Below are 72089 nucleotides of genomic sequence, written 5' to 3' on the forward strand. Positions count from 1 at the left end.
TGGATTTGAGGCAAATTGCTGGGTTTTTTCCAGGCATCCGTTACCCCACGGGTAAAGGGGTCACCAGCCTTCTTGGCTTCTCTTCTTCCAGAGCAGGAGTTTGCATTTTGGGAGCCGTCCTTTCACTTTTCAAAGTGGAGAGCAGCTCAAGGAGGCAAAGGGGACCTCTCCGTCTCTCCCGACCGCCTCCTCCTCTGGCCCCTCCTTCCTGTCTCCTGTCTCTGCTCATCTACTGGAAGTTTCCAAGCTGAAGCCAGAAATGGAGGCTTTTAGACCTCCTGGCAAGCTTTTCTACTTGCCTGAGCTGGTAGGCGATGATCCCCCTGGGAAAGCTCGGGAAACGTGGCCGGGTGCTGCATGGGAAATGGAATCGCATCACGTACTCTCGGGCCCTTAGCCTCCACGGAGAAATAAACGCAGACAGCAAGTCAGCATTCGTAAGTGCTACATATGAAGTATCCTCTTTCATCCACGCTCACATTCCCACACACAGATGGGCAGGTGCAGGGCTGGACAGGTGGGAGGGTTTCTATTCTTTATCAAATGCCGTTGTCTTTCGATACGTCACTCACCTGAGGGCCTGCAGCCCCTGAACTCAACCTGCCCAAAGCTTAGCTCATCTCTCTGAACCTATGCATTACGCTGCCCCATCCCCACACCCAGGTCATCACTCAGCCGTTGCCCATCTGCACCCCCTTCCCCACGTCTCCGTCGGTTCCATCCAGGCCCCTCCCAATGGCTCCCAGCCCACCTCCACTTTCCAGCTCCACTCCTGTTGCCGTGGTGGATGCAGGCCATCTGCGTGTCTCACCTGGATGGTGGAATTCAACCTTTACCAGGTGTTGGTGAAGGTTGCACAATGGGCATCCTCAAAATAGGCCACCTTGGCATGTTGATTATTTTGAGCTGAAGAAAACTAGGGAGAAGCAGATACAAGAAGAGCTCACTGCCCTCCACTATCTGCCTAAAAGCAGGCTATACACTTGTGAAGGTGTCCCCCTCCCCCAAGCCAGGAGGGACAGAAGCTAATCACTGGAGTCCACGCTGGGCCCTGATCAGCCCAGAGGAATCCACACCACAAACCTCACTCACTGGCCCTTGTCTCCCACTAGGTCCCCCAGGTATTTGCCCTCCCACCACTTGCTGCCTTAGAAACTCAAGGACTGGTTCCTTTGTCTTGTCACTTGTCTAGGAATCTATTGTTCTCTTATTAAATGTTATGTAAGCCCGAGTTCTAACCACCCCTTTGAGTTACTCATCTCTGAGTTCTCCACGATGCATGTTTTAATAAACTCGTTTGTTTTTCTCTTGTTAATCTGTCTTTTGTCCATCTAATTTTCAGGGCCTTAGGCAACGAAACTGAGGTGGGTAGAGAAAAGGATTTCTTCCTCCCTGACCTCCGCGTGAGTGCTGGGTTAGCCTCTCCCTCCATCCTGGGCTGTGAGCTCTGTGGTGGGAGGAGTCCCTGTTTTTCCTACCTGTCACTGTGCCTGGCACATGACCCTCACTCAGTGAATAAATGATGGTTGTGAATAACTGACTGATTAAGTGACTTGTCTCTGTGGTTGTATCTCCCTTCCAGTCTCTGTGTTTCTTCCTAACGACCACTGCCTGCGCCAGTGCAGGACACCAGGCATTCCACATGCATTATCTTTTTAAATCCCAACAACAGCCCCAGGGGGTGGGTGCTGTGTTGCCCATTTTACAGAGAGGTGAAGTAACTTGCCTCAGGACACACAGCTTCTGTCTGTTCTGACCCCAAAGCCCACACTTGCAGACGCTAGCTATTTCTTACCTTGTAAAAGGAGGCTTTCTTGGCCTGAGGGCATCTGGGGGCCCCTTGGCATTGTGCCATCTCCATCTGGAGGCCCAGATTTTGGAAGGAAATTCAGCCTGGCTCAGACCTGTCTCACTAGTCTCATTTCTTCACTCCTTCCACCCCCACCCCCATGCAGGGCAGCCCCCGTCCCTGGAGTCCACCATGACACACTCCTCTTGGTGAGCCTGGCTCCCTCAGGCCACTGGGCTTTTCCTGTGATCCTCTGTTTACCTGGATCTCCCTCCCCACCTTTACTCATCATTCCTGCTCATGTGTGAGGTACAGCTCGCGTGGCACCACCTCCTGCAAGGCTTCCCTGATTGCCCCAGCTGTAACGCTGGGTTCCACCTCTTCTCCCTTCCACGCAACCCTTAGGAAGTCACTCAGTCATGACTTTGAAGCAGGGGCCTCAATGGCCTTGAAGACACTGATCATGAAGCAGCATTACATCTAAGCCTCCTTGCACCTCAGTCCCCACCTGATGCTAAAAACTCGGCCTCTGTTTACCGGTGCCAAATCATATCTTGGAGACAGAGTTTTGGGTGAAGCACAGAAGAATAGCTTTATTGCTTTGCCAGACAAAGGGGGATGCAGCAGGCTTGTGCTCTGAAAAACTGTGTGTCCCAACCGGAGGGATTTGGTGAGGAGTTTTATAGCAATGGTTCAAGGGTGGGGTTACTGATAAGGATCAGGGTGTGTGCAGGGCCTGCTTCCCTTTAATCTGGCCTCAGGGGGTCTCCTGATGAGTTTCTGGGGTTCTCAAGGCTATCAAACTGTGACCTTTTCTCTGGAATGAAGAATGCTTCATCAGGTAGTTAACACCTTCCATTTGTCGGGGGTTTTAGTTCTATAAAGGGTTCAAAGATATTGTCTTGTGCATCCCTTGAGGTGGAACCAGGACCTGCCCCAAGGCTGCACTATTGTTTCTTGACTGCTTCTCCCTTGTCTCTGCATCCCCTCCCTTCCCTGATTAGCAACAGTTTGAACCTGCCTTTGAAGCTCAGGGAAGGTCAGGGAGGCTGGAGTCTATTCCCTACAAATAAGAAATGGGGGACACAGAAAGGCTTCTGTGTCCAGGAGCCCCACAGGGTCCTGCTCAGTCTCCACCTGGCATGGGTCCTGGCAGGTGGGAGGGGCTCAGTGAATGTTCAGGGACTAGGTGAATGAATGTGGCAACAAAGTGAGAGCACACACATTTTAGATTAAGAGCTAAGAAGCATTGGGTAGCATGTGACACATGCAAACACAAGAGTGATGCCTTAGTAGCAAGTGTCCCCCTCAACCAAAAATAACATCTACATCGTCCTGGACGTGGAGTCACCTCTCTGTCACTTGTCAAGGGAAACGGGATTATATGCCTCCCTCTGTGTCCCTCTCCTCTGCCCAACTAATAGCGGCAATTGGATCCATCCCAGATGGAGCTTATTCTATACAAGACTCTATCATCCAGAACGGCAGCAAAGTGGGGCTAAGCTAGCCTGGCATCCCATACCAGTAAGACTTGCAAGCTGTGTGACCTGGGGCAAGCTGCCTAACCTCTCTGTGCACCCCCTTCTTAGAGAGTCGCAACAGGCACATCAAAGGCTCAGATAAGGCTGAACTGATGCCACTTGTTTGGGACCCTCTGGGTTCCAGTGAGTTTCTTCAGTGCAGGAATTCTCACAGCCTTTCACATGCAGTTTGCATTGTGAATTTCCAAAAGGGGGATGTTGCCTATATTATATCACGCATCACTTTGATCTTGGGGCGTCTTGGTTTGGGAATTTATGATCATGACAATGACAATGATAAATAGTATTTAGGGGGCTCTTATTGTGGAGGTTCCAGGCTAAGCACGTACACAGATGAACACATTCGATCCTCACAGCAACCCTGTAGGGGGCTAGTAGATCATTCTCACTCAGTTAAGAGGTTCCGGAGACTCACACTGGTGGTCAGGTGGGCTGCCTCTCTGCTTGGTCCCTGTGCTGTGGGCCTTCCTGGCTGAAGAGCTTCAGGATGAGCTGATCTCTCGGACCCAGTTTCTCCTCTGACCGCCCAGCCTGAGCCCCAATCCCTGTGGTCAGCAGCCTTCTTAGCGCTCCATGGGATGCTTCCTGCTCCCCGAACGCGATGTGGCCAAAACTCAGCCAAGGCTGCATCCTCTCTCTTCCCTCCCCCTCTCACCCGACAAACCATCTTCGCCCCTTTCTTTTCTGGTTTTTTCTTTTCTGGTCTTTTCTGAAGGGTGGTCCGTGTTCATGTCCTGTGGCTGACAAAACAGAGCACCACAAACTGGGGGCTTAGACAACAGAAATCTATTCACTCCTGGATCTGGAGGTCAGAAGTCCAAGGTCAAGGGGTCAACATGGCCACGCTCCCTCCAGAGGCTCTAGGGGAGGCTCCCTTCTTGTTTCTTCCAGCATCTGGTGGTGATGGCTTGTAGACACATCACTCCAACCTCTGTCCCTGTGGCCACAAACCCTTCTCCGTATAATTCTTCCTTTTTTTTCTTCTGGCCACACCATGCAGCATGTGGGATCTTAGGCCCCCAATGGGGAATCAGACCCACGTCCCCTGCATTGGCAACATAGGGTCTTAACCACTGGACTGCCAGGGAAGTCCCTCTCTGTGTAATTCTATTTTTACTTCTTATAAGGACCTCAGTCCTATTGGATTAAGCTCCCCCTCTCCCACATCAAGTATGACCTCATCTTCATTTGATCACATCTGCAAGGACCCTATTTACAAATAAGGTCCCATCCACAGGTATGGGGGATCCAACCTATCTTTTTTTTTTTCTTCTTCTTCTTTTTTTTTTTTTTGCAGTACACGGGCCTCTCACTGCTGTGGCCTCTCCCACTGTGGAGCACAGGCTCTAGACGCGCAGGCTCAGTGGCCATGGCTCACGGGCCCAGCCGCTCCACGGCATGTGGGATCTTCCCGGACCGGGACACGAAGCCGTGTCCCCTGCATCGGCAGGCGGACTCTCAACCACTGCGCCACCAGGGAAGCCCCAACCTGTCTTTCTGAGGACACATTTCAACCCACGACAAGTGGCCTCTGTGCAGTGGCTCCATCCAGGAGCCTGGGAACCTCTCTCTCCCCGTCATCCCTCATTTCCCACCCGTCCCCACGCCCGTGGCCCCACCTCCCTCCCCACCTGCATCCAGGCCCTCATCACCACTCTGCCCACATCACTGCCACCGTCTCCTCCTGAGGTTATTTCAGGTGAAGCTATTTAGAGGCTCTCTGTGCTCCAGATGCAGCTCAAAGCTGGGGATGCGGCAGAACAAGGCTGAGAAGTGACCTCTGAGTTCCCCTTCATGGGGGTGATTGACATGCTGGCAAATCAACACAACATATAGTGCTGAGCTGTGGCTTGTCTCTGGGGAAAGTAAGGCAGGACGAAAGATGAGAGGAGCGCTAGTGGGGGCGGGGAGGGGCTTCAGGGTGTCAGGAAAGTCCTCCCTGGGAATGGGGGCGGGTAGCTCCCCAGGCAGCGGAGACAGAAAGAGAAAAGGCCCTGAACTGGGAGCAAAGCAGGATCCTGGGAGGGGCAGGAGTGGAGATGGGGGACGGACAATTGGGTGTCTGAGGCCAGGAAGCCAGGAGGAGGAGTTTATAGTTAATTCAGAATTCACACGTGATGAGAAGGCTCTGTGGGTCTGATGGGACTCGTTCTCCTGTTTATTTGGGAGGGGAGCCATCCGCAGGGAAGGACTGTAGAAACACTACCTGCGTCCAGAGCATCTTGGGGCAGCTTGGATGGCGCAGCCGTGTGGGTGTGAGGAGTGGCTGGATGGGGTAACACGGGGATCGTCTATACTCCTCGCTTCCCTGAGGTTCTGATTACGTGCTGGACACCCATCTAAGAGATAGGTCCTGTTATCCTCATTTTACAGATAAGCAAACTGAGGCCCAAAGAGGCTCGAACATTTGTCCATGTAAACCTTGCAAGGCCGGAATTCCAGCTGGGGCAGGCCTGCTCCAGGGTCGCTGCCCTTTATGGCCCCTGAGGGGCTGATGGACAGATGGGGTAGAGGCCAGCAGGGGGAGGGCCAGAGGGGCCTCTGGGCACTTGGCCGCTGGGGGGCGGGTGGTGCCGCTGACAGAAATGGCAGGAACCCCCAGATCTAATCACCTCCCCCCTCCCCCCACAATGTAAGAACCCGCCAGCTCCCCAGTGCCTCCCGTGGGCATTCAGATGCCCTTGACCTCTGAGCCCCATCCGCACTCCTGTCTATTCTGCCCCAGGCAGCACCTCTTGTCACTCTCTGATGGACGATGATGCTCTCACTTCTCGGCCATTCCCCACGCTGGTCCCCAGCCTGGAGGGAGCACCCCGCTTTCCCGTCTCTCCATCCTTTTTCTGGTCAGCTCCTGGGTGGCTGTCTCAGTGGAAACACCACTTCCTCCGGGCAGCCTTCCTTCATTCTGAGATGGGATCAGGCGCTGGGAACACACCCCTGACCTCGTGGCCTCTGTCTTGTCTTCCCTGCGAGGCTGCACCTCTGTGAGGGAGAACGGGGCTCTCTCAACCCCTCTGGGCCCCTGCAGCCCAGCGTGTGTCAACCCCCTGCACTCACAACCCCGGAAGTGATGAGCACACCAGCTGAACGTCTAGTGCCTGTCCCGTGTGGCCACAGGAAGTGACTGGTGATGGTTTGCCGACCACGTGAATGGAAGTTGGTGCTGGAATCCCACCCAAGTTGGCTCCTGCCCCGTCACGTCTCTGCCGTGTGACTGTGGCTGGCACCTCACTTCTCTGAGACCCAGCTGCCTTGCTTCTAGAAGAGGAGCAGGAGACCTGCTTCTCGGGGCTGCTGTGAAAATAAAATCAGATGATTTGAGTATGTTGCCGCACACGTTGGGAATGCACTTATAACGGGCAGGACCTGCACCTTCCTTTCACCCTGCTGTTTCTGCCTCTAAATGACTGAGCCCCGGAAACGTCAGGGGAGAGAAACAAAGGTCTCCCACATCTGCCTCCTCCTCCTATGATGGGGCTGCCTCCAGAAAATGTCCCCTCTGTGGTTTGGGACAGAGTGGTCCCCCTGCCAGCGTGCACGGCTCTTGTTAGAGGCGTTTGCCAAGCTGTGGCACCCAGAGTACAGACCCCAGCCGTGTGATGAGCAGATTCCTTTCCTGTGGCCGCTAACATAGACCTAATTCCCTCACTTTGGGTCCTTTCGGAGTTGGGTGGGTTTAACTGCCTCCGTGCATGTGCCGGGGCCTGGGCACTCAACAGTTGCTTGAATTCAGCTGAACTGGAGGGTGATGCTCTAAACGTGTTACCCGCTGAGGGTTCCAGACATTGACATCCATAAGAAACTGCCCTTCCTTTTCCTTCGATCATGGTCCTCCCCACCTGGAGAGTCCGGGGCCCCTCTGGAGTTTGTGGTCTCACACCAGACGAGACATTAGCTTCAGGTATCCTGGTGGAACAGTGGCGCGCAGGAAAGCGAGGTAATAAAGGATGTCGTCTGAAATGGAGTGTGATCTTCCTGGAGGCGGCAAACGAGCCCAATCAGAGAAGTCATCCGGCTGACAAACTGAGCAAAGTGACTCAGCCCCACTCAGACCCGAGTCACCCAGCCGGCATCCTTCTTCCCCTGGGTTCTCCACGGGACACCTGCAGAGTATAAATGAACTCACATAGGTGGAGGCGGCTGATAAAAAGCCTCTTTTCTGTGCGCCGGGATGACGCAAAAACGGCTTTGATCTTTTCATTCTCAGGGGTTGAAACCTTAGTAGGAAGCATTCATCACATGGCCGGTCAGCTGGGGACGCCCAGCCTCAGTCGCCCTGCACCTTTTCCCAGATGCTGGAAACCACATCCAACAGCTCTCAGCGGGGTGGATGAAGTCAGTATCAAAAATTTCTTTACCAGGAAGCGTTTTTGGCTCGAGGGGTAATGGACGTACAGGTGAGTCTCTGAGTACGAAAAGTTAGGTGATGGCTTGTTTCCCAGGGCCGGGCCGCGGTGGTCCATCACCGCCTGCTCTGGAAGCCCGCACGCTCCAGAGTGTGGCCCCAGGACCAAGCAGGCAGGCCTTGTCCGGCTCCGGGGCTTTGGGGTATGCGGTTTTGCCACTGTCCTGACATTCTGGCGGGAAGGTCTTGTGAATCACGAGAGATGGGATCTTTCAAAAATGACCTGTGCGTGGCTATGGTTTGAAAAGTGCCTCGACACTGCCAGCTTCTAATTAGCTGTGCCTTGCCGTTGGGGACTTATGGGTGACCACTCTGCAGGCTGCAAGCGATGGCTTGAGTCACCAGGAGCAGCGGCAAATGCAGGATGATGGTGTTTGAGGTGGAGGGGGCCCCGGGTCACCTCGTCCAAGACTGTCTTTCACAGATAATTGGCCTCAGCCCCGGGAGGGACAGGACTTGCCAAGCTCAAGCAGGAGCATGTGGCAGAAAGAGACTCCTGATCACGTCCAGAGCTGCGTCCTAAAATGCCTGCTGCCCATCCTCGGCAGCAGAGAGGCACCTACGTGGGGTCATCCACACTTCCTTTAGGGTCCACAGATGAGGACGGTCACCATTAGTGCTAAGCCTCTAGTACAATGTTGAATAGAAGTGGTGAGAGCAGACATCTTTGTTTTGTTTGTACTTTTATTTAACTTGCTATTTTCTGTTGGTTGAAGGCCTATTGACCCACCCCCTGTGACCCACCCCCTGCCCCATCACCTTTCACTGAGGTGATCAAATAATAGGGATATGAAGGCTGTCCCCTGAACCCGCAACCTTTGTCGGGTACCTGTGTGTGGGTGTGAAGTGGCTTTGGTTTGCATTTTCACGAATGGCTAATGGTGTTGACGATCTTGTCCTGTGCTAATTGGCCATTTGTGTATCTTCTTCAGAGATCTATCTGTTCAAAGCCCTTGACTAGTTTTCTAATTGGTACATTGTTGAGTTGTAAGTGTTCTTTACGTACCTGGATGAAAGTCCCTTAACAGATACAGTATTTGCAAATATTTCCCTCCATTCTTTGGTTTGTCTTTTAACCTTCTTGACGGTGTTCTTTGAAATACAAAAGTTTAAAATTTTGATGAAATCCAATTCACCTAGCTGTCTCTTTTGTCACCTGTGCTTTCGATGTTGTATCTAAGAAATCATTGCCTAACCCAAGTCATGAGATTTGTAGTTTTGGTTCTTACATTTACGTCTTTGATCCATTTAAGTTAATTTTTGTATCTGATGTGAGATAGGGGTCAAATTTTATTTATCGTGCATGTGGATATCCAATTGTCCCAGCACTGTTTGTTGAAAAGATTATCCTTTCCCCATTGAATGGTGTTGCCACCCTTTTTGAAATCAATTGACCATAATGTAAAGGATTATTTCTACACTGTGGATTCTATTCTATTGATCTGTATGTCTATCCTTATGCCAGTGCCACACTGTCTTGATTAAGGTAACTTTGTAGGAAGTTTGAAATCGGGAAGTGTCTGTCCTCCAACCTTTTTCTTCTTTTTCAAGATTTTTTTGGGTATTCTGGTTTCCTTGTATTTCCATGTGAATTTTAGGATCAGCTTGTCGCTTCATGCAAAAAAACAAAAATGCAGCTGGGATTTTGATAGGGGCTGCATTGAATCTGTAGGTCAATTTGGGGATTATTGCTATTTTAACAATATTAAATTTTCTGTTCCACGAACTTGGGATGTCTTTCACTTAAATATTTCTTTAATTTCTTTCAATGGTGTTTTACAGTTTTCAGTGCACGAGTTTGTGCTTCTTTGTTAAATTTATTCCCAAGTGTTTTATTCTTTTTGATATTATTTAAATAACACTGATTTCTTAATTTCACTTTTGGATTGTTCATCACTAGTGTATAGAAATACAATTGATTTTTTGGTATTTTTTTAATCTTGCCATCTTGTTGAACTTGTTCTATGGTCCCCAACTTACGACGGTTCAACTTATGATTTTTCCACTTTAAGATGGTGCAAAAGTGATACAAGTTCAGTAAAAATTGTACTTCAAATCTTGAATTTTGATCTTTTCCCAGGTTAGTGATACGTGGTACCATACTCTTGTGATGCTGGACAGAGGCAGAGGACCACAGCTCCCAGTCAGCCCTGAGATCATGAGGATAAACAACTAGTCTGTGCTCAATCATTCTGTTTTCACTTTCAGTACAGTATTCAATAAATTACATGAGATATTCAAGATTTTATTATAAAATAGGGATTGTGTTACATGATTCTGTGCAACAGGAGGCTAATGCAAGTGTTCTGAGCACATTTAAGGTATGCAAGGCTAAGCTATGACGTTGTTAGGTTAAGTGTATTCAATGAATTTTCGACTTGTGATATTTTCAACTTCCAATGGGTTTATCAGGTTGTAACCCCATCATAAGTTTAGGAAGACCTGTAGTTTATTTGTGTGTGTGCAGCCATGTATTTCTTAGGATTTTTCAGTGTGCAAAATCATGTCATCTGCAAATATATATAGCTTTACTTCTTCCTTTCCAATTTGGATGACTTTTGTTATTTTTTTCATGCCTAATCACCATGGCTAGAACCTTTAGTACAATGTTGAATAGAAGTGGTGAGAGCAGACATCCTTGTTTTGTTTGTACTTTTATTTAACTTGCTATTTTCTGTTGACTGGAGGCCTAGACACTGTGAAGTTCAGGTCAGTGGTAGGCTCTTGTCCAGCAGCATGGTATCCCTCCAGGACAGGACTGGTTCTGTCTCTAATCCAGTTAGCTTATTCCAACTTTTATCTCCCCAATGTGTGTATTATCCTGTTCCTCTAATTCCTGCCAGATTTACCATCCTTCTGGCTTCCTCATTCATGCTTCCTTTAAACATTTTCATTCCCCTGTTTCACGAGAGTCCAATTTTTCACACAAAAAAGCTGCTTTGACGGATGGATGATTGCACATGGCAGGTTTTTGTGAACCCAGTGGTTTGTGATCACATCCCCTTGGCTGGAACTCAGTCACCTGACACCCTGGTGATGCAAAGGAGGCTGGGAAATGTGGTCTAAATGGGTGCAGGTTTGGTGCCAGGCATCAGCTCCTGCCACACCGCAAAGCCGTCTGCCCAGAAGTTCGGGAACCTAACTCTCGGGTGGAAGATGCTCGACTGCCATCACCCCCACCTTTCCCAGATCTAAGCTCAAGGGAGATGTTCTTACTTTCAGGGTGTTCAGAATAGAGCTTGGAGCCCTGGCATGGCCCCTCTTCCCACCCAGCCCTCTCCCTTATCCAGCCTTGTGGTCCTTCTGTTTGTGGATCGGGTCCTCTCCAGTGTGTGTTTGGCACCAGGTGCTCTGGGCTGGGGTTGGTTGGCAGGAGCCAAAGTGCACACCTCAGTTGCTGGAAAGCCCACTCTTCTCATGAAGACCCTTCGTGAATAACAGCCTGGGGGTGAAAGGGTCCGTAGACCAAAATCATGCACGTGGGTAAAGTGACACGTGTCAAAGACTCCTGCGTGGGGAGGGGGACCCTGACAGGCAGAGGCTGTGGCTGACGGAGTGAAGGGCAGAGTACATGAGGTGAGACCGACCCATCAGCACCGTGAGTGTCGCAAAGCTGTTCTCCATCCATCATCCTTCGTTTTATTCCAAACCATAAAGAAGACACGTTCTTCCCATTTGGAAAATTTCATGACTCATCACTTTTAGTGCCAGCTATCCTAAAGAAGCAAACGAATGAAAGGAAAAGAAAAAAGAAAGAGACAGAGAGAGAGAAGAAAAAAAAAGCCAAGTTGCAAAACTCTCATTTCACGTGACTGTCGGCCAAGAAAATAGTCCACAAATGATCTCCACGTTTCCCATAAATAATTGTAGAGAGTCCCAATAAATTCATGGGCGTCAAGAGGCCCAAATTGTTTCTATTTGTAACTTCTCCTTTAAACCACCTCAAAATGTCACTCAGGCGTCAGAACTGCAGGTGACCGTCTTGAAGCAGGTGAAGGCTCCTTGGCACGGCACTGGTGTCTTGGAGGAAAGAGCTCTCTGCTCTGGAGGGTTTGAGAAGAAGTTTCTGGGGAACTTGCCCTGCACCATCACTGGTCTGAGGGGCTTGACCCTTTCCCCTTTCCCCTGCAAGCACTGATGTCAGCATCAGACAGAAGCATCCTCACATACCTCGAAGGCCCAGGTCTGTGTGGAGCTAAATGATCTTAGAAGAAACGTGTCTGACCTGGCTTCCTAGGAAGGAGCTCACAGTCCAGAGTCACTGAGAGGACACATCCCTTTGGGGAATATGCCCAGGAGGGTTTCTGTTGGGGACACTACCTGGAGAGGCCACGTGGGACCCTGTGTACTTGATGGATTATTTTTTTACCACTTTCCCCAAATGTGTGTGTGTGTATATGTGTGTGTGTGTGTGTGTGTGTGTGTGTGTGTGTGTGTGTCAGGGCCAAGCAAGGAGGATGGTTGGCTCATGCTCAAAGTCAATGGATTTTGATAGACGTCTATCTCCACTGTTACCGGGCCACTTGGTCAGGACACCAGTCTATGGGGGGTTGTGGATGCAGGCTTAGGGGTGCTCTCAAGCCCCTCCCATCTGCAAAAAGTCTTTTTCTCCTTCTGTGTCAGCATCAGCCAGTCTGCCTGCCTCTCCTGCTGCACCAGGAGGAGACTTCCGAAGGCATCTTGAGCACCTAGGCTTTTTTTTTTCTTTACTGCCATGACAGCACCTGTCTCTCTTGCTTCTCAAAACTTCTTTTCTCTGCACTTGGTGCCCTTGTTCTCCGGCAGAAACATACTTGCCTTTCACTGTAAAAAAATCTACGTGTTTTCTTCCTCCATCCTTGAGGTTGTCTGTGGTCACAGCTATCAGTAAACCATAAATCATCTTCACATCCCAGATCTTGAGTATATTCCCCTAGCCAGTGGATTTATATGAAACTGCAGAGTAGCCTTGACCTAATATTCCAAAGAAATCTCTGGGATATTACAGATAATCAGAAAGCATTTTTTATAATGGAGAACTCACCACTTCTCAGAGAAATTTCACATGGGAACGTCAGCAGGACCACCGCCAGTGCTGTGGCTGTTTCTGTCTTTCCCTCCCTGTCTCTCTTCCCTTCCACTAACTTTTGGCGGCAGAGGAGTGACGGAGGGGAGCAGAAGATGGTGGTGAAAGAGGGGGCCCCAGAGAGCAGGTGTTACTGAAGCAAAAACAGGAAGCCAACCCACAGGCAGGAAGTCTGTGGCCCCTCCTTCTCCATCTAACAAATATGTACTGAGCATAGTTCAGCCTCACCACCTATATTTGTCTACACAATATTAAAAAAAGCAGGTGTCACACCTGGATGAAGTTTAGCCTTGGAATGTGAGGGATGCTGGCCACTTGAGTCACTTAAAGAAGGACCCTGGATTGCAACCCCAGTAAGGGTCATGTCTGCCTCTTTCATCACCATATCTCCAGGCCAACTTCAATGCTAGTAGGTGTTGTGGAACAAGGGAAAGAAAGGGAGTTTGAAGAGCCACCCTCAGGGCCTATTTTCTGGAGCCGTGGTTCCTTGTTTGCTAACACAACCCGGGTCCGGCTCAGGAGATTTTATGTGTCATTCACAGCTGATGCACTGGCCCTCCCACCCAGGCCCATGGCCAGCTGTGGCCTTAGCGTTTCAGGTCTGTGGGGTTTTGTATTAGTTGTCATTGCAATATAACAGACTGCCCACAGTTAATGGCTTAAAATGACACACCCATGTGTTATCTCACAGTTTCTCTGGGTCAGGGGCTCAGGCATGGCTTAGCTGGGTCCTCTGCATGGGGTCTCATGTAAGACTGCCATCACGACGTTGGCTGGGCTGTGTCTTCACCTGAAGGATCAGCTGGGGAGGAATCTGCACCCAAGCTCCTCGGTCATTGACAGAAGTCATTTCCTGGTGGCCGCAGGATTGAAGGCCTGGCTTCTTGCTGGCTGGAGGCTGGTGGCCGCCTTCAGGTCCTAGAGGCTGCCCACGATCCCTGGCCAGGTGGGCATGGGTCCCCCACCCCACTCAAGGGGAGGGGTCTCCCAAAGGCAGACACTAGGAGGCTGGAGATCACTGAGGATCTAACCTGGTTCTCAAGTAGCCAGCTGGGCCTCCTCTCCTTCAGGAAGCATCCCTACTTTCTAATCTCCCATAACCTCTGTGTTATGTGGAAATGAGGAGAAGCTTCACACCATGATTTCAGACAAGGGGCTGCCTTGGAGATTTCAGGGTGGGGTCAGCCAGGCATCTCCTCCAGACACTGAGCCAGTCCCCAGCAGGTGTGGCCCCCGTCCTGGGGGAAGGGGCATTCTCATGGAGGAGGCAGACGACAGGCAAGTGCGTCAGTACAGGTGGAGGTGGTGTCACGAAGGAAACCAACGAGGCAACATGACAGAGATCGGCTGGAGGGACGGCTCCTGGGACAGAGTGATTGGCTTCTCTGCAGGCAGCCCGGGAGCCCCAGGAGGCTGTGCTCGTGAAACCGTCAGGAGTGGCTGGCCTCAGTGCACACCCCTTCCTATCCTGCAGCCTTTGCACTTTTATCTTTCAGCCCCAGCAGCACAGAGAAGAACAAACCTGACTCCATATCAGATCTATTCCTTTATCTATAACCCTTGTGCTCTGCTGCCTGTGCTGAGTCATGCAGGCTCTGTACCTTTTGCAAAAGAATGTTGCCTGTAGCCTGAAATATACAAGAGAGGCCATTCTCAAGGCTCTGACCTTTCAAGGTAAAACACCTTTGCCTTCATACAGAGGTAAAAAGTTGCAGAAGAGACAGTTGTCTTGTTGGAGATTTACAGGAACATCGTGACTTGACCTGTGGACAGCTGCAAGAATGAAGGATTCTGGCACCAGGAATTCTGCAACAAGCAGCCACACCCCTTCCCCTTTTAGTGTAGAACAAGCCTGAGTTCTAACGCAGGTGACTTTGGGACACTAGTCCACCATCTCTCAGTCTGCTGACTTTCTGAATAAGGTTGCTATTCCTTCCCCAACAACTTGTCTCTCGTTTTATTGGCCTGTTGTGTGGCGAGCAGTATGCTCTTGGACTTGGTAACAAAAACACCCATCTGACCAGTTAGTGCAATGATGCAAGTCTTTTACCAGCTGAAAGATCCTTCTGCAGCCCATGGCCTGGACCCGGGAAGGTGAGCAGAGGGGGTCCCAGGCTTTGCTGCCGTCACGGCCTCGCCTTCCTGATGATACCTTACCAGTGTGCGCTCAGACTCCCTGGGGCTACTGACCATTCTCAGCAAAGAAAATTTTCTGTTTAACATTTTCTACTTCCCAGAGACTTAAATATTTTTAAGGGACCTGGGCAAGAAGAGCCCAGATAAAATGATTCTCTAGTGATAAGGTGTCAGGTCCTGAGAACACAGCTGGGAGGGAGATTTTAAGCCAAGGAGCCCTCTGACCGCTCATACTGTACCTGGTACTGTCCACAGTGGGCACTTTGTGTTGGATACCTCTTTGCAGCTGGCGGGAGGATGTTCTGATCACCTCCTGATCACCCCTGGTAGAGGAGGGACCCCTGCCCTAAATGCTATAGGATGGCTGAACTCACAACACCCAGCCCGACAGATAAGCTCAAATCAGTTTATTAGTCACACCCACAGCCTGGGAGAGGAGGACTCCCCCCACCCCCAAATTGGGAGCAGGGTGAACAGGCAGGGGTTTCACAGTGATGAGAGGGTAGGTAACCCCTGTTCCTGGGGCAGGATGGGATTGGTTATTTTTGAATGATTTCACAGCTGGCAGAGTTTGAGGAACAGGCGGGTGCAGTTGGTCAGGCAGGTGGGATACTTTCCTGCTGGATGGGGGGCATATCAGGCAAGAGCAAGGGCATCGAGGTTAGGCCTTGGGAGCCCTGTGAGGCTCGGAGCTGTCAAGGGCAAACGTGAAACTTTACGTCTCACATCACAGGGTGGCTGTTCATTAAAGGTTGCTTAACAGACTTCCGGCCCCTACCCACCAGGTTCCAGCAACATCCCCCTTCCCTGCCCCTTGTCCAGTTATGGTGACCAATAAAGTCTCCAGATATCGCCAAATGACCCCAGGGGAGGAGGGGGCAAAATTGCCCTCAGTTGAGAATCATGAGTGTATGTTGACTCTTTTCTGGGTTGATCTTAGTTATACGGCACTTAAAATTTTTTAAATTTTATTCTGTTTCTTTTATATTTTAAGGTAAAGTTTACATGCAGTGAAATGCACAAAGCCGAGTACCATCCAGCAACTTTTGACAAATGCAAGCGTCCATTGAACCCACACCCCTATCAAAATACAAACTATGTCCATCACCCCAGACTATCTCCTCATATTCCTGCCCAGTCCACTCTGATCCCAACACCAACGGCTGGAGGGCACTTTCATTGGCTCTCGGCTTCCTGCAGGTGGAAATAAAAGCTCCTTCCCAGCTTCATCCCCCATGAACCTTGCATGTGTCTTGGCCTCACCCAACGATCTGTTATGGTCTTAAACACATCACAGCTTTTCTGGTTTCAGACCCCTTGCTTCTGTCAGCCCTCCTACCCATCTCCATCCCCATCTCTCCCAGTTCTACCCTTCCCCAAGGTCCTGGTGACCTTCATGGGGGCTGGCTGACCTCCACCAACCCCACGATAAACCCTCCCCACTTTGAATTCACAGAGCTCTCTGTCCCTTTAGCCATAGGACATTCTGTCTTAGTGGAAATCTCCTGTACACCTGCAGGGTCCTCAGAGGCCTCATTACGGGGTTACCATTCATTCCACAAATATTTTATGGAGCCCCACGGACCGTCAAGCCTTGTCTTAGACACCAGAGTCATGGAGTGTTATAATGACTGTTTACTGTCTCTGTCAGCGGACAGGCCACCAAGTGCTGGAATTCAGGGGCCTGGGCATTTCAATCTCTATCTTCCCACGGCTGTAGTAGTTGCCCAATAAATGCCAACTGAATGAGTTGTCAACCAAGAAAATAATGCGGAGGGGTGCAAAGAAGAATTTACGGGAGTCTTAAGAATTGCAATTCGGGAGACACAGAGTCAAGTAACCCAAAAGAGCATTCCAAGGATGAGAAAGAGTCAGAGGTTTATGAAGACAAAAAGGCATGACCGAGGCCAGTCAGAAAATATTTGTCCTCAAGGAATCGTGCACCGTCTCAGGGTGTGGGTCTGACGAGTAGATAAACTGTCATGAGTTTCCGGCGGATGTTCTGATGACTGCATCAGGTCAACAGGTCAGACTCCATCCCTGCCGAGCCCCTTCCTTAGTGGCTGCCTTTGGGAGTGCTTGCTTAGCAATACTGGCCTCATTTTGATTTTCTCTTCACAGAGTGAATGAGCCACCTTCCGCAGACCTTGGTTGTGTGTCCCCAGACCTCTGGGCTTTCCTCTGGCTGTCCTTCTGGTCTGAAGAGCCCTTTGAAAGTCTCGCCTTCTTCTGAAGCCCATCACAGATGCCATGTTTACTGTGGCATTTTTGAACACCGTGGTGCTGCCTTTACTGCAGGTAATTGCACACGTGACTTTTCCCTGCTGAGCTGAAAACTCCTTCTGGGGAGCACGACCCTGCACATCTTTTTACTCCTGCAGTGTATAGCCTCCGGCCAGACAGGCCAGCTGAGGTGACTGCAGGCTGTCCTGGCTGAGCTGTTCTCTGGTCCTGGGGCCTCATCAGGACCCCGCCCTCTTCTGAGCCTCACTCTCCCTTCTCTCTTCAGCATCAGAGGGACAGCTTGGGCTCTGAAGTCTCCTGAATTGGGACCTTCTGCAGGAAGGTCTTTAGGGAACCTGTTCTCTTATCACACAGCCCTTCCTGTGGATTTTGGTGTCACATTGACTATTTTTAAGACAAGATCCCACTGGGGTTGGGGTGGCCTGGGTGCGTTCCCAGGTGGATTTCTGCCTGACCCTTTTGGAGGCGGTAGCTTTCCATGAACTTCCGGCCACGCTGTAACTGCCTCGGAGCAGCCCCGCCATGCACGCGTATAAACACAGCTAAGTTGCCTTTTAGGCTGACTGCAGGTACTGGGCCTGAGCGACAAATCTTCCATCGAATATTCTCGGTTATGGCAACGCAAGGCCCTCCGTCTTGTTTTATCCCCGTGATTAAGGAGGAGAGTTGCAGGGAACTAAAGGGAGATTTAGTGCTTGTTCCCTAAATCAGCATTGTGGCTTCATATAAAACTAAAGGGGGAAAAAACCCGGTCTTGTAAACATTTTTATTTGCCAAGTTAAGCCGCCCCCTACCCCCCAGGGACACAGGCATCCCAGCACTTAGAAGTCGGCTCTCTCTCAAACTTGTTTGCAAGAAGTTTCTAGGGAGAACTTTTTAATAAAGGGTTCGCCGAACAAGACCCATTCAATTTTCTCCAATTATACATGAAAAGTAACTTTTGCTCACTCTGTAGTTTTCTTCTTTGCCTTGGGTCTTTTGAGGGCTGGATTTAAATCCAAGCCTGTACAGGCAGAAGAAAAAGCGTTGTGGTCTCTTTGCTGAGGGTGGCTTACAACAAATTAGAAAGAAATGAAATATTCCCACAAGAGTCAAGTGCCTTTATTGGGTCTTCCACATTAACAATTGTATTTTTATATTTCATATTGCAAGGGTGGGTGAACCGTCTTCCAGAGCTGAATCATAGAGTTTGTTTACTTTTGATGGAGATTCGAGTTGCGATTCGATGCAGGTCTTAGAAAAAGCTGAACCAGCTCCTAGTCCTGTTAACTACTAGCAGTGGAATAAGGACCAGGCAAAGCAAACGAGGCAGCCTGGGGGCAGAATCCAAGGAGATGCTTTTCGCTGGTCTGAGCAGGTGGCAGCCCTGCACATACTCAGCCCTTGGAAAGAAGGCCTCTAGACAATGAGGCGCCTCCTTCCTCCCCCCATCCCGCCCTGACCTCAGTCTGACTGATTGACAACTCGAATATGTACTCATTCTTGGAATGTATTCCTGGGGAGTTTGATTGACTCGTTAATTCAAGCCAAGAGCTGATTTGATTTTCCTTAACTCCATGCAGATCACTTGGAATGTGGGGAGACAAAGGGCTTTCTCCTAATGGATTGTGTAGAGCCTGGGGTGAGATTGAAAACAACTCCTCCACCTGTGTTATAGGTTGACTTGTGTCCCTCCCAAATTGGTTTGTTGAAGGCCTGACCCCCAGGACCACGGATGTGACATTGTTACTGAACTGAGCTTGGGTCTGTTCACCCAGCGCCATGCAAAGCTCATCTACTGACACCAGGTGTGGTGAAGGCAGGTGCAGCGCTTATTGCAAGGCGCCCATCACGGGGCCAAGCAAGGAGAACGGGCAGCTCAAGCTCAAAACACACAAATTCCTCCTCCGTGGCTTTCAGGGAAAGGCTTTTAAAGGCAGGGTGAGGGAGAGGGTCTCAGGGTGCATGATCAGCTCCTGGACCTTCTTCTGATTGGTTGGTGGTGAGGTAATCAGAAATCAGCATCATCCACCTTCTGGTTGCAACAGGTCTGAGGTCTACGTGCTGGTGGTCAGCATACAGTTAACTTCTTCTACCCAGTGGGGGTTTCAGTGTCTGCAAAGCAGCTCAAAGGACACGGCTCAGAATGTGATGTATAGCCCTTGAGGAGAAACTAAAAGTCCTTGACTTTGTTGAGTGGCTAAGCCATTATTATTTTGTCTTGCTTGACTGTTTTCCTTTCTTTCCATATTTTCTCACTTCTCGGATTAAATTTGTTCTTTAGAACTCGGAGAAAGCCTTGGTGGTTAAAGCTTTTCTACAGACAGGAAACAGGGGACGCCGCAGGGTTCTGCTTGCATTCAATCTTATTTGGAAATAGGGAGGTCATACTGGAGAAGGATGAGCCGTAATGACTGGTGTCCTTATCAGTAGGGGAAATTTTGGACACAGACAGGCAGACAAACAGACACACAGACACAGACACACACACACACACAAGGCAAAGTAAGGATTGGGATGATACTGTCACAAGCCAGGAAATTACCAGAAGCTAAGAGAGAGGCCTGGGACAGCTCCCTAGCAACTTCAGAAGGAGCATGGCAGGCTGCTCCTTGCTGACACCTTGATTCTGTACTTCCAGCCTCCGGAACAGAGAGACATTAAATTTCTGGTGTTTAAATCACCCCATTTGTGTCCCTTTGTTATGGCAGCCCTGGTGAACGAACACAGCCTATTAATCCAGAGGAATCTCTGTGCTCCTACCCTGTAGATCCTGCTGCAGTGTCTCTTTTTAATGGGTTACCTGTGCGCAATTTTATTTACTCTCTTTTGATTGCACCTGCTTTAGCGTCTTTGAGCTGTCAGATTCAAGCCTGTCCTTTTAAGATGAGTAATTCCAGCAGTGAGTCTCTGCTGCTTGGCTTGGGGTAGGGAGGGAGGTCCCATTGGAAAACATTACATCAAGGCCCGTTTGCAGCCGTTCCGGTCTGAGTCCACAGGTCATGCCTGGCCGGTTATCCTTCAGAGGTAAAGGAGTTTAATCTTCTCCGCCAAGTGCTGGGTATTTTTCTCCCAATGATAGTTTGGAAATGCCACATCGAAGGCAAGGCACTGCACAGAGGGAGCCGTAGCCTTGTGCTCATTAAAAGGTAGCATGTTTACAGAAAGCTCGTGTTGGGGAGAATTCTCTAAGCCCGTGGTGGCATTTACGGTGCTCAGGAAGCATAATGAGAACACTCAGCAGTGGAAATAGTCCATTTGCATATTTCTCGGGATGCGATCACGTAATGCAGGGAACCTAGTTGCTGATGAATGCCATTTAAAGTTCATACCTGCGTTTGTTGCTCTGTCATACTTTAAATTGAAAACGGTGCGTGGATACAGGGTTGGGGATCAGAGTCCATAGAAACTGCTCTGTGTCCTGGTCAGCTTCACTTAAGGAGCTCGCGATGCGGCACGGACTGTTTTCTGTGCTGTTACTCCAGGCCCTTGAGCCATGATGAGGACTCAGCAGCTGAGCACCTGCCCCTCCACATGACAAAGACCCACACCCATGGTCTCTGTCTCTGGATCCGGTTAAACCACACCTGATGTGTTCATGTGAAGATGCCAGAGGCCCTTCTGTGCTGAGAACATCGTGCTCAGGTCTCACACTGGAAGTGACCTCAGGATGCCTTTCACTGTTTCAAATTCTTTTTTAAAATTTTTATTTTATATTGGAGTGTAGTTGATTTACAATGTTGTGTTAGTTTCAGGTGTACAGCAAAGTGAATGTTATACATAGGCATCTATCTCTTCTTTTTTAGATTCTTTTCCCTTATAAGTTATTATACAATATTGAGTAGAGTTCCCTGTGCTATACGGTAGGTCCTTGTTGGTTATCTATCTTATATAGAGTAGTGTGTATATGTTCATCTCAAACTCCTAATTTAAAAAATTCTTTTTCTTTTAATTTAATTTTTATTTATTTATTTTTATTGACATATAGTTGAGTTACAATGTTGTGTTACTTTCCAGTGTACAGCAAAGCAATTCAGTTACACATACATATGTATCTATTCTTTTTTCAGATTCTTTTCCCTTGTAGGTTATTACATAATACCTGTGCTACACAGTAGGTCCTTGTTGATTATCTATTTTATATATAGTAGTGTGTATATATTAATCCCAAACTCCTAATTTATCCCTCCCCCCTTTCCCCTTTAGTCACCATAAGTTTGTTTTCTATGTCTGTGTGTCTATTTCTGTTTTGTAAACAAGTTCATTTGTATTATTATTATTTGTTTTTAGTTTCTACATGTAAGTGATATCATATGGTATTTGTCTTTCTGTGTCTGGCTTATTTCACTTAGTATGATCATCTCTAGGTCCATCCATGTTGCTGCAAATCAAATTCTTTTTCAACACCCGTCTTCTGGACAGTCAGACAAATGAGCAGATGGACCAGTGTGACCTGGGAGCAGCAGAGATGACCCAGACACGTGGAGAATAACCAGAGCACCTGTTCTGGCTCTGGGACAATCCCATCGATTCCTAGAAGTGTGGTTCACCTAGGACATTCATATACCATTGGAGGATACCTTTTTTGGTGTTTTTCTAAGGAGGTGAAGAAGAATCTCAGGACATAGAAACTCAATACTCTGGAAAATCAGGCTCTGAATAATTAAGAGTCAGAAATAATAGCAGAGGCTGCATTACAGAGCCTCTGATGCGTGGCTGGCCCCTTATCTGGACGTCATGCTGTCCCGTCCCCATGACAGCATGCACGTGGGCTCTTGGGCTGTCCTCGCTCTGCGGACCAGGAGATGGCTTCTGAGAGCCCTACAGTGCTTGTCTGAGGTCAAGCTGCTAGAAAGCGACAGAGCAGGAATTTGCCTCTGGTGTGTCTGTGTCCAAACCTTAACACAACTTGTATCCAGGTCCTGGGGCTGCCACAACAAATTACACGGACTGGGGGGCTTAAATAACACAGATTGACTCTCTCACAGTCCAGGAGGCCAGAAGACTGAGCAGAAGGTGCCAGCCAGGTCTTGCACCCTCTCAAGGCTCTAAGGAACCATCCTTTCTTGCCAACCCCAGTTTCTTTTTTGATTTGATGGCCATCCTTGTGTCCCTTGGCTTGTAACTGCCTCACTCCAAGCTCTGCTCTGCTGTCATGTGCCCTTCTTCACCCTGTGTCTCTGTGTCCAAATTTCCCTCCCTTTATAAGGACACCAGTCACTGGGTTTAGGGCCACACTAGTCCAGTAGGACCTCATCTTAACTAGGTTACATCCTTAAAGACCCTTTTTCCAAAGAAGGCTTGTTCTCAGATGCTGGGGTCAGGACTTCAGTACATCTTTTGGGGGGACATAATTCATGACACTGCCTAATGCCTCCACCTCACTTCCCCTTGAGAAGGAGGTTTATTCCAGAAAGCAGCGGATGTGCTGGAATTCCCATCTCTGCCCTCACCCCCATCCATGCCCTGCCCTGTGAGCCATTCACACTGAGCAGCTCCAGATGTGGCAGCCAGCCTGGCACAGTCCCCTTGATGCTGGGTGGCTTGCAGCTGAGGGTGAGTGTGGGAACCTGGGCTGCTCATGTGGGGAGTGGATGTGGGCTTTGAGGGGGGGGCGGGTTGTAGGCAGGTTTGGGAGGTTGGGGCCCTGGGTCCAGCATGTGACTGGGGAGTCTTCCCCAGGCCTGATTTCCCTGAGACCTTGGTCCGACATTTCAGGGTTGCTGTGAAAACAAAAGCTACGATAGTTGACCCCCAAATGACCCTATAAACCAGGATTCTCAACCCTGGATGGAGATTAGAATCACCCAGAGAGCTTGGAAATGTCCCGATGCCCCAGCCACGCAAACCCGTTAGATTCGAGTCTGCCAGCAAGGCTGTTTGAAAAAACCCCGGGGGTTCCGTGAGCCGCCGAGGCTAAAGATGGCTGCAAACCCCAAAGCCACAGGCAGGCTCGGGGAGGGTTTAGGGTACTTGTAACCCGCAAGGGGGCTTTGTCTACGAAAGGCCTGGGGTGGTGGCACTGGGGGAAGAAGACACACAGGAGAATAAGCCAGCCCTAAGACATGTAGGGGGCTGAATGGTGGCCCCCCAAAAGATGTGTCTACCTCTTAACTCCCAGAATTTGTGAGTGTGACCTTATTTGGAAAAGCAATCTTTGAGATGTAATTAAGTTCAGAATCTTGAGATGAGATCACCCTGGATTACCCGAGTGGGCCCTGAATCCAAAGACAAGTGTTATGAATTGAACTGGGGTCCCCCAAGGAGTTATGTTGGAATCTTGACCCCTGGTAACTCACAATGTGACCTTATTTGGGAATAGGGTCTTTGCAGAGGATATCAAGTTAAAATGGGGTCTTTAGGGAGCCCTGATCCAACATGACTGATGTCCTTATAAAAAGGGGAAATTTGGACACAGACCAGCAGAGAGAGAAGACAATGTGAAAAAACACAGGGAGAAGACAGCCACGTGACTGGAGCGACGTGTCTGTAAGCCAAGAGATGCCACGGATGGCCAGTGACCAGCAGGGGCTGGAAGAGGCAGGAAGGATCCTCCCTGGAGCCTCCAGAGAGAGCACGGCCCTGCCCACACCTTGACCTTGGACTTCTGGCCTCCAGACTGTGAAAGAGTAGATTTCTGTTGTTTCAAGCCACCAGGTCTGTGGTACTGTGTTAGGGCAGCCCCGGGACACTCACATGGGGCTTTCCCTCCTGACGAAGGTGAGCAGAGGGCCGGGGAAATAGTGCTGGCGGAGCTTGGATGACTCTGCTGCTTCCAGAGCTGTGAATTCTAGAAAGCACTTTTTAAAAAAAAATTTTTATTGGGGTATAATTGATTTACAATGTTGTGTTAGTTTCAGGTGTACAGAAAAGTGAACCTGTTATGCAAATACGTATATCCCCTTTTTTAAGATTCTTTTCCCATATAGGCCAGAGTATTACAGAGTATTGAGCAGAGTTCCCTGTGCTACACGGACACATACACACTATATAAAAAATATATATATAAAATAATTAACTAATAAAAAGTGCTTCTTAACCTTTCCGAGTTTCGCTTTCTGTCTTAAAGTGAGATTAACAATGGGAACCTGTATCAGCGTCCCGGGACTGTCATAACAAGCCGCCGCAAACTGGGAGGCTTAGACAGCAGCAATGTATTTTCTCGCGGTCTGGAGGCAGAAGCCCCAGATCAAGGTGGCGCAGGGCTGGCTCCTCCCAGAGGCATCAAGGGAGAGTCTGTTCCAGGCCTCCCTCCTGGCTCCTGGGGGCTGCAGGCAATCCTTGGCTTGTGGTCACATCATCCCAATCTCAGCCTCCGTTGTCATGTGGCCATCTTCGCCCTGTGGCTCTGTCTCCTTTTCTTATAAGGACACCAGGCGTATTGGATCAGGGCCACCTCAATGACCTCATCTTAACTTGATCACATCTGTTAAAACCTTATTTCCAAAAGAGGCCACATTCGCAGCTGTGGCAGGTTGGGATCTCAATATGTCTGTTTGGAGAGCACAGTTCAGTCCACAACAGGACCCTTCCCAGGGCTGCCGTGGAGGGTGAGGAGTAACGCAGAGCATGCACGCTGCACACGGTGTGTCAGTAGCCATCACGGCCCAGAGCATCTCTCGGTGCTGCTGCCCTCGGACTGGGCTCATGGGACACGGCTCCTTCCCCCAGGTGCTCCAGACTGGGGGTCCCTTCTGGGCTTAGCCAAGGCAGGAATGGAGCAGAGGCGGGCTGGGTGGGACAGTGACCCTTGGGGCTGCCGCCCCAGCACCCCCAGTTTCCCTTCCCTGAAGACTCTTCCTTTTCTCCCTCCCTGACATTTTGCCCAGAAACCCCACGTGGCAGGTGTCCTGAGCCCATTGCCATAGAAGGGAGGCAATCTCCGTGTCCACCCGGGAAGAGATGGTGCGGCTGGGGTTTGAATGCATGTCCATTAACCCGGCTGTTCGGGGCCCCAAGAATCTGGTTCTTTTGGAGACACTGGAGTCGAGGACCCTGAGGTTTAAGTTTGCCTGGGGCACCTGCGGGGGTCACGTCCTCATTCTCCTTAGCAGCAGCCCAGGGCACCGAGTGGCCTCGAGTCGGAGAACTCTGGATGAATATCTTGTCTTGGACCCGCGGCCTCCTCCCTCCCCTCGGAGCTTGGGTGCTCCTGCCTTGACTGATTTGGGAAGGAGGTCTCGGCGGAGGGGCTCTGGTGGAGGGGGTGGGTCACGGGCCCCTGACTCTGTGTGTGTGTTTGTGCACGTGCGCGTTTTCCTGGGAAAGGCGCTTGTTTTCCTTCATCCTCAAGGGGGCCTTTGATGCCCCAGAGAGTTTAAGAACCACAGCCTTAGGAACAATCTTTGAGTTTTATGCCACGTAAAGTCATCGTGGTATGCTGATAAGACTATAAATGCAAAACCCTGCATGCAGGTCCATAGATGATGAGTCATTTCCGATCTTGCTTGGGCCTATTCACTGACCTTATTCCGGATTGCCTTGTGTTTGTGGGAGCAGCTCAGAGGGGCAGGATGGAGACGAGCTGCCAGAGGACAGCTAGGTTGTGGTCCTGGCTGGACCCCACCTTGACCAGCTCACCTTCCCGCTGGGCTTCACCTCGATCATCAGGGACCCCAGTGCCAGGCTGGGGCTCCAGTCCTGCTCTGTCCCTCACCAGCTGGGGCACTGCATTCGTGTCTTGGGGCTGCTGTACCAAAGTGCCACAAACTGGGGTTTTAAAATAACAGAAATTTACTCTCTTCTGGTTCTGGAGCCAGAGTCTGAGATCAAGGTGTCGGCAGGGCCATGCTCCCTCTGAAACTGTAGGAGGGGGTCCTTCCTGCCTCTTCTGTTTTGCCCACTGGTTTGGTGTCCTTGGCCTTCAGATGCATCCCCGATCCTCCATCGGCACAGGGCGTTCTCCCTGTGTGTCTCTGCTTTCATGTCTCTGTCTTCCTATAAGGACACCAGTCATGTGGGATGGCGGCCCATCTGACTCCAGTATGACTGCATCTTAACTAATTCCATCTGCAACGACCCTATTTCCACCTAAGGTAATATCCTGAAGCCCTGAGGGTGAGGACTCAGCACATCTTTTTGGGGGGATGCGATCCTACCTGTAACAGACACCTTGGGCAAGTTACTCAACCTCTCTGGGCCCCCATTTGCTCCTGTAAAATGGAAATATAGTGGCAGCACCTGCATCAGGGCTGTTTTGAGGATGAAAAGAGTAGATCGATGCACATCTTAGGTAGTGAGTGCTATGTAGGGGTTCACTGTTACCAGACATGCCACACCTGGAGTCCCGGGACCCTCAGCATCAAGGACAGTGAGGTGGAGGCTGTGCTAGGTGCAATTCTCGCTTGTGAAAAGTTCAGAGACCATGTGGATGCAGGAGGGTAACCCGCTCTCAGGCGGATCAGGGGCCTTGCTTATCCATCCACACCGTTGGTGAGAAAAGCGTGGAGAAATGTGCTGATATTCTCAATATGTACATTTTTTTTTTTGGTGGCTTATCTTTCAACACCTGGAGTCAGTGGAGGAGAATAAAAGATGCAAATTTCCTGAGAGCTTAAAGGGTTGGGAATTCCGCCTCAGAGCCTCCTGTACTGTGTTCCAAATTTAGCGATCCTACAAACTACCCGGATGGGTTGTGGGCAGATGTCCTCCAAGGAGAGCCGGGGCCAGCTGCCATCCTTGTCTGCGTAGCATCTGACAGTCCTAAAGATGAATTGGGTCTAAGATGGCTCCGACTTCACCCACACATAGGACTCATCAAGGTGCCTTTGAGAAGAATGCCCAAGGATTTGTTTATTTTGCAGATAACAAAGGACACAGACTACTGTTTTTTGTCAGGATACTCCAATGTGTTAGCAAAAGATATTAAAGTTCCCTTTTTATCTCCATGATGCCTAGAAAAGAGGCTTAGCTTTATTTTCATAATTCATTGTTGTTATTGCTCCAGAAGAAACCATGCAGGTGCCCGACCTGTGATTTGAGACTCCCATCCGAGTCAGGCCCTCGAGAATGAGCCTGCTGGGCATTTGTATCGTTCACCACATTCTGCTTCTCTTCTATTTACTCCCGTGTGGGGAGGTTTCACTTGCTGGCCTCTGTAGTTTAGGGGTGGCCATGTGACTTGCTCTGGCCAAGGAAATGTGAGTGGAAGTGATGTTTGGGGAGAAGCATTTAATTGCTGGCTCCTAAAGCTCCAGCCCCCGCTGCCCACCTTGGCAATCTGCAAAGCATCTCCGGACGGGGATATTGCTGCGCCAACCTGGGAGGATGGCGGCCCTGGAGAGGTGCCGGTGACTTTGCAGGAATGAGAAGCGAATGTGTGTTACATCAGTGACATTTTGGGTGGTGGTTATTGCAAATATCCTAGCTTATCTGGATGAATGCACTGGTTTTATATATTTTCCAGAAAAGGCATATAAGCGAAGAGGCACAGAAGAATTTAGGAAATATGAAGTCTAGTTCTGATTTCAGGAGGTGAGGGTAGCCACCAACCTTCTGTAGTGGGCTGAATAATGACCCCGCCGCCCCAAAGATGTCCCTGTCCTAACCTCTGGAACCTGTGGATATACGACCATGGTAAAAGGGACTTTGCAGATGGGATTAAGTTAAGGATCTTGGGATGAGGGGATTATTCTGGATTATCGGGGTGGTCCAATACCATCACATGGGTGCCTGTAGGAGGGAAGCAAGAGGGTCAGAGTCAGAGGAGATGTGACAGCAGAAGCAGACTTTGGACGGATACATTTTGAAGATGGAGGCATGGCCACAAGCCAAGGAGTGCAGGCAGCCTCTAGAATCTAGAAAAGGCAATGGAAGAGATCCTCTCCTGAGATCTCCAGAAGGAACGCAGCCCTGCAGACACTTTGGTTTCATCCCTGTAAGACCCATTTCAGACTTCCGACTTCCAGAATCGTCAGATAATTCATGTGTGCTGTGTTAAGCCACTCAGGTGGCGGTAATTTGCTTCAGCAGTGATAAGAAATGAATATGCCCTGCCTGTGCTCGTTCTCAAGACTTGGAAAGTGAGGTGAACCCGAAGAGGTCAGAGTCAACGCATTCCAATGTGCAGATGTATATTCTGGGAAGTGGGGGAGAGTGAAACCACGGCTGAGGCCTCTCGAAAATGAAAGTTCAGCTAATTGAACACTTTCACATATTAGCACGTTCAGTCTGCTGATGAACGAAGCCGAGCGGCCGCAAAATCATGCCGAGATTATTTCCCTGAGGTTATGGGCCCTGGGGGGGGGGCTGAAATATAATATATATGTATAAATATTAGGGGAGACTACATTTAGTGACTAATTTGGGAATTAATCTGGTGGCACATAATCACCAGGGTATCCAGTGTCAAAGACTGCTTTAGAATTAGACATCATTTGAATGCTTTTCTCCCGTAATGAACACTGGTGAGAGGTCACCAGGAGCAGAGACCTCAGTTCTAATAATGACCGCCAAGAGTGCCGGGTCAGAAAACACTCCAGAGGGTGTTTTTAATTTCAACTCTGCCATCCATCCATCCACAGAGCCCCCTCCTCCGACTGTCCTTGCCATGACATTCTGTGTCTTCAGCCCCCTACACACGGAGACATAAAGGACAACCCTGAGAACTGAGGGCAGAAACACCTTGAGGTTGGGAGTTAGGCATGAAGGCGAGCAGGCCCCTGGAGGATGCAGCCAGGGTGGGGGAATCACGGTGTCACCATCAGGGCTGCTGCACAGCTCGAGGCTCTGTGGGGCCTGCAGGATTATCGACGCTGCCGGGTAGCCGCTGCTCTGAATTTTGGCATCTTTGTCCCTATTTGTGTAATTGCAAGTTGCAAGTGTAGCAATAAAGTGTGTTCACAGATAGACCCTCTGGGATTACTCGGGGATATTAAACTGGACTCATGGGGAGGTGATGAGGTGCCCCAGGTGGGTAAGCAGAGGGGAGTGGTGGCCGATGGACGTCGGGGCCACTGGAAGGCTGGTGAGGATACCATGTAGGAAGCAGGAGGGCTCGGCCAGTAAATCTGGCACTTGCTTCAGAAAGCGGGGGCTTCAGGGTCCAGCCCAGCCTTCCTCACTGCAGGTGAGACCCCCTGAGCGTTCATGCTGATCAAACACAGTGCTTTGCTGACGACCCAGATGACAGGTGCACGGTGCTGGCCCCGCTGGTCTCTGCTGGCCAAGTTGCCCCCAGGGATCCTGCTGGGAGATGGGTCTGCAGCAGTGCTAACAGACGCAAGATGTAACTCCATACAGAATTTTAGGTCCTTCCATTGAATTCCCGTGAAACGGAGACACTTGTTACTGACAACGGACAAATAAGGAAGACACGCAGCGTCTCAGCCCCTGACCAGAGTTGGTCTGAGGCATCGATCACCAGACCGGGCCCTCATTCCCTGCCATTTTAAGAAAACTTTCAAGGGCTTATTCAGTCCAGTTACTTATTATTTGTTTTTAATTTTTTAAAAAATTAAAGTACAGTTGATTTACAATGTTTAAGTCGTACAGCAAAGTGATTCAGTCATACTGCGTTGGCCAAGACATTCGTGCAGTGTCCTCCATGAGAAGGCTCTAGTAGCGCTTGGTTGTCTTTAACCTCATTCAAAACAATTTTGTTAGATTGCATTGTGACAGCTGTCATATCAGCGTGCATTTAAAAAAAACTTATCAAAGTTGGTGAATTTTTGTGTAGCCATTTTAATATTGAAGAGGGAAGAAAAAAGCAACATTTTCGGCATACTATGCGTTATTATTTCAAGAAAGGTAAAAATAAAACTGAAGCACAAAAAAAGATTTGTGCAGTGTATGGAGAAGGCGCTGTGACTGACCGAATGTGTCAAAAGTGGTTTGCGAGGTTTCGTGCTGGAGATTTCTCGCTAGACGATGCTACACTGTCGGGTAGACCAGTTGAAGTTGATAATGATCAAATCGAGACTTTAACTGAGAACAATCAATGTTATACCACACGGGAGATAGCAGACATACTCAAAATATCCAAATCAGTGTTGAAAATCATTTGCTTCAGTTTGGTTATGTTAATCGCTTTAATGTTTGGGTTCCACATAAGTTAAGCTAAAAAAACCTTCTTGACCGTATTTCCACATGCGATTCTCTACTTAAATGTACTGAAAACGTTCCATTTTTGAAACAAATTGTGATGGGCAATGAAAAGTGGATACTGTACAATAATGTGGAATGGAAGAGATCGTGGGGCAAGCAAAATGAACAACCACTGCCCACACCAAAGGCAGGTCTTCATCCAAAGAAGGTGATGTGTATATGGTGGGACTGGAAGGGAGTCCTCTATTATGAGTTCCTTCTGGAAAACCAAATGATTAATTCCAACAAATACTGCTCCCAATTAGACCAACTGAAAGCAGCACTCAATGAATAGCTTCCGGAATTAGTCAACAGAAAATGCATAATCTTCCATCAGAATAATGCAACACTGCATGTTTCTTTGATGACAAGGCAAAAACTTACATCTTGGCTGGGAAGTTCTGATTTATCTGCCATATTCACCAGACACAGCACCTTCAGATTTCCATTTATTTAGGTCTTTACAAAATTCTCTTAATGGAAAAAATTTCAATTCCCTGGAAGACTGTAAAATGCACCTGGAACTGTTCTTTGCTCAAAAAGATAAAAAGTTTTGGGAAGATGGAATTATGAAGTTGCCTGGAAAATGGCAGAAGGTAGTGGAACAAAACAGTGAATACGTTGTTCAATAAAGATCTTGGTGAAAATGAAAATTGTGTCTTTTATTTTTACTTAAAAACCAAAGGAACTTTTTGGTCAACCTTATATATATTCTTTTTCAGATTCTTCTCTATTATAGGTTATTATAAGATATTCAATATAGTTCCTTGTGCTATATAGTAGGGCCTTGTTGTTTATCTATTTTGTGTATAGTAGCTTGTATGTGTTAATCCCAAATTCCTAATTTATCCCTCCCCCCACTGCCTTGGTAACCGTAAGTTTGTTTGCTATGTCTGTGAGTCTGTTTCTGTTTTGTAAATAAATTCATTTGTATCATTTTTTTAGATTCCACATATAAGCAATATCATATGATATTTGTCTTTCTCTGTTTGACTTACTTCACTTAGTATGATAATCTCTGGGTCCATCCATGTTGCTGCAAATGGCATGATTTCATTCTTTTTTTATGGCTGAGTAATATTCCATTGTATATATGTACCACATCTTCTTTATCCATTCATCTGTCAATGGACATTTAGATTGTTTCCATGTCTTAGCTATTGTGACTATGCTGCTATGAACATAGGGGTGCATGCATCTTTTTGAATTAGAGTTTTCTCTGGATATATGCCCAGGAGTGGGATTGCTGGATCATCTGGTAGCTCTACTTTTAGTTTTTTAAGGAACCTCCATAGTGTTCTCCATAGTAGCTGCACCAATTTACATTCCCACCAACAGCATAGGAGGGCATGTGAACCATTCTTTTTTTAAAAAAAATTATTGAAGTATAGTTGATTTGCAATGTTGTGTTAATTTCTGCTGTACAGCAGAGTGACTCAGTTATACATATATATATATTCTTTTTTGGTGAACCTCTCTTAAGCGTGCAGTTCAGTGGCAGTAATTACCTTCACCTTGTTGTGCAACCGTCCCCCCCAGCCATCCCAGGAACCCATTTCTCCTGCAAAACTGAAACTCTGTCCCCCACTCTAAAATATTTAAAACACACATATGAGTGTAGAGAGCAGATTTTAACATCCAGCTGCAGGATTTAGCAGGCTGGACCTATGCTCACCAACTGATTATTGTGCTTTCTAATTTTGCATACATTAAATATAAAGGATTTTGGGGTGTCTTAATGTTTAACAAAATGATATCATTTATCAACCTAAAACTTAAATTTTAAACTCAACATTAGGTTTTTAAAGGTTTGATCCATGTTGATACATCTCAGGTTTTGTTCATTTATATGAGCTACAACAAAACACATCGTTTTATAAAAATTTCACAATTTATTTATAATTTTTGCTAATCTGGGCAGTGAGAGAAATTTCAATTTTGCATTAAGATGTTTTCCTGATTATCAGTGAGGTTGAGTGTGTACCTCAACTGAGATGCTCATATGTTCTTCTTTACTTGTCAATATTATTGGAATTAAGGGATTTTGGGATGTTGAAACATTGTTACCTTCCAGAGACATCCTTTTTTGCCATGAAATACAATCTTTTTACAACGATACACCACTACACTCTATTAGCTAATGTATTTAAAAATATTTTACATGTATCTTTATAGTTAAAATTGATGTATTGTTTTATCATTTTTGGAAGTTTTGTCACCAATATTACACTACTTTTATACAGTGAATTGGGTAGTTTTTCCTTCTCTTACAGTCTCTGAAAATTTTTATTATTATTTTTCAAATCTCAGCATAATTCATTCTTTGGTTTATTAAAAATTGCCTACAAACCATCTCTTCTTTGTGCCTTTCGAGGGAGGACGAGAGGTTTCTGATAATTGGTTTGTTTCTTTAATGGAGACGAACTTACCCAGATTTTTATCACTCTTTAGTCAGTTTTCTTAATTTTTCTATTGAAATTATCTAGTTTTTCAAATTTATTGGAAAATCAATGAAACTTTTGGAAGACAATAAGAGAAACTATTTTTATGACTTCAGGGTAGGGAAGAATTTCTTAAACAAGGTATAAAAATTAAAAGTAGTTATAAAGGAGAATACAGATAAATATGGCTACATTAAAATTCAGAATGCCTGTTCAACAGAGATGCCATAATGTGAAAATCAAGACACAGGAAGTGTCTGTGCCTGGAGGAAAGTACTTGTAATGTGAAAAGCGACAAAGAAATCCCACTCCTGAGCACATATCTGGAGAAAACGCTAATTCAAAATGATACAAGCATTCCAATATTCATAGCAGCAATATTTATAGTAGCCAAGACATGGAAGCAACCCAAATGTCCATCAACAGATGAATGGATAAAGAAGATGTGGTATATACACACAATGGAATACTATTCAACCATAAAAAAGAATGAAATAATGTCACTTGTAGCAATATGGATGGACCCAGAGATTATCATACGAAGTGAGGTAAGCCAGACAGGGAAAGTCAAATATCATATGATATCGCTTATATGTGGAATCTAAAAAACATGATACAAATGAACTTATCTACAAAACAGAAGCAGACTCACAGACATGGAAAACAAACTTATGGTTACCAAAGGGGAAAGGGAGGGGGAGGGATAAATTAGGAGTTTGCGATTAGCAGATACAAAGTACTGTACATAAAATAGACAAACAGCAAGGTCCTACTGTATAGCACAGGGAACTCTACCTAGGATCTTGTATAAACTATAATGGGAAAAAAAAAAGAATGTATGAAGAGCTCCTGAAGACCTGAGCTGGAATTTTCTAGAAGAGGAATACACAGTCCACACATCTGAACAGGCACCCCGTCTCACTGGGGGTTAGGAAAATGCAGATTCAGACGTGGGAGCGGTGCCTTCCTCCTTGGCAAAGCTTTTGCTTTGGACCACAGCATAGATTGGTGTAGAGCAAAAGACACTTGGATAAATGGCTCATAAGAGAGTTATTGCTACAAAAGCTTTGGAAACCCACCTGGCACCTTCTGGTGAGTGAGAAGACAAGCTGCTCATATCCTGCGGCCCATATCTCCCTGGAAATAGGCCAGGAGACAGGAGAAGTGTCTCGTCCACACCAGGGAGTAGCACTGTCCACCCTCAACGGTCCGCCAGTGGGAGAGGGCGTGGGTCAGTTGTGGCACCTGCACATGGAGAAAAGTTGATGCAAGAATGAAAACCGTCACATCCACGGTGGGGGTCCACTGCATCCACCACCCTCTCACGCTTCCCTGTGAGTGTCAGCCACTGTGACTGGGCAGGAGAAGTAAGAGTTGCAGAAGAAGTAAAGGGAGTAGAATGATCTCAATTATCAGACACGGTGACAGTCTCTGCAGAACACTGTAGAAAACTGTGATAGAGGTCAGTCAGAACCGTGGAAGAATTCAGGTAGTGTACTCTTAGTGTCCTTGGGCTGCAGTAATGAGTACCACAGTCTGGGTCACTTAAACAAGAAAAATTTAACCTCACGTAGTTCTGGAAGCTGGAAGTCCAAGATCAAGGTGTCAGCAGAGCTGGTGCCTTCTGAGGCCACGAGGGAAAGTCTGTTCCACAATCTTCCTTAGATTCTGGTGGTTTGCTTCAATATTTGGCAAAGATTCCATGACTTCTAAATAGACATCACCCTGACATCTGACTTCATGTCCACATGGCGCCCCCTGTGCATGGGTTTGTGTCCAAGTTTCCCCTTTTTATAAGGATCACAGTCATTTTGAATGGGCCACCTTTCTCCAGCGTGAGCTCATCTTAACTGCAAAGACCTTATTTCCTGAAAGGGTCATATTTTAAAGTCCTGGGAGTTAGAACTTCCACATACAAATTTGGGATGGACACAATTCAACCCATGACAGGAAGGCAGCAGGACATAAAATTCACAAGCAAAAATCAACAGAGACGATCACCAGCCCTAAAACCACCATCACAAAAAGAACCAACTGAACCCAGGTATATTTCAACTGAGTAATATAACCAGGTTGGAGGGAAAGAGACTAAAACCAAAAACTACCTACAGGACTTTGACGATATACCTTCAGGGCAGGGGAAGAACAGCAGACCAACCTAGACCTCGTTTCGGGAGGTTTGGGTTTAGGTGGGAAGGGTGTAGCGATGTTGGAACTATTTTATGTGGACCATAGGACTGAGCGGGTGATAATATATATGGAGGGTCTGGGAGGCAGGGTTCTCTCTGCAAATGAAGGAAAAAAGAAGCAGAGAGTGAGGAAGGCGGGGAAACCCTGAAGAGGTGGACTGGAATTGGAGCTTTCTGTATGAACTCATGGGATACATACGAAAAAAATGATGGGCTATGTTGAAAGGGCATGGGGGTTCCCATTTGCCAAATCTGAGATAATAAGATCATCAAAGGCAATCAGAACAGCAGTGGACTATAAGTCCATGCTGATAATAAACAGACAAACAAATAGTTCAGGAAATACGGAGGTCGAGGAGGAAGGAGGAGGGGACTTCCTCATGCTAGAAAGCTGGCTGATAAATATGGAGGGTGTTGGAGAACACAGCCACGATTTCACATCAATCGTGGTCGAGATTGGCTTGGGGGAGAGTCATCAATGGATGCTAAATAGGGATGGAGGTGTTGGTGAGGGTCAGGGTATGTGTGTGGTCTCAAAGTGCTCCACGGACTGGGGAAACGGTCTCCATGCAGTCGAGAAGGCAGACAACACCTGGGAGGTAATCTAAGCTGGCATCACCTGGAGGGAGGCAGGTAGACACCACACACCTCCGGAAGTGAAGTTGGAGAGGGTCACAGCATCATGTGGGTGAGATCCTGGCCAGCCTGAATAACCTGAATCTGAGCACGGGGAAACACCAGACAAATCCAATGTGGTCCGTCCATTGGGATCTCTGGCTCGTCTTCTTAAACAGTGTAAGTGTCATGAAAAACCAAGTAAGACCCAGCGGCTGTTCCAGAGACGGAGACTAAGGAGGCATGAGCGTGTGACCCGGACCATATACTGGGAAGGGGACAGGAAGTGCTATAAAGCACATCACTGGTAAAACCAGCAGAACTGGAATAGAGACTGTAGGTTTGATAAAAGTGTTGTACCCACATTAAATTCTCTGGACTGTGGTTATGTAAGAGAATATCCTTTTCCATAGGAAATGCACCTCGAAGTATTAAAGGGCAAAGGGGCGTGATGTGTGCAACTTACTTTCAAATAATTCAGGAAAAATGAATATATATACATATGAAGGATGAGAAAAAGTGATGGTGGCAACATGTTAAAAATTGGGGCAACTGGGTAAATTGCCTATGGGAGTTATCTGTACTGCTCTTGCGACTATTCTGTGAGTTTGCAACTATTTCAAAATAAAAATTTTAGAAGATCATCATGTTCACCAAAAAAGGGGCAAATTACAGAGTATGATGAGTCCATTACATAAGGGACTTCCCTGGTGGTGAAGTGGTTAAGAATCCGCCTGCCAATGCAGGGTACACGGGTTCGAACCCTGGTCCAGGAAGATCCCACATGCTGCAGGGCAACTAAGGCCGAGCGCCACAGCTACCGAGTCTGCGTGCCACAACTATTGAAGCCCAAGCACCCTAGAGCCCATGCACCGCAACAAAGAGTAGCCCCTGCTCGCCACAACTAGAGAAAGCCTGTGCACGGCAACAAAGAACCAATGCAGCCAAAAATAAATGAAAAAATGAAAAAAAAAGAGTCCGTTACATAAGATTCAAAAACCTGCAAAGCTAAAATTGCTTAGGGATTCATACATATGTATTAGAGTATAAAGAAAAGATAGCCCAGGAGGCACACGGAATTCAGGGAGGTGTGGGCTTCGGGGGATACAGAGGTGACAGAAGAGGGCAGGGCCACATGGTTATAACACCGTTATAGGTGATGCTCCTTCAGGTGGGTGGTGCGTAGACAGTGCTTATTGTATTACTATTCTTTAAGCTCTGTAGATACATCATATGTACTCCTTTGGATGTATGATATTTCATAATACATTTTTAAAAACCAAGAATGAAAGTAGAGCTATTATTACCCACTCTCCCATTTTTTGTTTAACAGATGAGGGAAACAAAGCTCAGTGACGTTTAGAGATTTGGCAGGGCTGGGATTTGAACCCAAGCCCGTGCTGTCTCCTCTACCTGAAGGAAGAGCACTAGTTAAGACAGAGGAAAGGAAGGGAATGAAACCCACTGGGCTGTTTGGAAAGGTATGGCACTCTTTCTCTTCTACCACGTCTTCCCTGGGGGGATGGCAGTGCCTGTGGCCAGGCTGCTTTGACGGATTGGGGGAGAGTGGCACCTAATCTTGTGTTCTCTGGCAACTTTCCCAAACCAACAAAAGGGATTTTAGAATCGAGTTCCCTCCAAATTAATTTAAATTAAAAAGTAGCCACTGTCGAGAAGGGTGAAGTTGGAAGATCCGGCCAACGCTGCCGGCTGTTGATAATGTCTGCGCTGGACTTTGCCAACTGATTCATCCAATGATGCTGGAACGAGCCCTAAGGAAGCACCATGTTCACCTGGAAAGAGGGAATCATTGTGGTTCCCCTGTTGGGACTTTCAGTCAAATGGCCAGATGGACCCGCAGTTGTCATTATTTGCCCTGCGTCCTCTTGTCCTCTCACCAACGTAGGTCAGCTGACAGTCACCAATGTCTTCCCACTTTTCCGGACCTGCATTGAGTCCCCACGTTTCTGCAGTCTTTCTCCTGTTGACAGTCAAATTTTGATCTGATAATTAGTTTCTAATTGGTATTTGCTTTCCAAATACCAATTTGGTGTGGTGGGCAACTGTCAAACAATTTGATTCAAATTCCCTGCAAGTCAGCTCTGCCTGATGTGTTTACCTCTGTTCCCTTCTTCCCCAGCAAAAACATATATGCATTTAAAAATAAACACAGGTGTTGAAGGAGATGTTTTGAGATGTTCTCTTGTACCTGACAGCTGTGCTTTCCATGGAAATTGTAGCAATTGTTTTCACTGTAATGGCACAGGTTTTCCTTGAAGCTTCCAAAATATTAGCACTTGAGTGTATTATTATAGAAACTTAGCACGGAGGGAATGTATTGTGGATTTATGGAATTGTAATAGTATTACAAGGGCTTATGGAATTGTGTAATAGTATTCTTGAAAGTCTCCTGGAATCAACACAGATGATCTTTCTCATCAAAATGTTATCCTTATCGGGTTGAGCAACTTGGTGAAAAATGCTCATCTCTAAGATACTCAGACATCTTCACACCAGCCTCCTACACCAGGGAGTGAATTAAACCCTTCTGTCCAGTCCTGGTGTCATGGACCAGACTGTGTACCGGGTGGGTCAGACACACAATAGGTTTCAGCTACTTCAGAAGTTTTGTTTGTTTTGTTTGAGAACAGCCACAGGAAAGGAAGATGCTGTTTTCCCATTCAGCTGCATTCACTGGCAGGAAGAGAGAAAAAATAAGTCAGCAGCTGGGGAGGGAGGTCTGAGAGTAACAGCAGAGTTCAGACAGGCCCAGCCCCTGTCACAGTGTCCCCTTGGGCCTGTCTCCTGGAGACTAAAAGCGTTTCTCTGGCTGTATTTTCAAAACGCGGGGGCCTTGGAGAAGTGCCTTTGGCTCTTGAGCGGAAAGATAAAATAGAAATCTAATAACAGTGCACAAGCCTGGACCCCTCATGTGGAACCAGCAGCCAGGAGCTGCCACCAGGGTCCATGGCTTCCAGATAAATGGGTTTAAAAAAAATTGTTCTGTTTTGTTTTATGCATACAATTCAAGTGCAAGTCATCTGAAGGGCATGCAGAGCAGGCCCTGTCTTCCCTCTGGGTCCCAGGAGCCCTGCAGTTCTCTTCCCAGGTTTTTGGGTGTGAACTTCAGGAAGTCGGGGTGGCCAGGCGTGCGGCCATGCCGACTCGGAATCTCTCTCGTTCCCACAGCTCATACGCACCACGCCTTCTGTCCCACTTTGCTCTTCACTCAACGTGGCCTTGGAGATCTTTCTGTAGCGAAACATACATATTATTATTAATTATTATTGCATCATTAGTTTAATGGCGGCCAAGCAGTCCTTCATGTGGATGTACCACAATCCACCAACCGATCCTCTGCTGATGGACACTTAGGTTGTTTCCTGAATCTTTTGCCATTTCAAACAATATTGCAATGAAGAGCCTTGGACACACAACATTTTCCACCCTCGAGTGAGTAAAATCCAAAGCATAAACACCTGGAAGTCATCTCTGGTTGAAATGGTGTGTGCACCCCCCATGGCCCAGGGGAAGAGGGACACGCCTTGCCCGGCACACCTGGTGGGGGTGGGCAGGGCTGTGTCTCCATCCTGTGCTCTCACATGTTTGATCATTATTCATCTGATCACTGAAAAGGTACCTCTCTGGAGTTTTATTTTTGCGTTTCTCTAATTAGAAGTGAGGTTGAAACTCTTCACTATGTTTACAAACCACTTAATGATCACAGCAGCACCATTTACAACAGCCAAGGCATGGAAGCAACCTAAGTGTCCATCAACAGACGAAGGGATAAAGACGATGCAGTGCATGTATGCAGTGGAATAGTACTCAGCCATGAAAAATAAAACAATGCCATTGGCAGCAACATGGATGGACCTAGAGGTTATCATACTAAATGAAGTAAGTTAGAAAGAGAAAGAAAAATATATCACTTACATGTGGAACTTAAAAAAATGATATAAATGAACTTATTTAGAAAACAGAAGTAGACTCACAGGCATAGAAAACAAACTTATGGTTACCAAAGGGGATAGCGGATGGAAGGGATGGAGAGATAAATTAGGAGTTTGGGATCAACATATACACACTAGTATATGTAAAATAGATAAACAACAAGGACCTACTATATAGCACAGGGAACTATACTCAATATCTTGTAATAACCTATAATGGAAAAGAATCTGAAAAAGAATATATGTATATGTATAGCTGAATTGCTTTGCTGTACATCTGAAACTAACATAACATTATAAATTAACTACACTTCAATTTAAAAAATGGTTAAAAAATAATTTTTGTGTATATGAAACATTTGGATGTCCACGGTACTCTAAGTTTTTTGAAATCAGTCAATCACATCAATCAATGTGTCTGAATTCCTCTATCACAGAGCCTGCTACATAGCAGAAACTCAATAAATATCTGTTAAATGTGTGACAGAGACTATGTAGCAATTGAATGAGACTGGAGGTTAAATATACACAGGAAAAAAATAAAAAGAAGAAAGAACCACTTGTGCTGCCTTGTCCATGAACGGTCATTTCCTCTTCTTGCCCATTTCTCTGGGCAGTTGGTTGCTCTGTTACAGACTTTTAGGTGCTCTTCATACATTAAAGACATTAGCTTTACTCTGTAATATGAAGTATGTCTTTTTCCTTCCTTCTTTCCTTCCTTCCTCTCTCTCCCTCCTTCCTTTATTTCTTTTGTAATAGTCATATTTGCTGCTGACATTTGTCTTTTTTGATTGTGATTTTGGTGCTTCTTTTGCCTGCAGAAAATTTTTATTTTTATATAACCAAATATGAGTGTTTTCTTTTGTAGCTTTGGGTTTTATAATATACCTGGTAAAATCCTTCCTGCCAGAAGATTATACAAACAGTTATTATTTCCTGTTTTGATTTTTTATATTTACATTTTTGATTCATCTGAAATTACTTTAGTGAAATATATGAGGTAGAGATAGAGTTTTTTTTCTCCAAACAGCTGTCCACTTGTCTCCAGCCCCCATTTTCTCTAGCACTCGAGTTGGGACCAGTGACTGAGTGGTCAGTGGTCTGTGGGCAGAGCCTGGCACTTGAGAACTTTCTGCCCACTTCCTCACCCCTCTCTTTGCTCAGGCAACCCCGCAGACCACGTGTCCCAGATAGCATAGCTACAAGACATAGTAGGGCTGCCTGACCCACATGGAACACGGGATGGGGTGAGGGAGCTGGAACTCCTATGCAGTGGAGACAGATCACCTTTTCCAGAGTACCTGCCTAATCCCCATCCCAGCAGAAATGAATCGGAGTTGTAGGTGCTCCACCCAGTCAGTATGTTCTGTTCTATTTCATTTTATTTTATGTTAGTCATTCTGGTAGACAAGTAGTAGTATCTCAGTGCAGTTTTAATTTGGAAATCAATTTGAGCACCTCTAACGTATTTATTGCCACATGTGTATCCCTCATTCTGAAGTGCTTGTTCAAAGCTTTTGTCCATTTTTCTATGGGTTTGCCTTTTTTCTTATTCATTTGTGAGAGTCCTTTATATATCCTGGAAATGAGTCCATGTTGGATGCGTGTATAGAAAATATTTGCCTCCTACTCTGTGATTTGGATTTTCAATCTCTGATGGTCTATTCATAACAGAAGTTCTTAATGATGTCTAATTTATCTTATTTTTTTCTTTTTAGTTACCATATTTGTTTTAAGAAATCTTTACCTGTCCTAAGGTCCTGAATTTGTTCTCTTATGTTTTCTTATATTTTTTGTTTTTTGATAATAAATTAATATTTATTTGAATACCTTTACCTTAATCATAAATATTTCTCTCCTTTGAATAACAAACATCTGAGGCTTTTAGTCATCCTTGTATTAGATAAAAATATAATATTTTCTTTTAGATGTTTTATTGTTTTATCTTTAATATTTAGAGCTATAATCCATATGGAGTTGATTATTGTATCTGGTGTGAGGTAAGATATTTGTTTTCCTAAATGGACAGTCAGTTGACTCAATACCATTTGCTGGCTACACCATCATTCTCTGAAGCACTGTCACCTTTGTCCTAAATCAAAGAGGGTGTGTGGGGGTCACTTCTGGACTTTCTAGTCTGTTCCATTGGCCCATTTGTCTATCCTTGACCCTGCACCCATTGTTCAGATTACTGTAGCTTTAGAATAAACATTGATATCTGGTGAAGAAGTATTCCAGTTTTATTTTTCTTCAAGTTTTTATTGGTTAGTCTTGCCCAATTTCATACAAATTTTAGAATCAGGTTGTTAATTTTCACAAATATTTCTGGTATTTTGATTACTATTACAGTAAATTTACAGACCATTTGAGAATTATCATCTTTACAATATTTAGTGTTCTTAATCATAGACTTGGTATGTCTCTATTTATTCAGACCCTCAAACCACAATAAAAATGCCACCACATGTTTACATTTCTTTCAGTAATGTTCTGTAGATTTTATTATAGAAATCTTTGCACATCACTTGTTAGGTTAATTTCTAGTATTTTTTTATTCCATTATAAATTATGTCATTTAAATATTTATTTTCTGTTTCTTGTTCTTGTAGAGCCATCCTTTTGATCTTTTTTTTATATTGGCTTTCTATACAGGAACTTGCTAAATTCACTTTTAATTCCACTAGGATGTATACTCTTTTGGATTTGCTACATACCCATCTATATCATATATGAATAATGGGAAAATATTTTGAATAATAATAAAAATGATAATAATTTTTCGTTTGCTTTGTTTATTTGCGTTATGCGGGCCTTTCACTGTTGTGGCCTCTCCCGTTGCGGAGCACAGGCTCCGGATGCGCAGGCTCAGTGGCCATGGCTCACGGGCCCAGCCACTCCGCGGCATGTGGGATCTTCCCGGACCGGGGCACGAACCCGTGTCCCCTGCATCGGCAGGCGGACTCTCAACCACTGCACCACCAGGGAAGCCCGATAATAATGTTAATAAACGAATAATGTTTCTACCTTTCCAATCTTTTAACCTTTTATTTAACTTTCCTGCCTGATTACAGTGGCATGGACATTTAGTACAAAGTTGAATAGAAATGGTATTGGCCATCGTACTGGGTAGTGCCTCATTTCTAATATCAAGGGGAAAATTTTGAATATTTCACCATTAAATATAAAGTTTGCTATAGTACTTTTGTCTTGTGAGTAGTCTTTATCAGATCAAAGAAGTTTTTTGTTTTATTTCTAATTTTCTAAGAGTTTGAATTTTATTAAATGCTTTTATTTTGCATCCATTGAAATAATCCTGTATTTAACAAAATTCCCTTAAAGTGGAGAAGCGGGCTTCCCTGGTGGTGCAGTGATTAGAAATCCACCTGCCAATGCAGGGGACACGGGTTCGAGCCCTGGTCCAGGAAGATCCCACATGCCTCAGAGCAACTAAGCCTGTGTGCCACAACTACTGAGTCTGCACTCGGATTCCGTGAGCCACAACTACTGAGCCCACATGCCTAGAGCCTGTGCTCTGCAACAAGAGAAGCCACCACAAAGAGAAGCCTGCACACCGCAGTGAAGAGTAACCCCCACTCGCCACAACTAGAGAAAAGCCCACGAGCAGCAACGAAGACCCAACACAGCCAAAAATAAATAAATTAAATAAATAAATTTAAAAAAAAAACAGAAAAAAATAGTAGAGACTCACACTGAATGATTTTTGAACGTTAGTACATTTTTGCCTTCTTGGGATAGATTCCACTTGGTCACAGTGAATTACCTTTTTTATATATTTCTGAATTCAATTTGCTAATATTACGGTTAGGATTTTTATACCTTAGCTCTTGAGAGACCTTGACTGATAATTTTCTTTCTTGCACGCTCCATGTGGGTTATCAAGCTCATGCTAGCCTTAAAAAAAAAGTTGGGAAGTTTTTTTTCCTAAATTCTTCTTGTTTCTGCAAGTGCAAAATTGGTATTATTCCTTCCTTAAATACTAGAATTATTTATCAGTGAAGCTGCTTGAATATTGTTTGTGAAGAATTTTATTTTTTTAATATTATGTTGAAATATAATACACATACAATAAAATTAACTCAGTTTATATGTACACTTAGGTAATTTTGACAAATGTATACACACAGATAACCACAATGAAGATATAGAACATTTCTTTATGCCCATGGAGTCAGTCGACTGCCTCTAGGCTCGGGCAACATTGATATGCTTCTGTCAGGAGAGATTAGTTTTGCCTCTTCTGACATATTGCATAAATGAACTTGCACAATGTAATTTTTAGTGTCTAGCTATTTTTCCTTTACCCAGTATTGCATTTTAAGGTTCATCTGTGTTGTTGAGTTTATTAATAGTTTGTTCCATTTTACTGCAGAGTTGTATCCCATTGTATAACTATTACCATGTATTTATTTGCTCATTGACCTGTTGGTAGATATTTGGGTTGTTTTCAGTTCTTGGCCGTTGTGAACAAGGATGTTGTAAACATTCACGTCAAGTCATTCTCTGGGCATTGACTTTTATTTCTCTTGGGTAAATACCTAGGAGTGGAATTTTGGGTTATATTGTAAGTGTATAGTCAAATTTTCAAGAACCTTGTGAGTACTGTACCAATGTGCTTGTATCATTTCACATTCGTGTTAGCTTGGATATCTGTCTGAGCTGCTACACGTTCTTGCCAACACTTGGTATTGAAACTCTTTTTACGTTTAACCATTGTAAATATGTGGTGGCGTTTTTTGTTGTGGTTTTAATTTGCATTTTCGTGATGACTAACAACGTTGATCTTTTTATATACTTATATGACACCTGTGTATATATTTTTTAAGTGTCTGTTCAAATTTTTAGCCCAAGTTTTAAAAAGTAAGTTGTCTTATATTAAGTTGTAAAAGTTTGTAAAAATATATAGATTCTGGATTCAAATCCTTTTCTAGATAAAAGTATTGTGTTCCCCCCTCCACCAAAATACAGTTGTGTTTTCGTGTTCTTAATAGTACTTTTTGAAGAGCATGTCTGAATTGGAAAAAATCAAGTGTATCATTTTTATCAATCTATGGTTTGTTTTTGCATCTTATGTAAGAAATTTTTGCCTATCCTAAGTTGATGAAGATTTTCTCCAATGATGTCTTGTCTTAAAACTTTTATAATTTTAGCTAATATTGAGTTTTGGACCCCTATGAAATTAATACACATCCTCTTCAGCATTTGGTATTGTCAGGTTTTCAGATTTTAGCCATTCTAATAAGTGTGTAATGACATCTCATTGTTGTTTTAATCCACAATTCCTTAATGGTATGTAATGTGAAGCATCTTTTCTTATGCTTATTTTCCATCTGTATATCTTCTTTGGTAAGGTACTTGTTCAAATCTTTTGCTCAATTTAAAATTGGGTTGTTTATTTTCTTACTTTTGAGTTTTTAAGAGTATTTTGTATATTTTGGATAACATTCCTTATCAGATAAGTCTTTTGCTAAAGACTTATCTATCAGATAAGTCTTTTACTTTTGAGTTTTTAAGAGTATTTTGTATATTTTGGATAACATTCCTTATCAGATAAGTCTTTTGTTTTTTTCCTCTTGTGGCTTTTCTTTTCATTTTCAACAGTATCTTTTGCAGAGGATAAGATTTTAATTTTAATGAATTCCAACTTATCAAAAAGTTTTTTCATGGATTGTTTTTTTGCTGTTGTATCTGAAACTCACCTCAAATCTTATGTGAGTTTTGATAGATAGTTTTTCCAGGAATTGGCCTTTTTTTTTTTCTTACAGTGTTTTCTTCTTAATTCCTTCCAGTGAATTTTCCAAGAATTTTATGCATTACATTTTCAACCCTAGATTTTTCTTTTTATTTTACATCTTCCTATTCTCTCCTCATTATGTTCATATTTTCCTTTAAGTCCTCCCACATATTAATAATAGCTGTTTGAAAGTACTTGACAGATAAATTCAAAATCTCTATCATTCCTGGGTCTGTTTCTAATGACTAATTTTTTTTCTTGGTTATGACTTAGAATTTTGTTGTTGTTGTTGTTCTTGGTCTAACTAGTAATTTTGGATTGAACTTTGTGAATTTTACATAGTTGAGTGCTGGATTTTGTTGTATTTTTAAAAAAGAGCATTGTGTTTTGTTCCGGAAGCCTGTTAAGGAACTTGAAGATGAGCTTTATCCTTTCAAGGCTAATTTTTAGATTTTTTAAAGGAAAGGTCTAGATTAGCATTTACTTTGGATCTTTACTAATTTATCCCTACCTCTAGGGTGTGGTCCTTCTGCATTTTCTGCTGAATGACCTGGTGTTCAAAACAAAGGCTCTTCACATTGGTTCATTGGAACCAAAATTTTCCAGTCTTGTTTGAGCTTATAGTTGTCCAGTTTTTCTTTGTCTGACCTCATGGAATTTAATCCTGTGCATGTGAGGCTCTGTCTCCAGCCAAAGACTCAAAGGGATTCCTGTGCAGATTTTGGAAACTCCATTTTGGTATAACACCTTTGGTCCACAGATTCAATCTGCCTCAGCCTCCCCATCTTCTGAGTACTCTGCTCAACTCATGATTCTGTCGTGCTCTGCTTTCATTTGCCCTCCTTATACAGCAGTCTGGGAGGTACCTCCAATCAGAAAGCCAGGATATTGTTGACCCTGCCTCACTTGTCTCTTTTCCCACAGTCAGGTCATTGTCTAATGCCTGGAAACAGTTGCATCCTTGCATCTTATATATTTTGTCCAGGTTCTCATAGTTTCAATGAATGGACAAGTCTTGTTCTGAATATTCCGTCATTCATCTTTTTACTTTTAGCCTATCTGTGATCTCTCTCTCTCTCTCTCTTTCTCTCTCTCTCTCTCTCTTTTTTTTCTGGTTTCTTTGGCTTTAATCATATATATAGATGCACATATATATTTACAACTTTAAAAGTTATAGTATTAGTGCATATTCATTGAAGAAAAAAAGCAGAAAATATGAAATCAGTCCTAAACCCATAATCTAGTGATAATCACACTTTATTTTTCGATTTATCTTCTCCTAGACTTTTTCTTAAAATGTGTGTAAGATTTTTGTTTTTGTTTTTTTTACAAAAATGGGGTCATACAGGACACACTACTTGTACTTAATCTTATGGTACATCCTTCCAGATCGGACCATGCCATTTTCCTTCTACAAGTCCTCTAAAACTTCAGTATGTACTGCTGGACATGAAGACCAGACCCCTTGTCATAGCATAGTGCCCCTTTCCTGTGTTCTCCCAGCATCCACTACCTCCCTCTGTCACTGCACCTTTTCTATTCTGAACGGCAATTATTGACCTCCCCCCTCACCTGTATTAGGCTGAAGCATCTTGAGGGCAGGAGCCATGACTGACTATCTCCAGGACCTTCGCATTGTTCCTAACCCTAACAAGGCTTAATACTTAGCTTGCAAATCAATTATTACATTGATTAATGAAGGAATAACTTTGTGGCTATTTTAGGTAACATTTACTGGGCAGGCATCTGTGATAGGCACTGTTAAAGGTTATTTTCATGTGTTATCTCATTTAATCCTCAAAACATCCTAGCGAGGTAGATACTATTTACGGAAGATTAGTAACTCCATCATGTCTTTGCCATTCTAAGTGGTGAAGGATTCTATTTCGGGCAGTCTGACACTAAAAGCTGTGCTTGTAAGCTGTATTCCACACTTTATTCTTGTCTTGATTATTGCTATTCCCCAAACTCATAACCATATAATAAAATCCTACATCACTTTTTCCTGTTCATTCTTCTAGTGTCAGAGGATCAAACCCTCGAAACCAGCCCACGGAGATCACAGAGGAAGCTGCTGGAGCCCCAAAGAGCCACAGACAGCAGTTTATCCATTTAATTTTTCCGGGGTGAGAATTGTCCTGGTGATTCATTCCGTGCTCTCATTAGAGCAATTATCCAGTTAATTGCTCTGATCTGGATTTGGCCCAGGCAGTGACTGCAGCTGGGGAGCTCTGGAGGACAAACAGATGGACTGCAAGGAGAGTGCTGAAGGAGGCCTGGGCAGGGAGGCTGGTCTCTGTGCCCCAAACATTCTGTTCAACACCAGTCACCCTTCGTTTATTGACGGGATTTGCTCCTCTTCTCTACTGCAGTCAGCAAATAAGGACACTGGGCAGTTCCCATAAAGGTGACCCTAGAAACTTGGAAACAGTGGAAATGAGGTTATTACTTGAGAGGACATCTATCCAAACTTCAAGTCCTGGATCATGGCAGAGATGTGCAAAGTCACCGAGGTGATGGAATTGTTCCCAGGCCAGCAAGGGTCGACTGTCACACAACCACATTGCTAAAGTAGCTAAAAATAGGATGTTTCAATCAGAGATAGGGTGGAGGTTGGTGAATGTTGCAACTGTGTGGTTCTATTGTTTCCTCACTCACTTATAGGAGTTGTCCCTAAGAACACCTCCCAGTAATACCCTTTACTTGGCTCATGTGCTTACTTGTTTGTCATTTCCCTGACTCCCCTGCTTACGATTAGAGTCAATGTATTTGGGATGGTTAAATTCCCAATTTGCTCCATAGCCTTTGGGGTAAGAACATTTATAGTGAGAAAGCCTTGGAACACCAGCTGTCTCTGGTTAAGAATCAAAAACAGAAATAATGAGTCAGAAACAGTACCATATCCTGGAGGGATGACAGACACCCTTAAAGATGTAACAGATACAGGGATGGCCTCCATGAGATCCCCATCTTATTCACCAATCTGGTGCACAAAGGCCAGATGGATCCTGGAGGGACAGCTTCAAACTCACCCGAGTAATGGACTGTAGCTGCTGTGCTGGGTTTTGCATCTTCACTAGAGGAGGTCGACACAGTCCCAGGTGGCTGGGTGCAGTCCTTGACCTGCAAAAAGGGGTCTTTTATTCCTTATCAGGAAGAATGAGAAGCAGTTTGCCTGCATGTAGGTGGACATCAGCACACATTTCTATTCTTGTCTCAGGCCCCACATCCTCTGCCCTGACACCATCAAGCCCAAAGGGCTGTGGGCCATCTGTACTTCCTGCCAACATCACATTAGCCCATCCTATCAATGACATCATGTTACGTGAACTGAATGAGCAATTAGTGGCAAGTATGCTGGTGGCCTTGGTGAAATGGACACACTCCAGAAGGTGGTGAGAGAAAAACCCTACAAAGTGCCAGGAGTTCACCTCATCAGTGATGCCTTAGGGTCTGGCGGTCTGAGTCATGCCAATTGTCCCTGGAAAATACAGGACAAACATGTGCATCTCACCCTTCCCACCAGTAGGAGGGAGTGCAAAGCTTGGGATGCCCATTGACTTTAGGAGGTGGCATATTCCCCACTCAGGATGCTCCCTTTTGGAGAGTGAGGTGGAGGGTGGCCAGCTTTGAGTGGGACCTGGAGCCAGAAAGGCTCCAGAGTGGCTCCAGACGTGGTGCCAGCAGCTTGCCACGTGGGCCACGTGACCCGGCATGCCCTGTGGCAGCAGAGGTATCCGTGGTGGGAAAACACACTTAGGGGCTTTACACTGGCTCCAGTAGAAGAGTCTCAGCTTCCAGAGCAAGGACATGCCCTCTGCAGCATGAACGCTATGACACGGATTGTTGCTGGTCTTGTCCACTTGGGGTGTCCCGGGGCTCCATCAATGTCAGTGAACTTGTGAAAAGGCAGTGAAAGTCCCTGAGAAGGCTGAAGCTCCCACGCTCAGCCTCTACCCAGCTCTTGGTCTTATTTCTTATTCGATCTTATTTCTTACCTACCTCGGGGCTCCTGCACCTCAGCTCCACCGTCCCCTTGCTGTGTCTCAATGTCCCACCTCCCTGCTGCCTCCCACCTCGGGGTACCTCTGCCCAGGACACGGTCTTGATCTCCCACAGCCCTGCCCTTCCTTCACTCAGGCTCACTCAGGCTCTGCTCCTACGAGTGCGTCCACATACCCGGCTGAAGGGAAGGTCCAGCAGTCCTCGCCCTCCTTGATTTTTCTAAAGCGAGCATCACTGTTGACTGCATGTCTCCCTCTTAGAAAACAGGTCCTGGGGGTGGGGGGGTGGGGCAGGAATTTTCTTTCTTCACCGCGGCTCCTCCAGGCCCTACGACAGTGCTTGGCACACAGTCCACACTCAACAAATATTTGCTGGATGCATGAAGTTTAAGGAGGTCTGCGTGTAACAACGTTGAAGCAGACTCTTTGTTGTCAGATTGCTCAGAGCCTTCAGCATGCAGTGTGCATGTGGGTTTCTGAGAGGGAGAGGCAGCAGGATGAAGAATTTCCAAAACTTGTTTCACTGTGGAATCATCTTTGACAACTCTCAGGGCAGCAAACTGCAGGAAACTCTGTACTAAGGTTCTTTCGGTCCATGAGAGGGATGCTGGTAAGGAAGGGAGGGATGTTGGTAGGGAAGGGAGGGATGCTGGTAGGGAAGGGAGGGATGTTGGTAGGGAAGGGAGGGATGCTGGCAAGGAAGGGAGGGATGCTGGTAGGGAAGAGAGGGATGCTGGTAGGGAAGAGAGGGATGTTGGTAGGGAAGGGAGGGATGCTGGCAAGGAAGGGAGGGATGCTGGTAGGGAAGGGAGGATGCTGGTAGGGAAGAGAGGGATGCTGGTAGGGAAGGGAGGGATGCTGGCAAGGAAGAGCTGGCTGGTCCTCTTCTGCTGTGTCCCTCTGTGCATTCAACTCTAAGACTCTTCCCACCTGCTCTTCCAAAACTGACTCTACATTAGGGCCCATTGTCTTCCCTGGTCATTGCTCAAGGGACCTAGGCATTCTTCTTTATCGTCATGAATTGACCTTGACGCTGAGAAAGAAAGTGGGCCCACGAGCCTACCAGTACTTCCATGTTGCTGCCTTACCTGTGTGTCACTATCTAACAAGTTTGTATGTCTAAATTCCTGCTTAGACACCAGGCTGGTTGATGGCGGGAAACAGGTATGCTTTCATTACAGGACTGAACCAATGGCTGTGGGACGAATGAACAGAAAGAATTACCCTAGAGTCAGCCCCCATGGCTAAACTCTTTTTAGAAACACTTTGGGTCTCCCTATGAGCTCTTGGGGTGTCAGGGAGAGGGGATTGCATAGGATGAGTTGTGTTCAAGCCCAAATGGGGGTTCTGACTGGGAGAGTGGTTGGGGGAAAGCAGCCCTGGGAATGGGGGTGCGATTGGAAGAGGTTTCCCTGTGGTGGCCTGAAGCAGAAGCAGCCATACCTGGGGGCCAAGGAAAGTACAAATAAGTGAGATCACATCCAGAGCATTCTCAGCTCAGAAACTGGAGGGAAAGCCATGGGTCCAGGAATGGATTCTGAAGATGGGGAAGCACAGAGCAGGGGCAGGGAGGCTCAGGGGTCCAGGAAGGTGGGCCCACGGGGGTCTCGGGGCTCAGCACTCACTGCAGCTGGAGGCCAGGTGCAAGGGATGGGGCTGAGTACGTTTTGAGGGAAAACGTGTAAACAAACTGATTTCAGCAGCGGCATAGAAGGAGGTGCTTGTCAGGATAGAGCTCAGACCAGATTTCTGAAGATTGCATTCCGATAAGACCCATAGGGACTCTCTCCTGGTTACGTTCTCGGCAGAGAGAATGGCTGGCCCTGCATCCCTGGAATGACACTTGTGATTCCCATTATAGATGACCCTGGTCGGGATGCACCTCAGGGCAAGGCTGGCTGGGCATTTCTTGCAGCTGGAAATGCGTTGGTTGGTAATAGACTTTATGATTTATATCCCAGCGTTTGCTGTCACACAGGGCTGGGTTTAACTTGCGTTCACTTAGACAAGTGATTTAATGTGTTAATCCTCTGTTTACTCCTAAGATTGGTGTGGGATTGAATGATACAGTAATTATAATGTGAACTATCATCATCATCATCACTAATGTTTACTGAACTTTAACAATGAACATGAGTCGAGCAAATAAAATGAATTTTCAATGTTATGGAATAGGAAAAACAGGGTGGAGGGGGATACAGGTTCTTTAAAAAGGCAGGATTGGGACTTCCCTGGTGGTACAGTGGTTAAGAATCTGCTTGCCAATGCAGGGGACACGGGTTCAATCCCTGGTTTGGGAAGATCCCATATGCTGCAGAGCAACTAAGCCCGTGCACCACAACTACCAAGCCCGCATGCCACAACTGCTGAGTCTCACGTGCCTAAAGCCCATGCTCTGCAACAAGAGAAGCCACTGTAATGAGAAGCCCGCGCACCGCAATGAAGAGTAGCCCCCGCTCGCCGCAACTAGAGAAAGCCCGCGCACAGCAACAAAGACCCAATGCAGCCAAAAATATATAAATAAATTAAAAAAAAAAAAAAGGCAGATTGCCAGAGGTGAAAACTAGGGTTGGGAAGAGCTGGCAGCTGGTGAATGCAGTAAACTGAGTTATTGTACTCTCTTTGTTAAAAAAAAAAAAATCTAACAAAATAGCTTCTGCATCTCAGACATTCCTGCCAAGGTCGTTTTGCTAATCCCTGAAATATGTGCTTTAGATATTCCTTTACTAAGAGTCTTTTCATGGTAAAGCTTCTCAATGTTTTTTTTTTGTGTGTGTGTGTGTGTATGTTGTTTCATTTTTAGAAGCGTCTTTACTTCATTGAGTTCTCCTTAATGGACAGGTATTTCCTCTCTGCAACTTGATGCCGTTGGTTCGGCTGCCTCCTGGCTTCTGTCAGCATGATCGTTCCTTTTAGGGAAGTTGTCTTTTCTCTCTGACTGCTTTCAAGATCTTTGCCTTTGATCTTTTACAGTTTTGAGAGGGTTAAACCACCCCTTCATCGGTTTGCATCTAGCCATACGATTTCTAGTCATCTATTTATTCCACAAATATTTGTAATATTTGATGGGTTCCTTCTCTGGGCATATGGGATCCAGCATAGAATAAAACAGAGACCCCGGCCCTCTAGTGCTGACATTCTAGCAGGGGATATAAACAAGAAATATAATAAATATGCAAATTATATATAAAAGTAAAGGAAGACATGGAAGTTACAGGGCTGGGGTGAACACAGTGTTAAGAGGGGACAGGTGTCATGAGAAGGTGACATGTGAACAAAGACTGTAGTTAACTGTACTTCATCATGACATTCAGGCTCTGACACCTGATATCTAAAGTCTGAAGTGAATCAGTCTCTCCTCTCTGCCCGCACGTAATGAGGGGAGGCCTGCACTGTCTTCGGCTGCCCCTTCTTGCCTCTCATGCCGTTACTCTCTGGTATTTCTGTTTTTCCTGGTCTCATGCTGCCCGCAGGATACTCATTATGGGGGTCTCTGAGGGGCTTCCAATGTGTAGCCTTTTCCACTCAGGCTCTGGACAGTTTCTAAAATAAACTAATATAAGGATTGAAGTGAAAATGTCACCTTCATTCCTGTTGGAGGTCAACCCAGAAGATGTAGCTTAGTGGGGGAGCCAAATGGATGTAGCCGGGGCTGCTGTAACAGGATACCTTAAACAACAGAAGTTTATTGCTCAGAGTTCTGGAGCTGGAAGTCTAAGATCAAGGTGTTGGCAGATTTGGTGTCAAGTGAGGACCTTCTTCCTGATTTGTAGATGGTCATCTTCTTGCTTGTCCTCACATGGCCTTTTCTTGGTATGGATGCAGAGAGAGAGAGACAGAGGGTGCTAGTTCTGGTCTCTTTATCTGCAAATAAGGGCACTAATCCCATCCTGGGAACCCCACCCTCATGGCCTCACCTAACCCTAATCACCTCCCAAAGGCCCCACCTCCAAATGCCACCTCTCTGGAGGTTAGAGCTTCAGTATATGAATTTTGGAGGAACACAATGCTGCTCGGGGACCTGGGAATCTTCACTTTATTCTCTTGGTCTTGTTGACATTGTGAACGAGACAACCCTTTGTCCTGGGGGCCACCCTGGGCATTGTGGGAAGTGCAGCAGCATCCTTGGTCTCCACCCACCTGATGCCAGTATCAACCCAAAATGTCTCCAGACTTTGTCTCCCTCTGAAAACCACCATCTGGTCTGGACCAACCAGGTTCCCAAAGATGAGAATGCTGCCGATCTACAGAGGATGAACCACCCCTGGGCAGCCTTGTGTACACGTCCCTTTACTGGGAGGGGCAAACCGATGGTGTCCTGGAACCGCAGGTCTCACAGCATCCTGGCATCTGCTGTCCTTATAAAATCACAGTGTGCACCCCCAACTACACAAATCATCATCTGTTGGAAAAAACAAACATAGTAATCATGGCTTAATAGAAATGATTACCTTGCCATCCGGGCAAAAAGTACAACTTCTGACACATGCCCAGCCTGCCTTAAGCAGCTGACCACCGAATCGGTGGCCGTAATGTTTTAATATGAATTATTTGTACACAGCTTGAGGATTTTATCCAACACAAACTCTCAAACTGGGAAGACTTAAACACTGAATCTTTTTGCATAATTAACCAGCCAAGGGGACACACTCTGAAATAAGATGTTGGAAGCACTTACTCTGGGCAGCTGAGGGCAGAGCAGGCTGCAAGGCAATTAGTGGGGAACCGTCCAGCCCACTGGCCTCAGTTTGGGGACAGTGAAATGATCCTTTTCTTTGGCATTAGCCTCCAGCTCAGCTGCTGAGGGTTTGAACCTTTACAGGAAGATCTGCAGATACACACACAGTACCTTCCCAGGAGGCCTCTCCAAAGGGTGCCCGAGAACTCTGCACGTGGTACTTTTGGACCAACTCCAGGTCCCCTGGTCTGTCTGCCTCTGAGGCTTCTAGTTGAGAAGGGACAGGGGTGCTAGGCCGCCTGCCTGGGACCCCCTGCGTTGACGAGCTGTCTTCTTCGTACAAGATGAAGCTTCTCTCACTTTCTCTCGTGATTTTCAGAAAGAACATGAAGCAACAAGGCTCAGAAGAGCTGGTTCCTGGCAAACGAGTAGCTGAACATTTGTTACGTGCTCGGGAGATGCTGGCTGTCCTTCTCCAAGGGGCAGGTGACCCTGAGTGAGGGATCTGTCGGGGAGTTAGGGGTGAGTACCCAGCTCTGCCTTTCCTGTGACTCACACGTCTCTCTGAGCAGCAGTGTTGTCACCTGTAAAGGGAAGGAATTACAGCTTCCACCCCCAGCTCTCACCCTCCAAAGACCTCCTGGCCCCTCTCATTGGCGAGCCCAGGGGCAGCGAGAAGCACAGGAGGCTGGGAGCTGTGGCCTTCAGGGCCAGCCTGTGGGACACAGAGGAAACAGCTAAATAAAGAGCCCACTCCCAGCAGGGTGACCGAGTGACCAAGTGGGGTGAGGTGCCTGGCACAGAGGACACACAACCAGGGCTAGCTACACAGCACCCACGCTCCTTCCAGAAGTTCAGGAGGGTGTTGCCCTCTGACTGCCTCCGCACCGCAACTGGGAAAGAGGAAATAGTTTCCTTAGTTGCTTTGACTTGGGGAGCTGTGGCCAGGATCAGGGGCCATCCTCAGGGTTAAGGATACTGGGATCCCCTTCTTCCATCTTCCATCCCTGAGCATGAATCGTCACCTCTGGGGCTCAGTGGGGACCTCAGCCATGAATGGGGGAGTCTCTTGCACTGGGGGGCGGGACCCCTTCTGTGAAATGAGGGTGCAGATGGGCCCAGAGGAGCTGCACTTCCAGCTCATAGACCCACCGGGTAGAACACATTGTCGGGGGGCTGGATTTGGCCCCAGCCTCGTAGGGGGAGCCCTGCTCACAAACACCAGGGCCTGGCATGCAGATGGTTGGGAGCGAATGTCTCACTTTGTCAAGTAACATTCAACACTGTGAACCCCAAATGATGTAAGAGACAGATGCCTGAAGCTCATAGGCAGCCCCCGAAGGGTTCCCAGTCCTGGTGGGTGACGAGGTACGGCCAGCTGGCCAAGCACCGGAAGCAGGGAGCCAGGCCGGAGGGTCACACCAGGTGGTCACTGGATAGGAGGCCGCTGGAGTGAGGGGGCTGCTGGAAAACAGTCTGCATCCCAGAGGGGCAAACAGAGTCACTGGAGCAGAGAGAAGGTTCTAGAAACTCACCCTCCAGCCTAGCCCTCCCTGCCAGCCACATGGGCCCAACGCTGACTCTCCCACTGGAGATGCTCTCATCCAACCTCGTCCCTTTCTCCGGTCTGTGTTTATCTGATCTGCTTCTCTCTCCTGGAGAACAGGATTCAACAACTGAATCAATGTAGCAAAATTCCATCACGGAAGCTTTGAAGCCATAATTCTCCCAAATGCCACTCCAAGAAGGACAGGGGAAGCCGTGGGACCGGCTTTGGCTTTGTCACCCAGCTGGTCTCTGCCTGGGAGTGTCCAGTCATCCTTCTTCCCCGGGATGCACAGCCACAGCGGCCTCTGCCTGCCTTTGAATCTTCATTTACAAATGCCGTCTGATGGAGCCAAGATTTGCTTTCCCTTTATTTATTCTCCCGCCTTAAATTTTTCCAAGAGAAGGGGCAACAGACTAAAGGGACGACAGCAACAGCCAAAGGAATGAATACATAAAAGCAGAGGCAGGGCTGCATACCCGGGCCTCAGCCACATCTGTCAAGAAACCTTTTGGTGGGTGCACCTCGGGTCTCCCCTAATTCACCATCTGGGATTCAAGGTTATTTGCTCCCTCCCTGCTGGACGGGGCCTCCATTGCACATTTTCTTCGATTAAAAGTGTTCTTTCCAGGATGATGAGAGCTGCTCTGTCTGTACTGCCTCCATATTGATCGTGTGGAAATTGGCTGTGGGTTCAACCATTTGGTGGTTGATTCATTATTTTCAATCAAGTGGCTTGTCTGGCTGTTAAGGTCGTCAGAGTCTCCAGGGCCCGGGCCTGCTTCCGTTATTTCCATTATTGAGACACAACCCAAATTAACTGAACCATAAATGTTTTCTTTTAGTGGCCAGCTGGAGAGCAAATGCATGAAAATCTATCATGAGTTTTATTTTCCATGGAAACGTAACAGGGTGAACGAGAAACCTCCTAGACCTCTGAGAGAAACCCGTGAAGCTGGGGGTGGGGTCTTTTAGGGTGCCCCCCTGCCCAGCTTCCCAGTGTCTCAAGAAGCTGATGTGTGTGATGTGACAGAGATGTGGCCCCCCCATGACCCGTGTGATCCCTAATGGGTTTTTTCCAGTACCACCCAAGCATGCATTCCTGTTCCGAGACAAGCTTCACTTAAGGCTCTTTTTCAGGGCCTACCGCAGAAAGCCCAACTCCTCACTTCCTCTGGCTTAAAGAATCAAGGCGGTTCCAGCTGGGAAGAGCAGGACAGCCGAGGACAGCTCCCGCTTCTGGACAGGTTGGGTCTGGCTCACTGTTGTGGCCGGTGCTCACTTTCCCTCTGCTCTCGGGGTTGGCCTCATTCTCAGGCAGCCCTTGGGTTTGTATCTTTCCCATCTCGTGTCCGTGAGAATGACACCAAACCGATTCTTCCAATGTCTCCTGCAGAAGCCAGAGTCTTTCCCTTCCCGGTAAGTAACCTTCAGACATGCCCCGTGGATGTCACCAGTAGGATGGATCTCATGACCATCCCTGAATCAGTCACTGTTGCCATGGGGATGGACCTATGATTGGCTTACACTGGTCCTGGTGGAACTTTGGAGCCAGGATTGATGCCCTCCAATGGCACGGCTGAGAGTGGAGGGGGTTTCTCCTCTGGGGCCATCTGAGCACTAGTGGGGAGGGAATTGTGCCCACCATGCAGTTCTATGATCCCCTGCAGGTGTCCAAGGCCAACAACGCCCAGGGGGAGGAAAGCTGACTCCTCTTTCCAGCATCCTTCCAGTCTTGACCACAGAAGAGCCTGCAGGGCTCTGTTTCCGGGTGGAAAAACTGAAAGCTTTCCCAAGTGTCCATCAGCTCCTGGGGACCTCCCACAACCCAGCCTCCCTCTGTGGGATGGTGACAGTGCTCTGCGGTTGACCCCATAACCCATGCTCCTTAACTCGGGCTCTGGGTGAGGATGGTCCCCAAACCAGGGTCAGACCTGAGTGTCTCCACATCCGTGAACATTTCTTGACTGCCCGGCAGGACAGTCAGCCCAGGACCATGGGAGTCACTGCTGCCTTGGCTTCTCTTCATCAGCGCCTCTCTCACAAATTAACCTAAATATTAAAAAGAAATTTATGACAGTCTTAGGTTCTGTCATACAGAGTGAAGTAAGTCAGAAAGAGAAAAACAAATATTGTATATTAACGCATATATGTGGAATCTGAAAATAATTGGTCTAGGCGATCTTATTTACAAAGCAGAAATAGAGACACAGATGTAGAGAACAGATGTATGGATACCAAGGGGAAAAAGGGGGTGTGGGGGATGAATTAGGAGATTGGGATTGACATATATACACTATTGATACTACGTATAAAATGGATAACTAATGCGAACCTACTGTATAGCACAGGTAACTATACTCAGTACTCTCTAGTGACCTAAATGGGAAAGAAATCCAAAACAGAGGGGATATATGTATATGTATACCTGATTCACTTTGCTGTACAGTAGAAACTAACACAAAATTGTAAAGCAACTATACTACAATAAACATTTTTTAAAAAGACTTTAACAATCACATAAATCCGTTTTTGTCAAAAACTCCAGTGACAGAAATGTGACCACCTTGCCCCTCCCAATTCTGATCCCCCTTCTTCAGAGGCAACCATGGTTGAGTCAAGTATGGATCCTTCCAGACCTTTCCAGGAAGTTTTTTTTTTACATCTTTATTGGATTATAATGGCTTTTCAATGTTGTGTTAGTTTATGCTGTATAACAAAATGAATCAGCTATATGCATACATATATCCCCACTCTCTTAAGCCTCTCTCCACCCTCCCCAACGCACCCTTCTAGGTGGTCACAAAGCACCGAGCTGATCTCCCTGTGCTATGCGGCTGCTTCCCACTAGCTATCTGTTTTACACATGATAGTGTATATATGTCAATGCTACTCTCTCAATTTGTCCCACCCTCCCCTCCCCCCTCCATGTCCACAAGTCCGTTCTCTACGTCTGCGTCTCTATTCCTGCCCTGCCACTAGGTTCATCAGTACAATTTTTCTAGATTCCATATATATGCGTTAATATACGGTATTTGTTTTTCTCTTTCTGACTTACTTCACTCTGTATGACAGACTCTGGGTCCATCCAGCTCATTACAAATGACTCAATTTTGTTCCTTTTTGTGGCTGAGTAATATTCCATTTTATATATGTGCCACATCTTCTTTATCCATTCCTGTCGATGGACATTTAGGTTGCTTCCATGTCCTGGCAATTGTAAGTAGTGCTACAGTGAACATTGGAGTGCATGTATCTTTTTGAATTATGGTTTTCTCAGGGTATATGCCCAGGAGTGGGATTGCTTTCCAGGCATTTCTAAATGACACCTTTATTCTGTATTTCTTCTTGGGGGTATCAGACTGTGTTTTTAATGTCTGCTCTGCAAAGCGTTGTTTTCTGTAATTTACTTGACAGCTCTCAGATCAAGCCCTGAAGCCCGGTTCCAGGCTATTGGACCTGATTGATGAGACAGGTCAACGGTTCACACCCCAAACTCACCCTCGTATCCCAGATGGGCAACGTGTGGTAAAGCATCTCTGTGTTTCTGGACTTTCACTTTTGGCCGCTGGACTCTACCAAGGATGACTCCCCTCCCCTGGTCGGACTGCACTCTGCGAGGTGGGGAGAGGGCCTTGCTGCAGAGCAGCTGTGGCCAAGAGCTGATGGACGGTGCCCAGGGCAGCAGCCATCAGGAGGCCAGGAGTTAAGCTGTCTTGGGGAGCAGCTGAGCGGGGGCAGGGAAGGGCTGATGGTGGCACAGGGCATGCAGATGGGAGGGACCCAAAGCTCAGAGCAGCGGGGCCTGGAAAGTCTGGGGCTGTGGGCACCGAGAGGGAGGGGGCAGGTTCCTTCCTGGGTCAGTCGCTGTGGTCCTGTTGCCATGGTCTCAACTGGAGTGTCCTCTTCCAAGTGTAATTTCCCAATGTTTTGATCCTTCCCTCCCCTTTCATCCTTCCCTCCTTTCTTCTTTCCTTCCTATGTTATTTAAAGTTCTGCTCCACCCCAGGGCGCTGGTGTATTTGGGGGTTTGGTGAGTGAGGAGATGATTTATTTGTCCCAATTGTTTACTCCTAGGCCATCACCCCAGCAGTTCAGCATAATTGCAAAGCGTGGCAGGGTCTGCTGGGGGAGAGGGCAGCAAATCAGCCTCTTCTCTGTGGTTTGCAAAACCTGGGAGGGTGGTGTTGGGAAGGTCCTCTGGCCGCACCCCCGGGGACAAATTGCTCCTTTGCATAGTGCCGAGGGCCCGCAGGGCAGGTTGGCTTCAAGGGCAAGTCTGGAGACCCTCCCAGATGGGGCTGCACTTTCACAGAGGCTGTTCACAGTCAGCACCACACTCACTATGGTTGCAGGGCTGGTGTCCCCCACGTCCCATCCTCTCTGCTCCAAGGTACAGTGGGAAGGTGAGCTCCACCCAGGAGGGCAGGGGCTTCTGTCTTTTCTTCTTTGCTGCTAGAGCTCTGGCATCCAGAGGAGTGCCTCCCCCAGCAAGTAACTATTGAATGAATGACTCTGGTGTAGCCCCTCCTCCCAGCCTTCAGCCTCTACCCCAGGATTCATGTCTTCCCACTTGGGTCATTCCAACAGCCTAGGGAGTGGACTCCGGCCTCTGGACTCTCCCACTCACCCAGGAATATTAAGAAAAAACAAACAAACAAACAAGCCAACAGAATCTGCTTACCTCCAACACCTTATGGAAGCTTCATCTCAATATTCTTGGAGATCTTTCCAGCCACTGAAAGGGTGGGGATTCCCACTGTCTGAATTCTAGGAAGGGATAGAATTTGTCGTTGTTTTGGGAGGGCAGCTCTGGAAAGCCCCTAATTTAATCTTGCTGGTTTGGGGTCAGGATTACCCTCCTTCTTGCGAGGAAGCTGAGCCAGTGCCATAAAACACAAGCATGGATTTTCCATCCCCAGGTGTTAGGGGTTCTGCTGAGTCAGGGAGATGGGTTGCATCTCTACATACAAATCTAAAGAAGTGCCTTTGTCCTCTTAATGTGGACCAGCCTGCAAAGCATTATTCTTGTTTATTATTACACCAGCCACTTGCTCACAGGAAACGGGAGTGTGGCCAGGAGATGAACACATTTTTCATTTGCTCCAGTGGGAGGGGAGCCCTTGAGATCCCTTCACTGGGATGTATTTAGTGCTGCGTCTACAAGTCCCAGGGAAACACAGCCTAGGCCATTTTAATTGCCTCTCTCGACAAAATTTCCCTGAAGGAAATGGCTCTTTGATCACCTCCATGCCTGAACCAAGGACGTGTGCAGTGAACAGGTGAAGGTCGGGATCACCTCGCAGAGCTGTGGAGCTGTAGAGACCTGGAGTAGGGTGTAGATGTAGGTAAACTGTCACCATGATAATTCGTTTAGACTTTGAGAGTCCCTGAAGCCCTTGGGAAGAAGTATATGGTGGAAAACAGGAGTTCCTGCACCCAAGGGATGGAGCCGCAGTCATTAGTATTTGAGCATTTATAGCAGTTCTTTCCCCAAGGCTGGAGGGATTGGGAATGAGACCTTGTCTCTCCCCCAGCCTCTCCCCCAGCCCCAAACAGCTTTGATGATTTCTCTCGCCTGCACATCAAAACAGGATCCTTTAGCAAGGCGTGCCTGGCCCCTCACAGGCTTGCTCTCTTGTCTGTTTTCTGTTTCATCGATTTCCGCTTTTACCTCTATTATGTCTTTTCTTCTCCCTACTTTGGATTTACTCTGCTGCTCTTTTTCTAGCTTCTTAAGGTGAACTGTAGGTTGATTATTTTAGCTCTTTCTTCATTATGGTATAAGACTTTAAAATGATAAATTTCTGCCCTAAGCAATCGTTAGCTGGATAACTCAAATTTTGGCGTGCTATATTTTCACTATCATTAAATTTGAAATATTTAAAAAAATTCCCTTTGGTTTTCTTCTTTGACCCATGGATTATTTAGAAATGCCTTGTTTAACTTCCAAATATTTAGGCCTACCCTAGATTTCTTGTTGAATTTATTTCTAATTCAATTATTTTGTGGTCAGAGAACCGCAATTCTTTTGTGATCAGTCTCTCAATTACTTTAGTCTTTTTAAATTTATCAAGATCTCTTTTGTGACAAACATTAGGTCTATTTTAGTAAACATTTTTTAAAAGGTTATATATTCTGTGGTTGTTGGGAGTAGTGTTCTATCAATGTCATTAAGTGGCAACAGTTGATAGAGCTGTTCTGATTATTTTTATCTTTACTTTTTATTTTTGCTCCAGTTGTTCTATCAACTGATGAGGAAGGGGCATTATAATCTCCTAGTTGTATTATATATAGTTGCCCGTTTCCTCATTTAATTTCTTTAATTTGTGCCTTGTGAATTTTGGAGCTTTGATATTGGGTGCATGAACATTTATGATCACTACGTCTTCTTGATGGATTGATCCTTTTATCCTTACGAAATGTCCTTCTCTATCTTGACAATACTTTTTGTCTTGAAGCCTATTTGCTCTGATATTAATACAGCTGCTCCAGCCTTTTTATGCATACTAATTGCATAATATACCTTTTTTTTCTATCCATTTATTTTTAACTTATCTTTGCCTCTCTTTATAATTTACAGGTGTTTTAGATAATATCTACTTGAGTCTTGTGTTTTTAACTCATTCTGAAATTCACTGCCTTATAAATGTTGGGTTTAGTCCATTTGCATTTAATGTAATTATTGACCTGGTTGAATTTAGGTTTACCCATCTATTATTTATTTACGCTTGTCCCCTTTTCTTTTGGTCCACCTTTTCTCTCTTCTTTATTTGACTACTTCTAGAATTTCATTTTAATATATCTTTGACTTTTTATATGTTATTTCTTGAATCTAAAAAACAGTTGCTGCTTTAGGTGTTAGAACATACACCCTTAGATTTTACAGTCTACTTAAAGTTAGTATTTTTGACTTCACATGTGACGTGGAAACCTTGTGATTTTGTAGATGCATTTAACACTCCTGACTACCTTTATGCTGTAATAATAATGGGCATATGTCTACATACCTTAGAATGTATGAACTGAGTTTATAACTCCACAAGAAAATGTTATGATTTTTACCTAAACAGTCATATGTATTTTAACAAAATATAGAGGAAGAAATAGTCTTTTATATTTATCCAAACATTTACCTTTTATAATCCTCTTTATTCCTTTTTGAAGATTTAAGTTTCTCTCTGGCATCATTTTCCTTTCTCTCAGTTTGACGACTTTCTTTAATATTTTTTTAGTGCAGGTATGCTGACAATGAATTCTGTTTGTTTTCATTTATTTAAAATGTCTTTATTTCCCCTGCATTTTTGAAATTTATTACCTCTGTGTATAGAATTCTCTGTTGATAGTGTCTTTTTTGTTTATTTTTTTGGGAGTCAAGGATTTATTAATAATTTTACATGATTTTGAGAGTAATAAGAAAAAGTTGATAAAAGTTATACAATATAACTTTTGAACGATGTGCAGTGTGGCAGAGTGAGAGAAAAGATGGTTAACATGAGCCAAACATTGTCGGGGACAATTGAAGTTAAGAGTATTAGCATAAATCTATAATGAATGAAATATGGAATTCTATGAAAACAAGCTCCCAGGTGGTAGATTATGGTTGGCTTGGCTCAAGGTGGGAGATTAAGGCTGTTTGGAAGTTCTGTGGAGTCTTCAGAATCTTCCTTCCCAGATTAAGTGTTATTGATTTTTTTTTAAACATCTTTATTGGAGTAAAATTGCTTTACAGTGGTGTGTTAATTTCTGCTTTATAACAAAGTGAATCAGTTATACATATACATAAATCCCCATATCTCCTCCCTCTTATGTCTCCTTCCCACACTTCCTATCCTACCACTCTAGCTGGTCACAAAGCACCGAGCTGATCTCCCTGTGCTATGCAGCTGCTTCCCACTAGCTATCTATTTTACATTTGGTAGTGTATATATGTCCATGCCACTCTCTCACTTCGTCCCAGCTTACCCTTCACCCTCCCCATATCCTCAAGTCCATTCTCTATGTTTGTGTCTTTAATCCTGTCCTGCCCCTAGGTTCTTCATAGCCTTTTTTTTTTTTTTTTTTTTTTTTACATTCCAAATATATGTGTTAGCATACAGTATTTGTTTTTCTCTTTCTGGCTTAATTCACTTTGTATGACGAACTCTAGGTCCATCCACCTCACTACAAATAACTCAATTTCGTTTCTTTTTATGGCTGAGTAATACTCCATTGTATATATGTGCCACATCTTCTTTATCCATTCATCTGTCGATGGACACTTAGGTTGCTTCAATCTCCTGGCTATTGTAAATAGAGCTGCAATGAACATTTTGGTACATGACTCTCTTTGAATTATGGTTTTCTTAGAGTATACACCCAGTAGTGGGATTGCTGGGTCATATGGTAGCTCTATTTTTTAGTTTTTTAAGGAACCTCCATACTGTTCTCCATAGTGGCTGTATCAATTTACATTCCCACCAACAGTGCAAGAGTGTTCCCTTTTCTCCACACCCTCTCCAGCACTTACTGTTTGTAGATTTTTTGATGATGGCCACTCTGAGTGGTGTGAGATGATACCTCGTTTTAGTTTTGATTTGCATTTCTCTAATGATTAGTGATGTTGAGCATCCTTTCATGTGTTTGTTGGCAATCTGTATATCTTCTTTGCAGAAATGTCTATTTAGGTCTTCTGCCTATTTTTGGATTGGGTTGTTTGTTTCTTTATTATTGAGCTACATGACTTGCTTGTAAATTGTGGAGATTAATTCTTCGTCCATTGCTTCATTTGCAAATATTTTCTCCCATTCTGAGGGTTGTCTTTTTGTCTTGTTTATGGTTTCCTTTGCTGTGCAAAAGCTTTTAAGTTTCATTAGGTCCTATTTGTTTATTTTTATTTCCATTTCTCTAAGAGGTGGGTCAAAAAGGATCTTGCTGTGACTTATGTCATAGAGTGTTCTGCCTATGTTTTCCTCTAAGAGTTTTATAGTGTCTGGCCTTATATTTAGGTCTTTAATCTATTTTGAATTTATTTTTGTGTATTGTGTTAGGGAGTGTTCTAGTTTCATTCTTTTACATGTAGCTGTCCAGTTTTCCCAGCACCAATTATTGAAGAGGCTGTCTTTTCTCTATTGTATATTCTTGCCTCCTTTATCAAAAATAAGGTGACCATATGTGTATGGGTTTATCTCTGGGCTTTCTATCCTGTTCCACATTGATCTATATTTCTGTTTTGTGCCAGTACCATACTGTCTTGATTATTGTTGCTTTGTAGTATAGTCTGAAGTCAGGGAGCCTGATTCCTCCAGCTCCGTTTTTTTTTCTCAATATTGCTTTGGCTATTCGGGGTCTTTTGCATTTCCACACAAATTGTGAAGTTTTTTGCTCTAGTTCTGTGCAAAATGCCATTGGTAGTTTGATAGGGATTGCATTGAATCTGTAGATTGCTTTGGGTAGTATAGTCATTTTCACAATGTTGATTCTTCCAATCCAAGAACAAGGTATATCTCTCCATCTGTTTGCATCATCTTTAATTTCTTTCATCAATGTCTTATAGTTTTCTGCATACAGGTTTTTTGTCTCCTTAGGTAGGTTTATTCCTAGGTTTTTTATTCTTTTTGATGCAATGGTAAATGGAGTGTTTCCTTAATTTCTCTTTCAGATTTTTCATCATTAGTGTATAGGAATGCAAGAGATTTCTGTGCATTAATTTTGTATCCTGCTACTTTACCAAATTCATTGATTAGCTCTCGTAATTTTCTGGTAGCCTCTTTAGGATTCTCTATGTATAGTATCATGTCATCTGCAAACAGTGACAGCTTTACTTCTTCTTCTCTGATTTGGATTCCTATTATTTCTTTTTCTTCTCTGATTGCTGTGGCTAAAACTTCCAAAAATATGTTGAATAATAGTGGTGAGAGTGGGCAACATTGTCTTGTTCTTGTTTTTAGTGGGTTTCAGTTTTTCACCATTGAGAATGATGTTGGCTGTGGGTTCGTCATACATGGCCTTATTATACTGAGGTAAGTTCCCTCTATGCTTACTTTCTGGAGGGTTTTTATCATAAATTGGTGTTGAATTTTGTGGAAAGTTTTTCTGCATCTATTGAGATGATCATATGTTTTTATCTTTCAATTTGTTAATATGGTGTATCACATTGATTGATTTGCATATATTGAAGAATCCTTCCATTTCAGGGAAAAACTCCACTTGATCATGGTGTATGATCCTTTTAATGTGCTGTTGGATTCTGTTTGCTAGTATTTTGTTGAGGATTTTTGCATCTATGTTCATCAGTGATATTGGCCTGTAGTTTTCTTTCTTTGTGACATCTTTGTCTGGTTTTCGTATCAGGGTGATGGTGGACTTGTAGAATGAGTTTGGGAGTGTTCCTCCCCCTGCTATATTTCAGAAGAGTTTGAGAAGGATAGGTGTTAGCTCTTCTCTAAATATTTGATAGAATTTGCCTGTGAAGCCATCTGGTCCTGGGCTTTTGTTTTTTGTAAGATTTTTGATCACAGTTTCAATTTCAGTGCTTGTGATTGGTCTGTGTATATTTTCTATTTCTTCCTGGTTCAGTCTCAGAAGGTTGTGCTTTTCTAAGAACTTGTCCATTTCTTCCAGGTTGTCCATTTTATTGACATATAGTTGATTGTAGTAATCTCTCATGATCCTTTGTATTTCTGCAGTGTCAGTTGTTACTTCTCCTTTTTCATTTCTAATTCTGTTGATTTGAGTCTTCTTCCTTTTTTTCTTGATGAGTCTGGCTGATGGTTTATCAATTTAGTTTATCTTCTCAAAGAACAAGCTTTTAATTTTATTGATCTTTGCTATTGTTTCCTTCATTTCTTTTTCATTTATTTCTGATCTGATCTTTATGATTTCTTTCCTTCTGCTAACTTTGGGTTTTTTTTTCTTTTTCTCTAATTGTTTTAGGTGTAAGGTTAGGTTGTTTATTTGAAATATTTCTTGTTTCTTGGGTTAGGATTGTATTGTTATAAAATTCATCTTAGAACTGCTTTTGCTGCATCCCATAGGTTTTGGTTCATTGTGTTTTCATTGTCATTTGTTTCTAGGTATTCTTTAATTTCCTCTTTGAATTCTTCAGTGATCTCTTGGTTATTAAGTAGTGTATTGTTTAGCCTCCATGTGTTTGTATTTTTTACAGATTTTTTCCTGTATTTGGTATCTAGTCTCATAGTGCTGTGGTCAGAAAAGATACTTGATATGATTTCAATTTTCTTAAATTTACCAAGGCTTGATTTGTGATTGAAGATATGATCTATCCTGGAGAATGTTCCATGAGCACTTGAAAAGAAAGTGTATTCTCTTGGTTTTGAGTGGAATGTGCTGTAAATATCAATTAAGTCCATCTTGTTTAATGTATCGTTTAAAGCTTGTGTTTCCTTATTTATTTTCATTTTGGATGATCTGTCCATTGGTGACAGTGGGGTGTTAAAGTCCCCTACTATGATTGTATTACTTTTGATTTCCCCCTTTATGGCTGTTAGCATTTGCCTTATGTATTGAGGTGCTCCTATGTTGGGTGCATAAATATTTACAATTGTTATATCTTCTTCTTGGATTGGTCCCTTGATCATTATGTAGTGTCCTTCTTTGTCTCTTGTAGTAGGCTTTATTTTAAAGTCTATTTTGTCTGATATGAGAACTGCTACTCCAGCTTTCTTTTGATTTCCACTTGCATGGAATATCTTTTTCCATCCCCTCACTTCCAGTCAGTATGTGTCCCTAGGTCTGAGTTGGGTCTCTTGTAGACAGCATATATACGGTTCTTGTTTTTGTGTCCATTCAGCCAGTCTATGTCTTTTGGTTGGAGCATTTAATCCATTTACACTTAAGGTAATTATCGATATGTATGTTCCTATTACCATTTTCTTAATTGTTTTGGGTCTGTTATTATAGGTCTTTTCCTTCTCTTGTGTTTCCTTCCTCTTGTGTTTCTTCTCATTTTCCTTAACTTACCGTGTTTGGAGTCTCTTTTCGCAGGCTGCAAGTTTGTAGCTCCTGTTGTGTTTGGTGTCTGCCCCCAGTGGCTAAGGTTGTTTCAGTGGGTTGTGTAGGCTTCCTGGTGGAGGGGACTGGTGTCTGTGTTTTGGTGGATGAGGCTGGATCTTGTCTTTCTGGTGGGCAGGACCACATCTGGTGCTGTGTTTTGGGGTGTCTGTGACCTTATTATGATTTTAGGCAGCCTCTCTGCTAATGGGTGGTGTTGTGTTCCTGTCTTGAGAGTTGTTTGGCATGGGATGTCTAGCACTGTAGCTTGCTGGTCATTAAGTGGAGCTGGGTCTTAGTGTTGAGATGGAGATCTCTGGGAGAGCTTTCGCTGTTTGATATTATGTGGAGCTGGGAGGTCTCTGGTGGACCAATGTCCTGAATTTGGCTCTCCCACCTCAGAAGCACAGGCCTGACACCTGGCCAGAGCATCAAGACCCTGTCAGCAACACGGCTCAGAAGAAAAGGGAGAAAAAAAGAAAGAAAGAAAGAAAGAAAGAAGGAAAGAAAGAAAGAAAGAAAGAAAGAAAGAAAGAAAGAAAGAAAGAAAGAAAGAAAAGAAAAGAAAGTTATTAAAATAAAAAAATAATTATTAAAAATAAAAAAATAAAAAAGAAAGAAAGAAGGAAGAGAGCAACCAAACCAAAAAACAAATCCACCAATGATAAGTGCTAAAAACTATACTTAAAAAAAAAAAAAAAAAAAAGGACAGGCAGAACCCTAGGACAAATGGTAAAAGCAAAGCTATACAGACAAAATCACACACAGAAGCATACACATGCACACTCACAAAAAGAGAAAAAGGAAAAAATATATATATAGTTGCTCCCAAAGTCCACCACCTCAATTTTGGGATGATTTCGTTGTCTATTCATGTATTCCACAGGTGCAGGGTACATCACGTTGACTGTGGAGATTTAATTCGCTGCTTCTGAGGCTGCTGGGAGAAATTTCCCTTTCTCTTCTTTGTTCTCACAGCTCCTGGGGTTCAGCTTTGGATTTGGACCTGCCTCTGTGTGTAGGTCGCCTGAAGGTGTCTGTTCCCCACCCAGACAGGACGGAGTTAAAGGAGCAGCTGATTAGGGGGCTCTGGCTCACTCAGGCCCCGGGGGAGGGAGGGGTACGGGGTGAGCCTGTGGCGGCAGAGGCCGGCATAACGTTGCACCAGGCTGAGGTGCACCGTGTGTTCTCCCGGGGAAGTTGTCCCTGGACCACGGGACCTTGGCAGCGATGGGCTGCACAGGCGCCCGGAAGAGGAGGTGTGGATAGTGACCTGTGCTTGCACATGGGCTTCTTGGTGGATGCAGCAGCAGCCTTAGCATCTCCTGCCCGTCTCTGGTGTCTGCCCTGATAGCCGCGGCTCGCGCCTGTCTCTGGAGCTCATTTAGGCAGTGCTCTGAACCCTCTCTCCTCGCACACCCCAAAACAATGGTCTCTTGCCTCTTCGGCAGCTCCAGACTTTTCCCGGATTCCCTCCCGGCTAGCTGTGGTGCACTAGCCCCCTTCAGGCTGTGTTCACGCCACCAGCCCCAGTTCTCTCCCTGGGATCTGACCTCCCAAGCCCGAGCCTCAGCTACTAGTCCCGCCCGCCCCGGCGGGTGAGCAGACAAGCGTCTCGGGCTGGTGAGTGCCGGTTGGCACCAATCATCTGTGTGGGAATCTCTCCGTTTTGCCCTCCGCACCCCTGTTGCTGTGCTCTCCTCCGTGGCTCCGAAGCTTCCCCCCGCACCGCCCTCCCCCTGTCTCCACCCGCGAAGGGGCTTCCTAGTGTGTGGAAACCTTTCCTCCTTCACAGCTCCCTCCCACTGGTGCAGGTCCCGTCCCTATCCTATTGTCTCTGTTTTTTCTTTTGCCCTACCCAGGTAGGTGGGGACTTTCTTGCCTTTTGGGAGGTCTGAGGTCTTCTGCCAGCGTTCAGTAGGTGTTCTGTAGGAGTTGTTCCACATGTAGATGTATTTCTGATGCATTTATGGGGAGGAAGGTGATCTCCACGTTTTACTCTTCCACCATCTTGAAGGTCTCCTGATAGTGTTTTTTTCCTTTAAGGATTTTAAAGATGTTGCTCCACAGTCAAATGGCCAAATATTTTCTGGTGAGAAGTCCTGAGTTATTCAAATTATTTTTTCTGTGTATGTGACATCATTTGTCTGATTGTTTTTAAGATTTCTGTTTCATATTTGTTTTTTAGAAGTTTTTGATTATGAGCCTAGGCACATTTTTTTTTTTTTTTTGTATTATACTATTTTTGGTTTGGTGAACTTCTTGAAATTGTACATTTATGTCTTTCACCAAATTTGGGAAGTTGTTGGCCATTATTTCTTTAAATATTTTTCTACTCATTCTTTCTCTTTTCTCCTATCACTTTTATTTTAAAGCCAGGCCCCGAGGTTCCATTAATTTCTTTTCTAATGCTTTTCTCTTTATTCTTCAGATTGGTTAATTCCTATTGATCTATTTTCAGGTTCACTGACTTTTTAATTGATCATTTCCATTCTGCTATTAAACCCATTAGTTAAACCCATAATTTCAGATATTCTAATTTTTAGTCCCAAACTTTCCATTTGATTTGTTTTTAACATTTTTAATTTCTTTTCTGAGAATTCCTATCTTTTCACTTGTTATCAGAACATTTTCCTTTACCTCCTGGATTATGGTTAGAATGGCTGCGTTGTAGTCCTTGTCTGTTAATTTCAACATCTTGGTCATGATGGTTGTTGATTTTTTTTTACAGATAGTGAGTCTCACTTTCCTGGTTTCTTGTACCTTGAGTAATTTTGGATAGCATCCTGGACATTGTGAATACTGTATGTGGTGACTGTGGTTGCTATTATGTTTCTCCATGGAGTATTATTGCTTTGTTTTAGCAGAAAAGTAATTCAGATAGAATCAAACCACAAAGTCTCTCTCACCTGCAGGTGGTGACAACTCAACTCACTTCTTTGTGGGTTCTGTTGTTGCTCTTTTCTTCTTTAACTAGGTTGGTTGCCATGTACAGCATGCATGGAGAGTTTCAAAGTCATTCAGAGACTTGGGTAGAGTTTACATGCAGAACCTGGGGCTCCCCTCTCTTGCTCTATACTTTATGAATTTCCCTTCTCACTCACCAGCATCGCTGACCCTGTGAATCTTTCTTTTCCTGGGCAGAGAGATGGTGGGTTTTCTATCAGAGATTCAGCTGCACCATACCCTGATGGAAGCAACACAAAGATAGGGGACCCATCACATACTGGTTCCTTCTTCCTGGTTTAGGCTTCCTTCCAAAATCTTCCCACCTTTGTCTACTTTCTAGAGACTTCAAGTAGGTTTTTGTTTGTTTGTTTGTTTTGTATTTGTTTTGGTTAGAGTTTGTTGTGGTCTTCTGTGGAAGGGTTAGCATACTGAGAACTTCTCTACCATAAGCATTTATGTTTGCTTAATTTTTAAATTAGTCGTGTCTTTGAATGGCTGGGGGTCGGGGTACTATGCCTCTAGTTCTGTCAGGTATAGCATGAGGCTATAGGAAGGGGAAGGGTTGGGAGGGAGAATATGAGGCAGTGGAAAGTGTTGGCAATTTATTGCCTGAATCTCTGCTTCCATCACAGCAAATTGGAATTTTCTGTTATTTTCCAAATGGACATCTCAGGTAAGATTTATTGTAAAATTGTTTTTGGTTAAAGTGTATTTGAAAACCACTTATTTAAATATTCTCCAAGTTCTGAAGCTCTGAGAAACTCTGCCGACTTCAAGGGGCTTTAGCAATGCTATTTAGAACCCCAATTCTTGAGCTAGACTGACCTGTGTTTGAATCGCAGTTTGTCACTTACCAGCTGTGGGGCCTGGGGCTAGTTCCTTACTACCAGTATCCTCCATTTATTCATCTTCAAGGTAGAGAGAACCATACTGTCTTGTAGGATGGTGTGAGAATCTAGGGAGATGATGGATATTTAGTCTTTGGCAGAGGCTTGACATATGGTAAGTGTGTTTTATGGACTGAATGTTTGTGTCCCCTCGATTTCATATGTTGAATCCCTAATTCCCAAATATGATGGTATTTGGAGACAGATCTTTGGTGGTGGTGGGTGGAGCTCAGGATGGTATTACTGCCCTTGTAAGAAGAGACACCAGATAGCGCTCTCTGTCTCTGGCTCTCTCTCTCCCATATGAGCACATAGCAAGAAAGGGCTTTCTACAAGACAGGATGTGGGTCCTCAACATCACCTAACCATGCTGGTACCCTGATCTTGGACTTACAGCCTCTAGAAATGTGAGAAAATAAATGTGTGCTCTGGCTCCAGTGCATGGTATTTTGTTGCGGCAGACTGAGCAGACTAAGACATTATGTATGCCACTGATCAGTATTCATCGTCAAGTGTGTATGGACGTTTCTGTGAGTAAAAGTGAAGGTGTTGGAGAGTCTGCTGTGTGTCTAGAGAGAGCAAAGGAAGGGCTCCTTCACCAGCTCCACAGAGGCAATTTTATCTGTGAGATGCTGATGAAACTTTTGCCAGGAACTCAGAGGACAAAGCTTCTCATTCATTATCAGAGACATGGTAGCTGCCACTTGGTCACTTTAGAATTGACAATCACAGGTCCCATTAGTGACAGCTCCATTTCTCAGGCTGGACTTGCCAGGGAGATCATCTCTCCAACGAATCACCTCCCGGATGCAGCATATAGAAAATCTGGATTCAGAAAAAAT

Source organism: Stenella coeruleoalba (genome assembly GCF_951394435.1).
Source record: "Stenella coeruleoalba genome assembly, chromosome: 1".
NCBI classification, from domain to species: domain Eukaryota; kingdom Metazoa; phylum Chordata; class Mammalia; order Artiodactyla; family Delphinidae; genus Stenella; species Stenella coeruleoalba.